Source organism: Rhinolophus hipposideros (assembly GCF_964194185.1).
Source record: "Rhinolophus hipposideros genome assembly, chromosome: 16".
NCBI lineage: Eukaryota > Metazoa > Chordata > Mammalia > Chiroptera > Rhinolophidae > Rhinolophus > Rhinolophus hipposideros.
The window spans coordinates 5,162,479-5,234,567 of record NC_138062.1 but is presented as its reverse complement, the minus strand read 5'-3'; the positions used below and the strand labels follow the sequence as shown (position 1 = coordinate 5,234,567).

Below are 72,089 nucleotides of genomic sequence, written 5' to 3'. Positions count from 1 at the left end.
TGATTCTGAATATGTAGGGAGTCCATTAGACTACAAGTGTTGAACCTCACTATCTCATACAAGCATTCGAGTCCAGTACTATTTTTTGAGTCCCTACTATGCGCCACAGTTCTAGGCACTTCGGTTGCATGGATGTACAGAAAGCCAGAGATAGCTGCCCCCATAGAGCTTCATTTTAGTGGGAAAATACAGAAAATAAACAATAAACACAGCATAAATGTAAATGATATAGAATATTAGAAAGTGATCATTACAATAGAAAATAGAAAATCTAGAGTAAGAGGCATGAGAAGCGAGGTGGTGGGTGGAAGCATGCTATGTGGGAAGGCGCTCAGGGTAGCCTCAGAGAGGTCAGATTTGCACAAAATCTTGCCATGAGGAAGTTGGTCAAATGTTCCACACCAAGGGAACAGCTGGTGCAAAGGCCCTGGAGAGGGAATGTGCCAACACACACAAGGAACAGCAAGGAGGCCGGTGTCTTTGGAGGAGAGTGAGAGAGATCTAATGGGGGCACATCGTGTGGGGCCTTTTTGGCCATTGACAAGACTTTCGCTCTTACCCTGAGGGAAAACCAAACGACTGGGGGGCGGGGAGGGGATTGGACATAATCTGACATATTTTAAAAGAATCCCTGTGGCTGCTGAGGTGGTGAATAACTGTAGGAGGTGAGGATGGGACCAGGGGTACCGTGTCAGAGGTTACTGCCATGCTCCAGGCAGATGGGAGCAGGGGAGGCGGAGGAGGGGTCAGGTCATACACAGGTCTTACCTTTCTCGTATCACGGCAACTCAATTCGTGCTCACTAACATGCTGCAACAAGTCTTCTGTGGTTGATGGACATGCCTGTACTCATTTGCTTTCTAGTTTTGTAGCTTTTCCATAGATTAAAAAAAAAACAAAACCCTATTGATTGTCAGATAGTAACCAGCTGATGAAACAACTTTCCGATACTCCAGGAACAAAGTTTTAATGTATTATCTTACATATTTAGAAAATGCACATACACTGTCAGGTCATTTTCCATCCATTCGGAAAAAAAAGAAAACTACCTTTCAACAGGCACAATGGTCGTGAGTTATGCCTCCAGCCTTCAGTTCTAGATCTGAGTTAGACCAAATGCAGAGCTGCTTGTCCTAGCACACCCCTCGAAGCTCCCTCTGCTTCCCACCACAGAAGCACGTGACCATGGTAGCCTGAGTAACGGATGAGCAGGAGGAGAAAACTAAGGAGGCCACCATATGCCTTAACACTGGATCCTGAAACTAAACGTACATTCCAAATTGGATTAACTCTTCCTTCTTAGTAATTTTCTCTACCTTCAAGAAAAGGAAGAAAAGAATGGTGAGAACATCCTTCCACTGCAGCCACTTCTCCCAAACTACAGAATCAAGTTTAGTCTCCTTAAGATCACAGAGCCACCCTGCTATGCAAATCTTCTCTATTCGTTAGAATTGTTGGGGCTGTCTATAACAGGCATATAGAAAGGAAAATAAAAATATCAAGCCGATCTACAAATGCATCGTGAAGGAGTTACATTCATATAGACCTGGATAAATACTCTGTCCTCTTTCTCTGAGGACGGTGGTGATGGATATATCCATCTCTAGATGACTCTCTTTTCATACAGCCAGGTGCTGTGCCAGGTCACAGTAAAGCAGGTGACTGTGACCTGGAGATGGAAGCCTTGACGAAAGTGAGCCCGGGGTGGGAATGAGAGTTTCCCTAGATTTCTGGGTTCTCTAGATGAATCCAATGCTTTGTCCATTCTTTTGAAGGCCATTATGGGAGTCGCTTCAATTGCTTTAGATATATGTCTTTAGCTGTCTTTTGGATAGCCTTCGTATACATTCATCCAGTTCACCTTCCAAGCCAGAGACCTGGAAACCCTCCATCATTTCCTTCCTTTACTCCCTGCATCGGTCAGGGTTCCCTCGGAGAAGTAGGACCGCTATGGACAGTATGGACTAAGGAATTCATTGTAGAAATTTGACCTTGCACAATCATGGGAGAAGCTAGGGAAGTAAAGGCCTGAAATGACCAGAGAAGAATCACGCACCAGCTGCTGGAGTGGAACTACGAAGGGTGCTTATCTTGAAATCTGCAGCAGGCTCTTCACGCATCCGCCTCTGTGAGTCCCCTGGGCCACCTGGTGGTCGGCCTGGGGCCACTCAGGAAGGCTGGCTGCCAGAAAGGAAAGCGGGACATCCTCGGGGAACAGTGAGGAAGACCTGGGGTCACAAGGATAAACTGAAACCTACAGGAAACACTGGAACTCATGTCTGTCTCACGGCATGTAACCGATGACCAGCACGTGAAGCTGGTACCCTACGTTTGGGAGCTATTCACGTGCCCAGCTCAGCCTTGGAGAGACTGAAGGAGGAGATGGGCTAAACCGATGCACCTCGGGCTGCTCATCTGCCACCTCTACCTGGAGGCTTGTGCGGGATCCTCTGGATTCGTGGGGGCCCTTGCAGACTCCCCCGAAAGTTGACCCAAATTCCGGGGAGGAGTGGGGAGAGCCACACGTCAGCCATGGTTGGTTTGGCTGCTCCGCACTCCCAGAGGCTTCTGCTGGGAAGACTCAGGCAAAGCTTAAAACCCAGACATCTGGACCGAAATGGACATGAAGGGAGCTGCAGTGAGTACGTGTGTGGGTGGATGAGAACATGAGTCAGTGCTGACACGTGCGGTGAGCCGTGTGAGGACTATGAGAAGTAAGAGAACAGGGGGGAAGTGACCGCCAGTGGTGGGAGGAAAGGGAGAGAGGGGCGAGCATGGAGAAGCCACGGGCTTCTCAGACCTGCTCCATGTGCCGAGGGTCCCAGCCCTACTATGTGCAGGGACCAGGAGGTGTTAGCCGTCATCGGGCCGCAGATGGGCAGTTGCCTGGCCAGCGAGGACGCATTCAGGAATTTCTTCCAGCTACTGCTGTCACCAGAACCCGTCTTTCCTAACAAGTCAGCAAGTGCTCCCTATCATCTCTGTGCTAACTGCTTAGAAATGTCACGGCTTGGCTCGGGCATCTCAGAATCCAACTGAGCAGATACAGGGCGGCCGAGATGAGGGCTATCCTTACAGTACAAGATTCCAAGACACTGCTGCCTCCCCGTCAGAGGATTCAGAGGATTCAGAGGATTCCTGTGGCGAAGGAACCAGGACCAGCGAGTTGATGTTGGCAAGCGTTTTAACGAAGCGCGGAAACTCGCAAAAGCAAGGGCACGGGTGACGGGCCCTCCGGCGGCACTGAAGGGACACGAGCATGGACAGAGCAGAAAAGCACGGGGGCAGCCATCACAGCCTCGGACAGGGCCTCCAGGGCTTCTCAGTGTCATGACCCCATTCTCAACCCATCTCGTTCCTTCAGGAGGCCAGAAGAGGCTGAATGCAGATTCTGAAACTTCTTTTTTCCACTTTATGAGAAAAAAATTATACAATTTGGCATGATGCTCACATGGTGCAGTTTTCACATCACAAAACACAGGTGCTGAGTGAGACTGGGGTGCTGCCCTCCTACGCAGAAAGCAGCAGTGAGAGGTGCACCGTTAGAGGGCAGGCCGGGGGGACGGAGGCTGGGATGCAGAGGGTCGCCGGCCAGCCCCAGGGGCTCCGCTTCCTGGAGGTTTCAAAGCTCTGCTGATGTTCTGGAAAAGCCACCATCATTTACCTGATTTGGTAATGTTCTTCCCCGATTTTAACAAACTCCCTTTTCCCAATTCCCATCTCTAGCTATCTCCAATAAAAAAGATTTTAAACAATCAATTAAGACGAAGTTTTCTCATCAGAAAAACAGGGGGCTTAGTCTTAATCTTCTTGAGTCACGAATCATTTCAAGGATATGATGAAAGCAATGGACGACTCAATGACAATGCACAAGTCTCCGAGGCGCAAACCTTTTCAAACTCTTCCCAGGGTGGTGGTTCTCAACTTGCCAGGCCGATGGGATCGCCTGGAGAGCTTTATAAATGCAGAGGCCTGGGCCCCACCCCAGAGCAATGAAATCCGTGTAGCTCACGGTAGAGCCTGGGTATGGTATCACGTTAAAGAACACCTGTAGTTGATTTTAATGTATGGTCAGGGCTGAGAATTGGAGCCCTGGGGCCCTAACTGAAGAGAGTAAGAATAAAGGTCAGGAGACCAGGCAATCAAGAGGGCACTGAAGTATCTACCCAGAAGGATGTATTCTAGCAGGTGCAAGAGATGAAGAGGAAAAAAGACAGAATAACTTGCTCCTCATTGCTAATTCCAGATCGTTCCTGCTTCCTCTATCCTAAAAACAAAACACTTGCTTTGCATTGCGTGCCATAAGGCCCATACCACCAGCTCGTCTCTTTGTTCCACCCTTACACTCCCCCATCACAAAGGTCCCTTTCCCTCATCCCTTGAAATCTACACTCTTCGTTAACTGCCACTTGACATTGCTCCTGATAGTTCTTGGTGATTTAAATGCTCACATAGATAATCCTGCTGATATGCTGGCCTGTCAGTTCCTTGACCTATATCTGTTTCAAAGATCTTACTGACGCCATTCCCTGTCACTCATGCCTGTGGTCATATCCTACCAGACCATGTCATTACCGATCACTTCAATCCCTTTACAACCTCAGTTCCAAGCGTCCTGCCCTCTGACCACCACCTCCCATCTTGCCAGCTTACTCTTCTTAGTGCCCCAACCCCAACAATCCTCCACTTCATCACTTACAACTTACTGATCCTATGAACTGTAGACTGTCCCTTCCTCCATTCCATGTCATCACCTCTCTTTCCTCATCATTATCATCAGCACCTCTCTCATGTCACTGTCTTCACCTGGCAAAGGACAATGGTGGTTAAATCCACCTATGTGTCTACCCTCTGCTCACATTCACACAGCTGAGCTTGGCTGGAGAAAACCAGGCATCCATGCCGACTGGTCTCACTGACAATGCAGGACCATCAACCTCAAAGGGGCCATGGGGCTGCCTGATAATCTCACCAAATTCCCGAGTCCATTCGCTCTCCCACCCCCACTGATTGTATCACATCTTACCCTCTCTTCCCATACGTCCTTCCCTATCTGTGTTCTCAGCTAATGACTCTTCCACTTTCTCCAAGAACATAAAAGTGACCAGGAGAGAACTGTTCATGTTCTCACCACATCTGCCCACCCAGCTGGGTCTGTGTCCGTATACTCAGCTTTCCCTGCTGTCACACTAGAGGAACAATCTGTTAGAAGCATCCCCTACCTGAGGGCAAGCCTTCCACTTGTGCACTACATCCCACCTTCCCTGAACCACTCAAGGACATCGCAGCAGCAGCTCTCCCCCTCCTCTGATACCACCATTTTCTCACTGCTAGTGGATCATTTCTATTAGCATAAAAATGGGCTATGATGTTTCCCATCTTAAAAACAGCTTTGACTGTCCACCCCTCTCTACCTACTACTTTTCTCTGCTTCCATTTTCAGCAAAACTCTGAAATAATAATCCCTTCCTACTCACTGTTTTTCTTTCCTCCCACTTTCTCTTAAACCTACTTTTCACTGAGTTTCTGTCCTAATTCATTGAAAAAGCCTTTGTCAAGTTCACCAGCGATGTCCACGTCGCTCGACCCCGGTCAGCTTGCAGCTCATTTCATTCAGCAGCACGTTAGTGGGCTGCTCACTCCCTCCTTCTTCACTTGGCTTCCACGCTCCAGGTTTTTCCCTTGTCAGTGTCCATTCCTTCTCAACTTCCTTTGCTAATTGCTGATTGCCCCTCACACCCCAAATTTTAAACTGTGAAGTGTTTAAACTTGAGGCTTCATTCTCATACCTCTTCTCCTCTCCATCTACACTAACTCCCTTGGTAATTTCAACCAGCTTCTCAGCTTTAAACACCATATGCATGCCGATCGCTCCAACTTCAGGTTTGCAGCCCCAGACTCGACTTGAACATCTAACTGCTTACTTGACATCCCACTGGCTATTTCCTCTGCCCGAGATGTTCTTCCACCAGATACCCACTGGCTTCCTTCCTCACCTCTTCATCCTCCTTTTGCACACTATGGAAAACAGCGCTACTCCCAACACCTGTGTTTCCTATCTTCCTCTGCCTTTTCTCTCCTAAGCAACAATCATCATCTGACATGCTTTATATTTTGTTATCTGTCTCTACCCACAAGAGATAATCTCCATGAGGGCTGGGATTCTCAGACTATTTGCCTGGCACAAAGTGTGCATTCAGCCAATATTTGTTGACTGACTGAATGATCCCAAACTCTACATTCTGAATATCAGTGGGAGAAAACTTGGAAAGTATCCCTACTTGCATGCAAAGGGCCTAACGATGAGAACTTTAGGGGTCTTCTATAGAATCTCTTCATTTGTCTCATATTGGTGGCTGAAGTTAGCCTGTTGGGACCCAGTGACTAAATGGGAAACCTGGGTGGGAGAGGCTTGCTCTGTTAGGTGCATTCCTTGGGAAGGGTGCTCCACACACCTGGGCTGGGAATGTACCTTTCCAGAGTTCCCAGAGGGGACCCTGTAGGGCTTGTCCCACTTATGCATGGACATAATGATGCATTAAACAGAAGGAAAAGTCCTATAGTAAAGGAGCCTGGTTGAACGCTTTTCCCATCGTATTTAACTGTAGAAGATTTCTGTTCATAATGCTTTACTATTCATTTAAAATACACTTTTAGAAACTCCAAATTAGAGTAGGAGAAAGTATACTGGAGGAGAGGCTGTAAGCAGGACCTGCAGGGGTAACTCGCCTCTCCCTGCACTGAGCCAATGCATGTCCATTACTTTTGTGAGAAAATACTAAGATTTGAGTAGTTAAGAAATGAAAGAAGGGAAGAAAACCCACAGAACACCTACCAGGCTGCACTGTCAGAAGAATGACTTATAAAAGCCAAAGTTTGTGTTTTTTTAACTGTTACAAGAGTTCTAATAGATTTTGGTTACTACCTGGGGTCATTGTGGTTGGTGCAGTGACACAGAGGGCAAATCGCATCCCTTGGTGCTGACTTTAGCTTAGAGGTGATCTCTTGTTACAGTGAGTGTTGAAGATGAAGTGGGAAGGACGCGAGTTCTAATTAGGCACATTACCCGGGAGAGCCTGAGGAGAAAGAAGGACTCTGTTACTCACTGTCATAGTGTGGATGATGAACTTATTATCTGTGTACACTTATATACGAAACCCTCAAGTTTCTTTTGTTCCCCGAGTTGTGCTGGAAGCCTCCTCTGGTTCTTCTACACCCCACCTCCTGAGTCATTTCCTAGCCACCTGTCGTTATTCTGTGTGTGGGGGGAGGTGGGGGATGGGGAAGGACAAGGTGTAGGGCCTGGGAACCATCCTCAGTGACCACACCCTGGGCAGCACTCTCACCACATTTAACAGCAGATGTGGCAAAGAGCTACAAAGTCTAGAGAGAAACAGGGAAAAAATGATGGTATTGTAGGAAACTAGGTCCTATAAGAAAATATTAGACCAGTTTGGTTAACATGTTTGAGGAGAGCAGACCACATGGTGTCTTCAAATATGTGGAGGCTTACTGATGGGTGGGGGCCATTGTGCTGCCATGGCAGGAATTGGAGACATAAACTAAATTAGAAGATACCAGTTGCCAATTTTGAGAGTATTTTTGTGGATCCTAATGCTAAGGTCTGAATGAGAATTCTAGTAGACAACTCACATCTCAGAGGACTTGCAGGTTTTGCAAACCAGATGGAACCAGCTCTTTCTGGGTTCCCTCTGTCCTCTCTGAGTTGGCTTCTCTGTAGCCAGGACAGCCAGTTGTCAGGAAAAGGGGGCTCAGTCTTCCACATTGTCTTAGTGTCACCCTCTAGCATGACTTAGCTGCATGCTCCAGTCTTCCCTCAGTAGGGACAAATTCACCCTATGTTTCACTTCATTATATACTTTATAAGGACTTTGCTAACTGATTTCTAAAATAAAAAATTATACAGAAGGTGCCCCCAAACTGTATACACATTTTATGAAAAGAAAACTATTAAAATTGTAATACTCAATATATACTGATAAAAAAAAAAGATGAGTACAAGTCATGTGTGACTTCTGCAATGACAAGAGGTGCGCAGAGTGGTAACTATCAGCGTCCAGATACTTCTGATTATGATGAACTCCTGCTTGAGCAACGTTGACGGATGTGTCCACTTGTAGACATTTTTTTGACACCCCCGGTATATATGACTGAATGTTACAACAAACTGACCACTAGATGAGCTTATAAGCTAGAAATCCTTAAAAATAACATTTACTGGGTGTGGGAAACTACAATAAAGACCCCGATTTTGCACGCCTCCCTCTAGCCCTCTCCTCTGGTGTTACCTTCCATGCAGACTTTGGGCTTGACCAAGTGACTTTGGCTAATGAGATAGTAGTAAACTTGACACAAGCAAAGACTTGAAAAAAAGACTTGCTGTTTCCACCTTCTCTCTTGGACCCCTGCCACCACCATCAGAATAGGCCTAGGCTGCGGGGATGGAAGACCTTGGTTGACCAAAGACTCATGGGTGAGCCCAGCCAAGGTCAGTTCAGCCTACCCCAGGTTACCAGAGCTATTAAGCCATCCTCAAACTCATGAGAAATAATAAATGGTGGTTATTTTGGCCACTATGCTTTGCGGTTGTTGCTTACATAGCACTGGCTAAATGACACATCATGCTTCTTCTTAGGTGCCTCAGGAGTTCTTCTGCATGTGGGATTATTTCTTAAGATTCTCCAGAGGCTGCTTTTGGGGGTACATGGAGGTGTCTGACTCAGGCAAAACCACGTGCCACTTGACTCTTCTCCCCTAGAAAGGCTGCAGATGTCCGCAGGGGTATTACACTAGTGTGAGGAATACAGGGTGGTAGCTTTGTTAAGGCTTACAAGATGAATGCCCTTATTAACTATAGGTTAGTGACCCAGAGGGTGTTATAATTGGCTGAGTGGTAAATGTGGGTAAACTAGTGCGCGTTAGTGAGCTGACTGATGCTAGAACTCTGTTAGGGAGAAGATGGGGATTTGCTGTCTTGGTTTTCTGGAGATGTGGCAACACACTTAGGACATCACCACCATCACCACCATCACCACCACCATGGCTCGTGAAACCTGAGCACTTACTCCAGGTGCTGCACTATGTGTCTTACGTGCCTTAACTCACTTCTCATAATTATTACTCTATGAACTAGGTACTATCAACTCCATTTTATAAATAAAGAAACTGAGGCTCAGAGACATTCTCCAAGTTCAAATTGCTCTGAAATCATACAGCCAAGATTCAAACTCAAGCAATCTGACTCCAAAGTCCACGCTTCTGACCTCTCTGCTATATAATCAAAATACATATTTTTAGTGAGGAAAAAGGAATCTAGTCCAATTCCTTCATTTGGCAGATGAACGACTAAGACCAGAGTCTTCGGTATAGAGATTCTTTGGCTAGCATAGACTGAAGGAATGTTCCCCACTCTTGGTCCAAATCACCAAAAGCTGAACAAAACCCAAGCTGTCTTCTTAGGCTTCATGCAAGAGTAGCTTCTACATGTAGGCATGTCTTCTGTGTTCCGCAAAGTGGTGTCCAGGTAGGGGTTGAACTCTAGAATTCACTCCCCTCATGAAGCCCGGGGCCCTGGACCTCTTAGAGAAATGCACACTTTTGAAAATAATTCATATTTGCACAGAGAGGGACTTGTTTTATTTCAATTTCCACAAAAGTACCCTATGTGCTAGAAAGTCCCTGCTAAAACATTTGCAAGTCGTGCCAAAAAAACACAGCTAAAGGCCATCCCGTTTTTTCACAGATGAAAAAAGCAGAGGAGAAAGTGTGACTAATTGATGCTCAATAAATACTTGTTGAGTGAATGAATTTTAAATGAACAGAGATTATGCACATACACATATGTATGGACCAAAGCACACAGGCATGCAAATTCATAACCGGAGACTGAATCCATGGTACCAAATCATTCATGAGAAATGACTGCTACAATCTGAGCTTGCACACTCTGAAAATAAAACTAGTATATACACTGCTTTCCTGAGACGTCACCTTATTTCTGCAAGTGAGGCTCGCATGAAATTCAAACTCGACGAAAGTTTAGTGCAGGGTTTATTCCCAAGCAACACTTCTCTTCTAGAACAAAAGGAACCACTCATCCTGGAGAAGCTGGCTGGGGGCTTGCATTACAAACTGCAATGCTTCATCAGAAACTGCGGGGAGCCAATGTCCTCCTGCATTCTCACACCTCTGCTGACAGCAGCCTTCTGAACTCGGCGCTCTGAAGACCACTCCTCTTTCTGCCTCCAGTGGCCCAGTCTGAGGACCGTGATGACTAATTTCCTTACCACCGCTGTTGTTAACAAATGCTAATAATGCTGCATGATACAGATCGCAGAGAAAGCACAGCTACTGAAAAAGAAACTACATAAATTATTTTTAAAGCTAGCATCAAAAGAATTGCTTTTCTGCAGGAAAATTTTTTTCTTAACTGCTCAAGGCATTTGCCTAGCTTTCTGCTCAAGTGACCCCTTCTTTGTTAATTAACAAATGCTTCTGTTTCACGAACGGAAACGGTTTGTCTTAGCTAGGGTACACCTGCAGCCCTTTCTGGGTGGATGAAACTGCAAGGAAGTCACTGTCCGTTTTCTAGAACTGGAGTTATCAGTTTTCATGATGCGTGGGGTAATAGATGGTGGGTGGTCTCCTCCCATTTTGGTGTCGACTAAATCTCATTCTATTTGCAAGAATCAGGGTTCAGCTGGTGACTGGTTTCCTGCTATCTCCAATTATATTTTTAGTACATGCCAAAATCAGCTAATGAATTCAATCAATCAACCAATCAATCATGTATTCAGGCAACAAATATTTATGAAGTGCCTTTCTGTGCTAGGCATTATGCCAGGCCCAGGAAAGACAGCAAGGGCAAGACAGTCACAGGAGCTCTTCAACCACACTGTGGCAGGAGGCAATTATCTGAGGCTTGCCTGCCTCCAAAGGGAAAAAAGGACCAAGATCAAGGAATTAACCCAGTATCATCAAGATGAATTCTAGTGCAAAGCCCGATAAAGGAATTCCACTGGCATGTTGAATGGCTGAACTCATCATTGCTCCATGATAGTTCCTCCAGTTAATTTTCTCAAGTAGATTAATTCAAATGTAACTATGTGGTATGCAGTCTGTATCCTACTTGTAACTTACACTACTGTGTGTTTTACTAGCCTCTCCCCCACATTCATGTAAGTCCTGACTATTTATACTGAAGCATCAGTTATAGCACGGTGCTAAGTGCACACTCAAGGTCTTAATGACCAACAAGATCTCAGAGACAAAGGCCATTTCATGAGCAAAGACTACACTTTTAACTCTTGCTAGTCACTGTAAAATCATGACACGGGTCATCAGCAGTAAGTGTGCCACAGAAATTATGGAAAGAGAACTGAGTGCGACTGAAAAACAAACCTCTGGCGCACATATGTCTCATCACGTTTAGTGTCATTTTCACACATAAAGGCCAGCATGCTTTCATTTTCTCAAGCACGTGTGCAATTTAGGTTTACCTTGTGTCTTCAGAGCTGTGACCTACCCGATAGCATCTAGCGAGATATCAAATACACACAGGCTCAATAAATGTTTGCTGATGATGTAACACTTCCTATTTATTGTTTTAAGTTGCAAGTCATTTTATGCTTCAGATGGGTTTATTTTTATGGTGAATGCTGAATAATACCTTCAAGAATCCTCAACTTAGAGATAAAGAAAAAATTCCTTGAAAGCAGTTTTGTCACCTTGCCTCCTAATTTTCAGAATGCTATTTAATCTGCCAGTGACTAAGCTGTAGGAAAAACCTTTTTTTGTTGTTATGTAATGGAAAAGGTGGGTGGAGGGAATGTGGTCTGGTGTGTATCCACCTCATGATGTGGAGTGTCAGAGAGGAAAGAGGAAATCTCTGCTCTCCCCAGGTAGGGATATGAGGTTGCTCCGAATTCCACTTTTGGGGAAGTCCACTGTCATGGTGATGTAAATTCTCAAGTAGCAGATTGACTCAGCATGTTCCTAAGCCACAGACCTCTTAGGTGACGTATGCTAAGTTCACGTCATTTGCCCCTTGGCTCTCACTGGGTGACAGGGAGACCGTGTATTTTCCCCACCCCGTGCACACACGAAACGGAAGTAGATCGAGCTCCCCTGTGGGTCTCGTTCTTATTCATGTTTCTGACACTCGTTTCTGCACCAGGTCCTAGCTGCTCATTTCAGTCCCGTTGGCCTTTACTCCATGGCACTCTTGTGAGCTCATAGTAAACGTTGTAGGTGACCCTCCTTGGCCTAAACACTTTTCCTGTCTTTGGAGGAGTCAGAAAAATGGTTTTACATTCTACCAATCTGTTGAGCAGTCGACCAGGATGGTCAAAGCTCTAGCCACAATATTCCTCCATGCGTACACCTCTATTTAGCAAATAAATTAAACCTCAGAGGTGGCAGCCACCACTGGGACACCTTAAAGTATGATCCACAAGAAAGTTTTCTGATCCCCAAAAATGTTGGGGGACTCATATTGAATGGGTCCTTGCTATGTGCATGGAACGGTTTGCATGGACTTATGTAAGTTATATCCTTTAGCGGTAAAAACTTTCTTGTCATCTTTTTCATTATAAGACTGATAATTTTTTCTGTGAAGAATAAAGTTAGAGAGGGCAGAGGCGATAGAAAATACACAGGAAAGCATGGCTAAAGCTTCTTTTTCCCAACAAGTTACACATAATTTCACATTATGTGTGGCAGTGATTTATTGCCACCCTCTACACGGTTCCCAGCACCAACAGGAATCATCCCAGGCCACCTTGTCACCTAGTCAATAGCAATCGCGGTGTTTCAGCAGTAGCCATGACATCACCATGCGTAAGTGTCACCTGGGCAACTTGCTTCAACTCTGTGCCTCAGTTTCCTCATCTCTAAAATGGATGACAATCATGGTTACCTGACGAACGAGGGCTGGGGGCTTATCGTACCACTTTGATTCTAAGTTACCACTGATTACATGAGGCAGCCTGATTTCCAAGGTGTTAATACAGTATATGAAAATACTGTTCATGAATTGATTAAATACAGTAATAATTAAAAGACAGAATAAGGACAAAACTCAGAAGGATGCCTGGCACGGAGAATGTGCCCAGTAAATGTTAACTTGGGCCAACCCAAGAGTGGGCTCGCCAGCCTGTGGGCCTGTGGTGGCGTCCTTAGCGGGGGCGGGACATGGAGTTCTGGAAACAGAGGGCTCCTTCAGTCACTTGAAACTTCTTTTTTCCCAGCCGGTAAACCTTTCTTCCAAACGAAATCTTATACAGGATCCGATGTGTAAAACAGATAAAAGAGGATTTTGTCTGATTAAAGCGGGGTGTGAGGTAGGGAGGTGGCACAAAGCTCTGCCTACCTTCCCGCCGCCACCCACCCACCTGCAGGACAGCCCATCCAAGGAGCCCTTTCAGGGTGGCAATGTCACTTTGTTGTGATAGTTAAGATAATGAATCCCCTAAAACTCTTACAGGTGTTTGTCCGTCCATTACTTCAAACCTTGTCAAATTTCACCTTATTGAATTGTCACCTCACTGGTGGCATTTCACCAAATGTCACCTCTTAGCATTATTTAGCACCTAATATGGGTGCGGCACAGAACACACTTCCAATGTACTTTTCTCACTTTCTTCCACCTTGACCCCTGAAGCCCTTTCAATCTGTCACATGTGACCGAGACCATCCTTTCATCTCAAGCAAGCCATGCCATGACCCTCCTCAGATGTAGTTTAATGCTCTCAGAGGACAGAACATGAAGGATGTCCAACGTTGTTCCACACAAAGCTTTCTGTCATCAAGGACTTCTTATTCTAATATCTTTTTCTTGAAAACCTCTGAGCTCTCTCTCAGGACACCTCCACTGAATAATACGGAAACATACACTTATCCAACAACCTTCTCTTCCGGATTATCCACAGAAAACTTAGCAGATAAAGAAAATGAATGAAAATAAAAATACTCTATTCAGTATCCCACACAAAATTGTTCAGTGAGTTTCCTCCATGGTGGTCCTCGCTGGGTGTGGTGTGTGTGTGTGTGTGTGTGTGTGTGTGCACACTTAGGCTTGGTACGTGTTACATGCAAAGTACGAACTACATGGAGGTGTCCACGGAAGTCCATGGCTGTGGCTTCTCAGAGGGCTTTGACCCTGAAAGTAAGTACCACACATAGAGAATTCTAAAACAGCTCCTACGAAATTTGGAAAGTGAACACAGGATATTGTCAGATAATCTCTTCACCAGATGCCAAGCAAACCTTGTCCTTTCTTTTTACAGTTCTCCCTGACTCACTGCTCCATAAATTAGGAAAAAGGCAAAGAATTGTTTATTTTTCTGTAAAAGGATCATTTACTTATAAGAGGGAAAACAATATCCCCTAAGTTCAAATACCAAAGGTCATTTAAGAGATACTCTCTGTTCCTTAGAATCATTGTTCAATTCAATTACTTTAAACTAATATTTAGACACTAGAAAACCTTCTTTAATAAAACAATTGCAATTGAAATATATTTCTGAACAAGAAACAAACAAACTGGAATGGAAGAACACAAAACTAGAGAGAGGGAAGAACTCTGGAGTAAATGAGCAACAAAAGGAAAAGGGGAAATAGAGACATCCGGAAAGAAGGTGAGGATGAGGCAAGGGGGCGGGGGGGTGGACCCTCTGAACTCTTCTGGTGTGTGGGGTCATTGTTCTCGACGGTTACTGTCGACTTTCAGCTGCTGTAATCCATACACTTCTAAGGTCTCCCTTCTAAATGTTGGCCTGAACACAAGCGCGTTCAAACAATTCTATGAACATGGAGGTGAAGGTCAGGGTGGTTGTGAGGCCTGGGTCAAAATCAACTCCAGGGCCTGAGGACCCGTCTGTAGTGCCATCCGAGTTTCCAGCTGATACATATACAGACGGCAGAAGAAGCGAGACCTGAAATGACTGAACGGTGGCTATCCAAAAGCCCTGAGCCATCCATTTCTTAATGTCATGAAGATTTAATTTTGGTTTGCTCTCTTTATAAGCATGTTTCTTTTGTCTTCCTCTGTACTGACTTCCTCTCCGTGTCTATTTTTAAGTTCTGGGAGCCGAAGATGAATGTTCTCATGTTCTCATTACCATAAGAAGGCTTGAAAAACATGGCAAACAAACAATACGATTAAACAAATGTAAATAAGTAATCACATTTTGGCCATTAAATTGTCAAGACAGCTGCTTTCCTGATTGACTTCGTCTATGCTATTCAAGATACATGATGTTTTTCTAAATGGATACCCAGAAGGATGAACAAGTGGGTCCTAGAGCAAATTAAGCCTGAAACATCCCTGGAGGCAAAATGACAAAACTGAAGCCGTCCTACTTTGGGCATCATGAGAAAGCGGGTTCTTTGGGAAAGACAATATTGCTGGGAAAATAGCAGGCAGCAGGAAAGAGGAAGACCAGCTAGGAGATGGATGGACTCCGTAAAAGAGCCCTAGGCTGAGTGTGCAGGGGCTGAGCAGGGCTGTTGGGGACAGGGCACTGTGGACGTCACTCACTCAGAGGGTCGGCCGGAGTCGGAGCCCACTCAATGGCATGTGACTCACATTCAAGACCCAAACGTTTGCAAGACTTTGCTCACTTCTTTCTCCCGTCTTTTATGCATATAAAAGGCCAGAAAATTATTAGCAACTCTTACACTGGACCAGGTTGTCACTGGGTAAAATAAATGAAAGATAATTAGATATTCCAACCTTGATTGGCAGCTGATTATTTAATTAACCCAGACAACATGTACATTTACATTCTGGATACCATCAGGAATAATTTTTCCAAAGGACTCCCAGTGTACCCCAAATTCACGTGTTGGAAACATCATCACTGTGATCTAGTCCCTTGATGGCGTCTCCAGAGCTGCACAGGCTATTCTGTGACGACCCAGTGGCACTGGCACTGGAGACAGTTTCCTTTTGTGGAGACAAATGGTCCAGCTCTGCAGGCAGTCGCCCAATTGCTTCTGTGTGTTACTTAACTATTCTGTGCCTTGGTTTCCTCATAGGTGAGGGGGAAAATCATAGTACTACTTTTCACGTTGCTGCTTTAAATGCAATAATGTCTGTAAAGCACTTAGCCATGTAAGTGTTCACTCTGCTGTTAACATTACTAACTTTTTGATTGGTCCAAGATCTTTTCCCAGAAAGAGGGACCCCATGCCCCTTTATTAGCAGCAGAAGTATCTCTCAGGTGTAGTTGGTTTTCAGCTTTAAGACTAATTTTAGGGCAGCCTTTGAGCATTGAGCAAATCTCACAGAGCCTGTATTTCCCTGTCCTCCACTTTGTCAGTCTGTCGCTTTCATTTATAGAGCTGCAATGCACACTGTACACAGAGAATCCATAGTTAAAGAATTCAAGTACAATTCAGCACTAAAGCTGTAGCGAACACAACTGACGGCTGATGGCTCACATGCTGTTTCAGCGTTCTGTAGTGACTTGTCCCCCAGCCCCCGAGTGTGGAATAAGATTGTATTTATTAGGTTGGCGCAAAAGTAATAACAGTTTTTGAAATTATTTTTAAGCTTTTAAACCACAATTGCTTTTGCACCAACCTAATATATGGATATAATAATCCTACGTCATATCCAACCTTGTTCAACACAAATGGTGTTCAAGGGGCCCGTGAATCCATCAATGCGAGATCCATTCTCTGTACACATGTTCAACCATATATGTACGTATGAGTATTTCTCAAGAAGTGTGTAGCTAGTCTTGTGATGAATTAACGCAAATTCATTTAAAAGCTCTCCTTAAGTTATAATTACCGCTTGGCATTAGAATTCCTCAAGAAGGAAGAACGACACTAAATTAGTTTCTACCTTTTGTTATGGGAGATGAGACATTTCTGATATTACACAGCAGTTCCTGCCAGAAAACATAAAATCCTCAGATACAATAACATAAATACTTAAAATCCCTGAGTGGTGAAAGACATATCGTTCATAGAAAAAGAGCCTTTATGAATAAGTAAGAAAACACAATAGATGGGCAAGGAATATGAATACGAACAGCTCTGTTCGCAGAAAAAGAAATACACTGATAATACGGATGTGAAAATATGCCAATCTTAACTATTGATCAAAGGAAGACAAACCAACGATAAAATACTCTTTTTTGCTTTAGCATACTGGCAAATATTTAAAATATTCTGAATATGAAGTATTTATGCGGGTGGAGTTGGAGAGGAAATTCTCTGTTGGTGGAAGCATAAACTGGTAGGACATGTTGGAGAGCAACTGGCAGTTTCTATCAAATTTTTAAATTTCCCTTAGGAAGTCAAAGGTGGGATATGCATCTAAAGGGAATATATTTCAAATATCCTTAAAGATATAGATGTTCACTGCAGCATGGTTTGTAGGGGATAAAAAAATGGCACAATCTAAGTGTCTATCCGTGGGCTCTGAATGGATGAGTTCCAGTACGGCCCTACAATGGAATATTACTCCAGCTAATAAGTGCAATAGCCCGCGTGTGAATACTATATGGATGGATCGCTGTCCCTCACACATTGGTGAAAAAGGAAAGCTGTAGAACACGTATGGTAAGGTTACATTTTTATGTAAATAAAAAAGCCCAAATTTTTCTATGTCTATATCTCTATGTCTTTTTCTATACATCTTTATCTCTGTATATAACTACATTTTCTTCAATATCTACATATCTATACCTATCCTTCTATATTGTTCTATGTACATAGGAAAATAATTGAGATTATACATAGTAAATTCTCAAGAATGCCCTCAGGGAGTGAAAATTAGGGGAGGAAAGGGAGTAATTCTATATTTGGTTTTTCACTTTATACACTGGTGGAGGCTGGTGGAATCTATGTTCTTGGAATTCTTTGTTTTATGACACCTACCTACGTATTACTTTTGTAAATACGAAGATAAAAAGTAGTGATTTTCCAAAAATGCCCCTCATTCTTAAAGCAGAATGAGGATGGTATTCAGCCTGCAGACGCCTCTGTCGGAGACCCGCTCCATCCTGGGGGGCACAGAGAGGAAAGAGGGTCCTACCAATGAGAAAGTGAGGGCAGTGTGGGGAGGGTGGCAGCAAAGGTTATGGCAGCATGTCTTTATTTTCAGGACCATGTGTTGGGGGCTGCAGGGCCACAACTGGGGCTGTTTATAGGCGTCACCCAGGGACGGAGATGGGTGCAGCCTTGAGTCCAGAGAGAACAGGATTTCTGTGATCAGGGATACTGGACAGGAGGCTAGAGGAGGCTGGTGGAATTGTCCCTTCTTGTGCTATGAGGTCAGTGTGGAACCTGGTTGGAGACAGTGCACCTTTCCATTGTTTTTCTCCATCCTGCTCAGGATGGAGGCCTTCTGCTCTCCAGCCTCATCGATGGGTGTGACGGTTGCCTAGAAACAAGCCACCTGTCTGCATACCTTTGGTATGTGGGAGTGGCACATGTTATAATAATTCACTACCACTCTAAACACTAGAGGCTGCTCGTCCCAGGATTTGCCATGCAGAATGTCTATTTCTACCCAAAGGGCCAGAGCGAGTGAAAGCAAAAATGGAGCATATGACACAGAGTGGGATTGGGAAGTGGAGGTCTTTGGGGTGCCATCGTTCAGCCCACCACATCAGTGGTGATACTCAATGTGTGACTTAAGGCAACGGATCTGACTCACAGAAAGGCTCAGGCATAAAGCTGGGGCAGAGCCTCGGAGACAGCCAGCGCGCTGGCCGATGGGCGGTGAGAGGGCTGGGGTCTCTCAGGCATGGGGAGGTGCCAGGGCCGGGAGAAGTGCTTCTCGCTAAGGAGTACGACAGCCTTTGGACCCTTCCGCAAGCAGCACAGCCACAGCGTGTGTTTCGGCTGAGCACCCGCCTGGCCATGCTCTTCCTCCCACGATGAGTTTGGCTCCTCTAGGTGTCTGTAAGTTCTCCCCTTCACCCTCGTCCATGCCCAGCACACACACCTCTTGGGAATTTACCGTGTGCTGCTGCCTTTTAGCCCCTTTACTTGGAACGTCTATTAAGCCTCACCACAACCGGAGGATTAGATTCTATACTTATCTTCCTTTTGCAAGATCATACCCAGGGTCATATGTGCTGTTACTTGTCAGGGCCTGGACTTGAACTAAAGAACTTTGATTTAGGAATTGAGCTCTTAAACCCCATGGTGTCTTCAAAGAGACTCACATCTTTTTAGGCAGATAAGGAAGACGTACGAAGCTGATGCAGGCAACGGGGAGGTGCCAGGTGGCAACCACTAGGACCTACGCATTTCAGAGGTTTACACAGAACCCTCCCCTATAGAACTTCATGGTTAAAGGGAGGATTTCTTGATCACAGAGTAAGAAGTCTTATCTATTCTGTTAGCTGAGTACTCTTGAACAGATATTCTGCAATAGAAAGATCACAGTCAACCTTCAAAGCAAATCAAACTCTAATTTATCTCGGCTACATAACATTCTTGAACAAAGGATGGCTGTAAACACGTAATGAAATAGAGAAATAAATAAAATCTAGAGTCAACAGTTTTATTTGTAAGTCCTAACCGGTTGCAGCACAAAACTACCTCTGGCTAGAACATTATATTCAACTTTCTCAAACAGGTAAAGTGTAGAAGGGACAGGAGAAGCAGCGAGGGCGGGATGAAAAAATCACTTCTGGACTTTCAGTGTTTTATGAACCTCTACCTGGTCATTTAGAACTGTTGTTTATACCCAGAAGAAATAATATCTAATAGAAATAACTAACACTATATAAAGAGAAAAAGATATCATTTATGGGTATTTTTAATTTTGCTGCTCGAAAAAAAAATTGGTTTAGATTTTTAATTCATTTCATTGAAGCATTATATAGAGAAGCTGGATATTAAAGAGTTTTTTTTTTTTTTTTATGAAGGTTGAGTGAAATCTTGATTGGGGGAGGGGGTGGGATTAATTTCTGTTGAGTCCCCGGGAATCATTTATTGTATGTATACATCAGATTGTTAAGTAAAATGTTAGAAACCAAGATTAATGCTACTTAAAGATGCTTTGGGCAAGAGTTGGAAGCAAATTCCACTTTAAACCGTCTAACCTGATTAAGAACCTAAAATATTCTTGCTAATTTGGAAAATACCCCTGATATTTAAAATTTCCTAAAAGGTAGCTCTCCTCCTACCTTCAGGGTGGAATACTGGATGATTTCAGTCAAAAGGCATAGCTATTACCATAGAAAAAGTCCTGCAAGAAAGCGCTGCGGCCACTTTACTCATTATTGAAGTGCCTTATGACTGTCAGAGGGAGCAGGTAAGGTGGTAGGGGACGCACAGAGAGCGAGATCAAAGTGTTTTTGTTTACTTCTTTGAAGTCTTGTAGTACCTACTGTTTACCATGCACACTTTTTGATTCATGCTGAAAATTGGAATTCACCCATCTCTCTTTTTCCTGTCTAAGTTGCCGATGGAGCACATTTCGTTGACTCCATCGATCCCTGCCCCCACGCATTAGCACATGCACACGTATACCTAGCCAGTGGAAAAGAAAACACAGTTACTCACATTCATCCACTTTACAAAGATTTCCAGGCTGCGATGGGAGGGCTTTACCTCTCCCTGAAGGATGAATAAATAGGTAGCTTTACTGACAACCTATTCACAGTGCAACTGAAGTGGGACCTGAGACCCGGGCCCCGCTCTCCTGCACGTAGGAGACCCCATCTTGGCAACATGGAGAGGATAGTCCTCTGGCTCGTGGTCATCTTCTCGGGGACAGTGGCCCATAAGTCAAGCCTCCAAAGGCCAGATCGCTTCTTGATCAGAATGCGTCAACTCATACATGTTGTCGATCAGCTGAGCAACCATGTGAACGACTTGGTAAGGCCACACTCGTCATAACAAAGTTTAAGTAATATTCTTCAACTAGTATAAAAATGAGCTTTTTGACTTGTAAAAAGAACTCAGAACTAATTTTCTTTTGCTCTAGGACCCTGAATTTCTGCCAGCTCCAGAAGATGTAAAGGTAAGACCAGCTGAATTTGTTTGTGAAGATATCTTTGATATGTTTTAAAATCCAATTAAGAAAGGTATTAACATGATTATTTAGGAATATATTTAATTTCAATGAATTTGGAGATTTAATAATTGATAAAATAGTTCTTTCTATTTTGGTCAAATATTCATTACTTTACCAACATGCCAACCAATAAAACACTACATACCTTATAAAATATACTTTTATCTTCAAATATCTCTACGAGTACTCCCAAGTAGTGCTGTTGAGACAGAAAAACAAAACTAGAAAATATATCTATGCTCTGGGCAGTTTCTGAACAATGAACAATGAGCAACTAATTACATTGCCAGAGTCCCTGGGTATGAAATTCTTGAGGCTTCCTTATAAACGTACCTAAGAAATATAGACACATACCATAAGAAGCAGAATTCATCTTTTAATAACAGAAAGAAAAAGAGAGAGAGAGAGAGAGAGAGAGAGAGAGAGAGAGAGAGAGAGAGAGAGAGAGAGAGAGGAAGGAAGGAAAGAAAAAAAGAAAGGAAGAAAGAACAGATTACAGGACCAGCCAGAGGAACGGGTGTGGATCTGTAGAAAGGCTGACCTGTAGAAAATTCCATATACCTTGGCCTCAGGGAGTCTCGTCTTTGGCCTTTGGTGAGGTCTTTTGAAAGGACCATTTTCAACAAGTCATCCCTTTCTCTTAAGCCATTTAAATCCATGAGGTTCTGGGAAGAACAGGCTGCTGATCTTTTCCTTACTAACTTTCATCTAGTCTTCAGGTTTGGTACCTCGGGGATATAAACACAACTGGGGAAATGTTTCCACAGTCACAACCTTAACTGCATAAATTAGAGTAATTATAAAAGTGCTACCAGTAATTAGGACGCTACAAAGGGTGAGACTTATGAAGATACATTGCAAAGAAAACAATTATTGTAAATGACTATGTGTAAAAGTGAAGAAAGTGAATGAGTCACACTATTGCTTTTCTCTAAAACACTCTCTAGCTCTGAACAGAACCACTCTCATTTACTGGGCCCGTTTCTACCAAGCAGCATCTAAAATGAAAGTCGCACATTCAGTTTATGGGAAAGACTTTTCCAATAAGTAAGAATATTTCTTAATTGATGTCCTAGTTACCAAAACATGCATTTTTCAGCATCTCATGCACATTGTTTAACTGCTATGGTTAGAGTTCTTTCTGGAGTTTTCGAGCCGCAGTGCCTGTCTTACAAAACAATAAGAAAGATGCCTTATTTTCTAGCTTGAGTTGATCTAGTGGGTACTTCCTTTATAAGCTTTGTTAAAGAGAGATATTTTTTATCTTACATCATAATGCAAGGATTTTTGTCTCAGGGACACTGTATTCATCTGGTAATCTGATCAGGCAGTATTGGCTGTGAGTAGTGGTGTAACTAAGGTCGTTAAAGCTATGCTGTCAGGCAAATTCAGGAAGGAAGAAAATAGTGCAAGACCACAGCAGTGTTCTAGCAAATGCTTCAGAGCCTGCCACCCAAGTGGGCCTATAAGAGACTTCAAAAGATTAAAAAGTTTAATGGAAATAAATTCATTGAAATTCTGCAGATAAACGTTGAGCCTTCTCTAGAAACCTATCTAAGAAATATAGACACATATCATAAGAAGCAGAATTCACCTTTTAATAACTAGAAAGGAAGGAAGAGAGAGAGAGAGAGAGAGAGAGAGAGAGAGAGAGAGAGAGAGAGAGAGAGAGAGAGAAAGAAAGAAAGAAAGAAAGAAAGAAAGAAAGAAAGAAAGAAAGAAAGAAAGAAAGAAAGAAAGAAAGAAAGAAAGAAAGAAAGATCTAAGATCTCTGATTGACCTTGTCAGGCATCTTTCTTTCTCTTTCTAATCACGTAACCAGTGGCCCCGGAGTTGTGATGATTTTGCTCCCCACCACCTGCCTCCTGAGAATATCTGTCAGTGTCTGGAGAAATTTTTGGTTTCTATAGTTGTATGTATGGGGATGATTTCTATTGGCATCTAGTAGGTAGAGGCCAGGGACATTATTAGACATTCTAGAATGCACAGAACAGCCCTGGCAACAAAGACTTATCAAGCCCCAAATGTCAGCAGCACTGCTGCTGAGAAAACCTGATTTAAGTCTAGTTTGTGAGTGGGACAAAGGTTATTTTGTCCAATTAGCAAGACTTCCCAGTGTGAATGGCCAGGGCTTTCTTTGGGGAAAAAAAAAGAAAAAAAAGTAAGTAGGTTAAAAATAAGCTGTGAGGAGGCAAATATTTTCAAATATTCAATTGCAACAACAAAGTCTTGTGTGCCTCTTTGCCAAAGCAGCGCTTGACTGTTCTCTGACTAAAAAGAGGAGTGGCTTGTTACTCTTGCTTTTAACTCCCTGACTGCTCCCTCTGTTCTGCAAAACTCATGTAGGACAGGTAAGTCCCCATGTTTTCATGTGTTAAAGGCTGAAGGGAACAGAGCCTCACCCTTAGCGTCTGCTGTCACCAAAGCACAGCGCAGGAAAGCCATGCTTATGTTTCCAGATCGTGCTCCACAAGAACTGGGGGTCATCTGGTAAACCCCCGGGTGCCGGCACCTGTGGCTGCCTGGACCAAGGTCAGTCTCTCCACTGTCCTTCTCAGCACATCCTTCCTGCAGTTAGTGGGCAGCTCCTCTGCCTCTCTGAGGCGTCCTCTGCTGTGCATGCAAAGTCGAATGCAGCGCTTCTGTGTCCTGCCCACACACTGCCAGGGACAGCGCTGCTTGCAGACAGCACAGGGCAGAACACTGTGGTCTATCGGGACAGGAAGGGCGAGTGGGCATGAGCATCGGTGCCCAGCTGCCAGTCAGTGGCTCCTGGAGAGGCTTTCTCGGGAGTAACAGCTGTCATCACTGGTCTTGACCACTCCTGGCAATATTGTCTCAAGGGAGTTTGTTCGGTAGGGCCCCTCTACTTCTTCGGAACCTAATTTTCTTTCAACACACCCATGTAAATGTTAACTCAGCAAAATGGGCCTCTGTGAGAAATGCTGGTTTCTCAGATCAGCACGGATGAAGCAGTTAGCGTTTTCAGTTTCAGCTGGAAAATTTACCTCTTTAAATATGAATATTATTTTTTCCAGTAAGTTAAGCCGGTTGTGGTCAAAAAGAAGAGAAAAGAAAAAACTTCAACAAACATGAACATGTGGTTTTCAAGGAAAAAAAAAAGTGCTATAATGAACATTCATAAATAGTTTCTATTAAATAAGCATTTTGGCAAACATATGGAAAGGATACTACCTTGCCCGAATGACAGGCAAGCTGCTGTGATAGAAGGAAACCAGATAAGCTAGTTCTCGGCTTGTGGCTGTGTATGCAAAGCGAGCCTGAGGGGGTTGTGTCTGACAGATGCGTGTTATTCATCAACATTCAAATTGGGCAAGCCGATGGGTTGGAAAATGCAAAGCAGGCCAGATGCTATTTTCAGCTGATTGTCCATGAGAAGACTTAGGTCATACTGCTCTGGATGGGATAGCCCTTGGAGGACCTGAGAGAGACTGAGGTTTTTGGTTACAGAGCAGTGGCTTCCACGCACATTAGTGAAATGAAGACATGGCAACTCTTTCGGGGGTGAGGGGAGCAGGGATAGCATCATATGCACACACTTGCCGAAAGTAAAGTGACTTGGATACACATTCTTAGATCAGCATTAAAAGGTTTGCAACAAGTCAGTATAAATTTTGTTCTTCTAAAAAGTTCCATTTCATTTTCAGTTCAATTTCTAAAATTTTGACTTATTCACTAGTCACTAGTTATTAGACTAAACCAAGAGACGCATTTTGGATCCTTGTTCTGTCCACTTCTCCATGCTCTGAGAATTCTCTCCATTCTTTACTGTCTAAGGAAAGGTCTTTTGTCCCATTGGCTGGGAGGAAGTTCTGTTCCTCTGCTTGATTCAGGCAGAAGCCTACCCTACCTGACCTAAGAGTGTGACTAGCATTTTAGAAAAGTCACGTGTGGTCCACGGCAAGGGTATTGAATCTTACATGAGGACGATGCCATCAGAGGTAGGCACTCACTTCCTTTCCCCAAGGGGAAGGCGTTAACTCATTTACTTCATTTGTGGGCTCCACACATACGGATGCAGCATTCAGTAGCAACAAGACACTATGCCAGGTGTACAGGATAAGCTGCTGCTGTTAGCTACCTCCATGGGCATCGTAGAGGGAAGCAAAAAACAAATGAAAAAGATTCTTAATCAGGCTACAACATACGGCACTCCACGCTGCCACCAGTCACAGTGCAACTTTTAGAGCCTCCTAATTCAGAAAATGTGTCCTAAAACCGAGCTAACTCTCCCTTACAACACACGCAGGTCCTGCCCACCTCCCAGACCCCAGAATGGCGTTAGGAATACACAACTGTGGGAAGTGAGGCTTCTTCCTCTTGTTCTCTCTCCTAGCACAGGGGGCGTCTCCTCTCCTGCCCAACGGTTAAGTAAGTAGAACACGAGGTCATTCCTCACTTGTCTGCTGACATGAATGTTACCAAAGACACTGTCATAGAAATAGAGGATTGGGAAGGTCATTTTTACTTTCTGAGTAACTCCTGTTAACGTGTACAAATTATTTCTCTTTCAGAGACACTGTGAACGGTCGGCTTTTTCATGTTTTCAGAAGGTCCAACTAAAGTCAGCAAATACAGGAGACAATGAGAAGAAAATCAACGTATTAACTAAGCAGCTGATGAGGAAACTACCTCCCACAAATGCGGGGAGAAGACAGAAACAGAGACTAGTAAGATTGTCATTTGTTGTCTACTTTATTTGTACTGATTAACTATATCTAACACACACACACACACACACACACACACACACACTCTGAGGCCAGAGCCTCAGTGTCTTTCTTCCACCTGGAATAAGTGAATGCAGCTTGCCAAGGTGAGGGAGTCAGTATGTAGAGAATCCACTGCGACTTAGGACTTCAAAACATTTTCCTCTCATTATATACCTGGTGTTCTTATTCGTGGAAGCTAGATCCTAGTTTTCCCACGAGAGATGACGCAGCCTACAAGAGACCAAGACAAACCTCAAACTTCACCTTCCTCCCATAGAGAGCATGACTGTCCTGGGCATTTGCAGAGTTAGTGCCATATTTAAATAGGTAGACCCCATTATTTGCTGGGGAATTTCAATAATCTCTAGTTTGGGGGGCCCTGAGAGCATCTTGTATATCTCTTCTTTTGGTAACTTGGGAGCAAGGCTGATACTCTCAGTGCTGATACAAGCATTAATCAAAAGCACTGGATAAACACAAGATGAATTACGCTAAAATTTTTTCTCAATTTCCTCTCCTCCAAGGAATTTACATGTGATTCAAATAAAATCTTAATTACATTGTCAAAATTATTTTAATTTCTTGGCCACATTGCAATGTGAAAAGTGTTCCTCTCAAACTTCCCTCAGAAAGAAAGGAGCTGAGCATGCCTTCAAAACCCAATACCAAAGACTCATGAAATGGTAGTGCGAGCACTGAGCTTAGAATATCCAGTTAGGCACCTTCACAGTAAGACCAAAGAGGGTAAGTGACCTATCTCAAGCCCCACAAATAGGAAAAACCAGAATGAGGACTAGGACTTATACCTCCTAGCTCTCAGTCAAATGCTCTCACCATGACATCAGACTGGCATTAGAGATGCTAAACACCAAGCAATGGCCTGGGTCTGCTCTCTCAACAAGAATAAGGGTAAAGAACCAAGAAATTGTTTTGAAAAAGAAATAGAAGCAGGTAGGCAACACACATATGAAAAATTGTTCACTCTCCCTATAATCTAATAAATGGAAATTAAAACAAGGAAATCCTATCTTTTTCCAAGTAAACATTTTAATACCCAATAATGGTAAGAATACTCTGTGAATAGAGACAAAGCTTTTTAAAAATGTACATCAAAAGCCTTACTATTTTTCATCCCTTTCATTTAGTGGTTTTACTTTTAGAAGTTTATCAAATCAAATAAACAAAAATGCATATCAAAAATTATTCAGAGATGTTCTTTGAAGCATTATATAAAATAGTGAGAAGTTAGAAGCAATCTATGCATCCAAAAATAGTAATATTTCAATCCTATGTTGGAATACAAAGCAACCATTGTGTATCATATTTTTGGAGAATATTTAACATGTAGGAAATGCTTGTGATATGTTAATTGTAAAAAAAAAGTCAAAATTACCAACTAGTGTAAATAACATAAATGCAAAGAAAAAATTTACCGGGAGGATATATATGAAAACATTGCAGTGGCTATGTCTGAGAATGGGATTACAAGTGATTTTTCCTATTGCTATTTTTCTGAACAATTTTATGCAGTTTTCAAATTTTTTGAGTGAACATGATTTATGTCTGTAATTGGGAAAACAAATTTTAAATGAACATTTATTCAATAGGAAAATATTTTAAAGAATGTTACTTTTTCATTGATTTCTAGACATGCCCTTCATGCGATTCTTACGAGAAAAAACCACCCAAAGAATTCCTAGAAAGACTGAAATCACTCATCCAAAAGGTATGTAACTTAAATTACCTTTGATTTTCTACCTCATCTTGATCCCGATCGCATCCTGTGTTAGATTACTCACGGTATGCTATTTCCGCAGATAATTCATCAGCACCTCTCCTAGAACTCACGGAATCCGAAGGTTCCCGAGGACCTCACGGGGAGCCGGACACTATTGCACACACTCTAATGCAGCCGTGAGGCCCACTCCTGGGTATTCCCAATGGAGGAATATGATACATTAGCGATGGGGGAAAACTCGGATAAGTGTTCAAAGTCAGGATGATATCCCCCCAATTTACCATGCGATGCTTCAGTCTAATCCACGTGCTGTGTTTGGTCAACTTTCTACTAAATCAAAGTCTGATTTTCTATCTTATGGATTTCTATGACTTCTAAAGTTTTTACTTTATTTCACTGCCCAACTATGACATTTTTTTGGTTGAGGGGAAGCTTACAATTTTTAGCCAAAAACACAGTTTGGGAATTTATTGATCTTATGTTAATCTTGATCTTGATTACCACAAGAATGAGGTCTCTTATAATCATAACTTTAAAAAGTTATATGCCTTCATTCAAGCTGGAAAATATAGAAGCATAGGGTCAAAATGGAAAGTTGAAGGTCTTTATTCTTTTAAGGAAAATGAAAACTGAGTGTTTAAAAATGTGTATCTAAAGAGTTTACTTTTTATCTCAGAATGTCTGACATATAAGTATATAATTTATTTATGTACTGGGGCACAACTTTACAAGATGGCTACAAAAATGTCTTATTCTTTATTGGGATTTATCAAATATAGTATAGACCCCTGATAAGCTAATATTTTATGCTTATGGAAATGGCAATTAAAATCTATACAGGGTCATCCAATAGGTGTCTTCTGGAACTAAACAGAGTTTATAACAAGTCTTGTAGCTCTCTTCTCAAATCATTATAACAATTGTATGGGAGTGAGCTAATAACTCCAAATGCCTGTTTCCTTCTTTTTTCCTTTCTTTTCTTTCTTTCTTTTTTTAAAATGACACACAAGCTGTGTTTGCATGCTTGGCATAAGACAAATGCAATCACCTAAAGAAAATCAAAATCAGGAGACAAACTGAAAGGCCAGGGCTCCTGTCCTAATAAAAAAGACTTTTGCGTCACCATGCTGACCTTCCACCCATGGGTAGGAAAAACAGACCCCCTGCTAGGCCATTTCACATCAACTCCAGTATTTCTTTAAACATGAAGTTAAAAACGCTAGAAAAATAATATTTTCACTAGGACATTATAAGCTATTGGAGAGTCCCTTATTGTTAAATGGCTGCGAGTGTGTAACAGGACGTTGTACGGGAAGTGCTTTAAGCTCTGAGAAGAAAAATTATCCACTTAGAAGTATTTTAACAATAAGTACAGACTAATTTATAATTCCAAAAGATGTATGAGGAATCAACTATGTCATCAAATTTCAATGAAATGTTTTCTTAACAGAAACAGGTATTCTGTTTGACATTTTTAAATGTTATTACAAAGGAATCACGTAAATATGTGCCTAACGATGACGCGGTGCATACAGAGCCTGAGTGTCCCGTGGGCCAGGCCAGGCTGGGGCCTTAAGGAGAAAAGCAGGCACCATGTGGGCTTTGGAAAGGTGGAGCCTTTATTTTTTGTTTCCAGCTTTCTGGTTGTTGACTTCTTTGACACTGTGATTTTTATATTTAAAGTAATATATTTATTTTGGTGTGTTTACTGTTAAAAATCTCTGTTCTAATCCTTTTGACCAGAGACTGTACCTTAAAAGTAAAAATAACTGAGTAGGGTGTTAGCTAGGAGCCTTCATAAAGCCAAGGTTGAAGACTGGGGTAACGATCCTAGCAGGCTCCAGAACCCCGAGAGAAGCAAGGCGGAAGAGTCGCGACCTGAACAGCTCCACCTCTCCGGCTGTGTCCAACACGTGGCCAGCACCCCCAAAGCAATACAAGGCTAAGCCAGAAGCTCTACTGTTCACCCATGGACGGTGACACAGGAGACCTGAAATCGTGCCAGCCGTGTCACTTGCTTCATTTTGGGGGTTTTCATTTCCTTTTCTGTAGAACGAGGGTGTTGAAAGTCTGCCTTTTTTTAAGAGCTTTATGTGTCTATGACTTCCTCAAGTCCTGGAGACTCTTACAGGAAGGTCTGCCCATACTTCTGAGTAAAACTCCCTACTGAATCTGATGTTTAGTTGTTCAACATTATTTCAAAAGCATTTGTAGCAACACTCACTGTAGGAATGAGGGAAATGTTAAAAAAAAAAAAAAAAAGAGGAAGAAAGAAGGAAAAGAGAAAGAGAGAAAGGAAGAAAGAAAAACACAGCCATAGGTCATGGGAGTTCAGGGAAATGAGACATGATTTGTACTATTTTAGCTAGAAGTGTCTTCTTCAGGCACTTGTATAAAATTGTAGCATTATTATTCTATATTATTGCTCTGTTGTATTTACATTTGCATCTGAGAATTTAGTTTTAATATAAAATATGTACTTTATAACTTAATGATTATTTATTATATATTTGGTTTTAAATGTTCATGTTCATGGCTTCTTATTTAAGACCTGATCACATTAAATATTACCCAGTCAGTACAACTGTCTTTTGTGATTCCCTGGAAACCTAAATTCAACATTCTTAGCAGAAAATAAAAGATCACCCTTAGTTTTTGGGAGCATATACTTTTTACACGCACATGGTAAAGACGATCTTCCTTCCTCACATACTTTCACTGAAATGGCACTTTCTACTTCTTGTCCCTGCGTCTAGGATCCCATGACCTTTGCAGCCCTCCCAATTGTACGGCGGGCCCAGAAGGAATTGAAAATGTCCTTCCCAATGCCGGCTACATTTGCACTGCTGTGCACACCTCTCCCTGCTTTGAAGTTTATCCTGTCTCCTTGTCTGTCCCCTTACTTCTTATTGACGAGCGACATCTCCTGAACACTCCTCCACGTGCACTGAGGATGCAGGTACATCCTTGCCTTGGATCCACCTTCCGCCTCTGTGAAGTCAGCGCCCACGAGAAGGTTGCACCCGCATGATAACTTCCCAGAACCCTGACTGCCCCAGTTCCAAACACCTGCGTCTTTTCCTCCATTCTTTGCCCACTCCCACGGCCAGGAGCCAGACTTTGTCACCTGGAACCGTTCTCTGTCTGAAACCCTCACATATAGAAACCCATCATCAGCTAATGTCTTAGTTCCCAAACTGCCCTATGCCTATTCCATCAGTCCTGAGACCTCATCGCAATAGCCAGCAGAACTTGGGCCCTCCCCATTCTCAGTTTACTGGTTCTTGTCCCTCCCCATGGAGCCCGGGCCCCTGATCAACCCCTTGAACCGCAGACCCAGCAGCACACACAATCGCATGCCTCTCAAAAACCTGCCTCCGAGCTCCCCTCCTCACTGTTCCGTTTTGGTCCCCAGACCTGGCTTCAGACACTGGCACTGGCCCTTCCCCTTTGAGGACCGTTTCAGACTCCCCTGTCTGGCTTACTACAGTTACTCTCTGCTCTAAACACTCATGTGCTTTCAACTTCTGCCTCCATCTACTTCAGTTCACAGGTTAGTCCGGCATGACCGCACCTCACGTGGAGGAGAGCTTCACGTCCACCGTGAAGCTCGTTCAAAGAGTCGTCTATACCTGCGTCTACACTCCCTTACTTCCTCTCCACTTACCAAGCTGCCGTAATCTGATTTCTACCCAACCCACACCCTACTATGCTATCATTAAAAGTGCCCTCTCTCTGCTCAGTAAAAACCTCAAAATGACCCACTCACAACGTGTCCAAATCCGTATCTTGGTCTTGTCATGGCTTTTGCCACCTTTGATCACTCCCTCTCTCTTCGCTCTGACTGGGAGGCTACGCTTCCTCCTGATTCTCGTTTTACCTCTCTGGCCACACATGCTCAGTGTCAGCTGTCGGTTTGCTTTCCTGTGTCCTCCTCTTGGAAGTGAATGTTCCTGAGGATTCTCTTCTTGGCCATCTTTTCACTTTAAACCTTTCCACCCAGCAGGCGAATGAGTTCCTGTTGTTTTAAATACCCTTCTACATGTTTGTGAGTCCAAAATCGGTAAAGGCTGGACCTCTCTGCTAATTCCCAGGCCCAATACCCAACTTTTTCTTGAAGATTTCCATCGTTATCCCCCAGGTTTCTCACTGCAACACGTAACATGGACCGTCCCCCCCCCCATCACACACACGTACTTCCACGACCGTCTCTGTTTTCCAATGTTCCTATCCTTCATCAATGGCAAGACATCCCCCAGCCTCCCAGACTCTACCTTCTCGCTCATACACTATTACAATTGGTTACCGGGCCTTGCAATTTTTATCTCTTAAACCCATCCTTTCTCTTCTCCTCCCTCTGCCATCACCTTAATGTAGGCTCTCAGCAATGCTCACAATAACTTTTGACTGGATTTCTAGCCTCCTGCATTCTCCTCTTTCCAGTCTATCTCCAAGTGGCCACCGGAGTGATATTTTATAAAACCTAACTCTGATCACAACTTGCCCTTATTAAAGCCCTTCACTCTCCCTTGGAATAAAGCCTAGGCTCAAAGCAGGACACGCATCATCTGTCCCGCTCAGCTCTCAGCCTGTATTCACCTTGCACTTCACATTTGAGCTAATTCCATCCACTTCTAGTTTCCTCGACACAGCACGTTGTTTCACTCCTCTGTGCCTCGGTACTTGCAGTGACCTCTTCCTGCAATATCACTCCTCTACCCACTCCTTAATGTCCAGGGAAACCCTCACGCATCTGCCAATTTAACTTAGTCAGCTGGCTCTGATCATGTTACCATCTTCCTATTAGGCTGGGAGTGGTCGATTTGGAGAAGAAAACTTTCTGCTGCTACGGTATTTGTTCCCTACGATCTTAACCAATTTCCCACATCTAACTTAGAAAAGAAAAAAGAATGAATGAGAGAGAGAGAGAGAAGAGAGAGAGAGAGAGAGAGAGAGAGAGAGAGAGAGAGAGAGAGAGAGAACAAGTAGGTATTTATCTGTCATTGGTCGGGTTTTCCCCAAAGTAGAATTTGAAGCAGAAGCGACACGAGACAGCTTTGGCTGTGAAGTTATTTCTGCTGGACCAAAACCCCTGAACTGCCTCGAGTGGTGACCACAAGCAATACATTCACGGTGGGCCCCAGGGAATAGTCACCACTTGTCTTTAGTATCATTCTGAGCACCTCATCATGTCCCAGAAGAAGCTTTTCACTGACTGTGTCCTTTTCAGAAGATACCTTTTAAAGGAGAGGACATGCTGCCACCTATTGAAACAACACAAATACATACAGACGCCCAAATTCTGACATCAGGACCATGTCACCCTACACCTGGCAAAAAGCAAACGGTAGAAACTCTAAAAGATTTTCTTAGCTCTTTCAGCCTTGGACTTTACAAAGATTTCCATGACTGAGATCGTTTCTAAATGGCTTCGGCACCAGGAAACCCATTTCTACTCGGACCTGCAGAACCTGGTGTGAACGAGGACAGGGGTGTTTGCAGTCCGCTCCAGGATGTGAGCCCACGTCCGGCTCCCATGTGAGCAGCTGCGAGACCGTGCAGGATTCTTAACAGGCAGAATGCCTGGCCCCTGGCTTCTGGGCAAGTGCCCTCAGTCTAGCTGGGGTCCTTTCTAGGGGTCCTCGAAGCAGGACCCTGTTATCCTTCACTTAAGACACAGCCAGAGACGCACGCAGACCTCCGCACTTGGGAAACAGCTGTGATGGTCCCAGCATCGCTAACCTCACAGAATGCTCCCGAAGACAGAAGCATGCAAGGCGCTGGAGAGTGCCTCGGAGAGCGTTCACACGTGTGTCAACGCAGGAGCTTGTTTTCAGGTGTATTGGCCACTAGTGACAATGAAATCGCATTCACTTCATCCCGCTTAGGGAATTTCTCTCATGACTATGAGCTCACGTGGGAACCCCTTTTCTGCAGTCTTGATCTCACTTCACTGTATTTTAATATTCAGTTTCCTAATAAGTAAAAAAAAAAGAAATGTTCCGAGTGGTTGCCACAGAAGAAAGGTTTGAGGTTGAAGCACTTTCAACACATCAATTAAATCGTCTTTTTAAGCTGCCTCTGATCATGACGCCTCCTTCCAAAAGTTTACCATTATTTTCTGCATAATACAGTAATTTATGAAAGAAAATATGCCAAGTTTACACAAACTGTTTCAGAAGACAGAGGATGATGGAATACTTCCAGACTCATGTTATGAGGTCAGCATCATCCTGACACCAAAACCCAAGGGAAAGCTTTGCAGCAAAAAAAAAACATAGACCAATATCCTTCCTAAACATACTCGTAGATGTAAAAAGCACTTTAACATTAGCAAATTTTATCCTGCAGTATAGAAAAGTTTAGTACATTATGACCAACTATAATTCATGCAAAGTATGGGAGGATTGTTTAACATTAAAAATCCATCAACGTAATCCAGTGTATTAATAGAATAAAGGAGAAAAAAACAACTTATTATTTCAACTGATGCAGAACAAGCATTTGATAAAATTTAACACCTAGTCATGATTTAACAACAAGACATCTCTGCAAACTAAAACAGAGGGAAACTTCTTTATTCTGATAAAGTTCTAAAACACCTACTGCTAACATCAAGCTTAATGGTGAACTACTAAACTCTTTTCATTTCAGATCCAAGGGTATCTAATCTCACATCCAAAACTGTTTTAAAGGTCAAACAAGTGTAATAAGGAAACAAAGGACATCGAAAGCATAAATATTGGAAACGAAGAAGTAAAACTATTTACAGATGACATGATTGATTACATAGAAAACTCTATGGAAATCTAAATACTCTACTAGAGCTAAGTAAATTTATCAAGGTAGCAATATATAAAACCAATTCTATATATACCAGCAACAAAAACTGGGAAATGGAAAAGATTAAAATCTCATTCAGAATAGTGTCAAAGTTATAAAATGCTTAGTAATATATTTAATAAAAGACATACAGAAACCTCTAAACTATAAAATATAGCTGAGAGAAATTTAAGAAGATCTCAATGAATGGAGAAGCATGTTATGTTCATGGAATGGAAGACTACTGCTGAGAGTCGATTCTCCCCCAAATTCATCTATAAAATCAATGCAATCATAATCAATTTCACAATCCAAACAGATTTTTTTGGTGGAAGTTGGTAAGTTGATTCTAAAATATACAGAAATGCAAAATACCCAGATTAGCCAAAATATCTTTAAGAACTAAGTTGAAGGTCTCATATAATCTGAATTTAAGACTTATCTATTCAAGACAAAGCTATGATAACTAAGACAGGTATAAAGATAGACAGATGGATGAAAAGGAACAGACTATAGAGGCCAAAAATAGACCCACACATCCACTGACAAAAGAGTACATGCTATATGATTCCATGTATATGAAGTTTAAGAACAGGCAAAACTAATCTGGGGTGGTAGAAATTAGGATAGTTGCCTGGGTGGGCGTGTGTCGATATGGAGCGGGAAGAACCAGGGGAATTTTCTCTATCTCAACTGGGACAGAGGTTACATGAATGTGTATACACTTACTACGACTCCCTGGAATTATACATTTAAGATGCGCATTGATTGCACTGTAGGCAAATTTTTCTGAATAAATAAAAGCTACGACTGCAGCCTAAGGAGTAAAGAAGGCTTCCTGGAGAAGGTGGGTATTTGAAGAACCAGTAGGAGTGGCTAATTGAGGGGTGGAGGGAGGGATGTGAAGTCTAGTGTGCCATGTGGAAAGGCACAGATATGTGAACTGGCACAATGCCCCAGGAGGAGGGGCTGAGGGAGGCAGAAAGCTAGAGAAGGCGGGAGAGGCCAACACGGAAAGGGCCTCGAGGGCTTAGAAGTTTGAAATTCATCCTGAAAGCTAGCAGAAGCCACTGGGGATTTTCTGTCGATCAAACTGAGAGCGGAGTAGCGGGTGAGTGTGAAGGGACAGCATCTAGGGTGAGGAACGTCAGGCTCAACAGTGGTAACAGACAAGTGGTGAGGGTCACAGCCAAGGCGGAGAGAGAGGCCAGCAGGGAAAGAGAAATCTTTACGAGACAATAAGGAAGTAGGATCTATACGTTTGGTGCAGGAGTGGATGCTCGGATGGGTGAGAGGGAGATGATGGCTTGACAAGGAACTCGGACTCCCCAAGGACTCCCCGTTTCCGATTAGCCTGTCCTTAGCTTTTGTGAGTTGGTGGCACACAGGCTAGCAGGGTAGGAGTTGTGAGTAAAAACTGCACCACAACTGGTTTCTCAAGTTATCTATAATGTCCACTAAGAGGAAAGACTTAGAAAGCAAAACATGTTTTGCCTTGCAAAGATGTAAGATTTTATTAAGGTGAAAGAAAAACTATGGTGACATCAACAATGTCTGTTTTACACCCCCCCCCCCCAAAAGAGCAATGATCAAATAAAGCTAAAATTTAGTGAATGCTTACTACCATGTTTCCCCTAAAATAAGACCTAGCCAGACCATCAGCTCTAATGCATCTTTTGGAGCAAAAATTAATATAAGACCTGGTCTTATATTAAAATAAGACTGGGTCGGAGAATAGAATAGAATAGAATAGAATAGAATAGAATAGAATAGAATAGAATAGAATAGAATAGAATGCCAGGTCTTATATTAATTTTTGCTCCAAAAGAAGCATTAGAGTTGATGGTCTGACTAGGTCTTATTTTTGGGGAAACATGGTATGTGCCAAGCATTGTGTTAAGTACATTTTATGCATCATCTTAATGACTCCAGGCACCAAGCCTAAGAGGCTGATACACTCATTGTCTTATTTCCCGGAGCAGGAACTGAGACCGCCCAAGGTCACTCAGTGACGCTGCCTTTGGTCGCCTGTGTAAGGCTGTTAGCTCCAAGGTTACACCAAGGGATTTTCATGTCTGATCTCACAGCCCTCAGTGATTTCCAGGTAGGAGCTGGGACAATTTCGAAGAATTGGGAAGGAATCAGAATTGTTGTTCCTCAACTGAAACATATTCCTACAGAGTTGAACCTCAGAATGTTAGAGATAATAAAAATCCATCTCTTATGAGCTGAATTGTGTCCCCCCCCAAATTCATATGTTGAAGACCTAACCCTATTACCTCAGGATATTACTACATTTGGAGATGGGGGCCTTTAAATAGGTGATCAAGTTAAAAGAGGTGATAAGTTAAAAATTAGAGTAGGCCCTAATCCAGCTGATGGGTGTCCTTGTAAGAGGAGAATATTTGGACGTGCACACGCAGACGAAAGAGCGTGTGAGGTCACCACAAGCAGACAGTAACCTGCAAGCATGCACATTTATGAGATATAAGGTGTATGTGACATGGAGCCTTCGCTGGGAAATGCAGACCTGAGAAATGCGTGGGCATTTCTACACTAGGTTTGACGAAGGGTGGACAGGCATGGAGAATGTGAGAGCACAGGTAAGGACAGTGCGTAGGGGCCACTGAGTGAGGCCCGTTGGCTAGTGTTCCTCATAGCGTGCCTCCATCTTCAGAGACACACACACTCCTTTCCTCCAGGTAAAGGAAGGGCACATCCCACACGAGGGTCTTATGACCTGTTTCCGGGGAGACCGGGGAGGGCAGAGAGTCCCTCCTGCACCTGCCATCTCTCAAGTCTCTCAGCTTGAAATATTCAGTACTCCATGGTGCGGGACGTGGAATAGTGTGCCCTGAACCCCGTTACCACTTTGGCATAAGGATTGTTTTGAGCTGAGGACATGCGCAATCGAAGAGATGCAGAAATAAGCCTTCTCACAGTTTCCCTTATCTGACTAAAAGCAGAAACTGCTAGGAAACGAGGACTGCCATGTACCTCCCGTTCCATGGGCGTGGAGAAGACGGAAAGTTGGCGCTGAGCTGGAGTGTCATGGGTGTGGAGAAGACGGAAAGTTGGCGCTGAGCTGGCCCTGCACAAACAAACCTTGAGTTTCATCCTTATATCCTTATATTTATCTTCCCAGTTTGCTGCCCATTGGAGGTTCCACACCTGTTTCCTTTATCTTGTCAGGTTTCCACAATTTATCTTTTTTGTTGTTGTTAAAAATGGTTTATAAGCTCTCAGGGCTATTTACTTCTTTAGGTCCTCACTTCTCTTCTAGGAAGGCTCCTGTGTCCCGTAAAAATTAACAGCAAACAAAATTTGTATAGCTTTACTTCGGTTAACCTGTATTTTGTCAGGTTAGAGGAAATTTGCCTCCCCTACGGTTTGTTTGTTTACATGTTATCGCAATTATTTTTCTTCACTATTCATCTATATTCACTATTAACATTTTTCTTTGTTTGCTCTATCTATCCATCCACCTATCTAGTTATTTATTTTGCTGAGTCATTTGAGAGTTACTTGTAGATATCACGACACTTCAACAATAAATACTTCAGCAAGAATCGCAAAAAAGGCAATTTTCCTATACAAACATGTTTCTCACATAGCTTGCTCCTAACAGTATGGCCGCAGGCCAGCAGCATCTCACCTCACCTCTAGCAGCTCTCGGATGGTGTGTGTGGGGACAGGGCAGTCTGTGTTTTAACAAACCCTCCAAGGGATTCTGATACATGGCAGCATTTGAAAGCCGCAGTTCTACGTACAAGAGACTATAAAGAGATTTGACAACTGAAAGCAATGTGTGGTGCGTCGCTAGCTTGGAAGTTGGGTTGGGAGGGTGGGAGATAGCCGAAATGGCTGCTACTAGGACAATGGGGGAAATCTGAAGATGAACCATCAGACCAGAGCTTCTCAGAATTGAATGTGCACAAAATCACCAGGGGCCTTGTTTACATGCAGATTCTGACTGAGTCTGGGGTGGGGACTGAGCCTCTGCGTTTCTAATGAGCAGATGACGCCCACAGTGCTGCCCTGGGCCACATTCTGAGAGCTGATCGAGGACAAATCCCCGGCCCTCTGTTCTGTTTTCATTATGATGACGTTTCTGCAGATCCCAAGCCAGCTGTGTTGCAAAATACGTCAGTTTGGATATGCCTGATTGTTTCCTCACTGTTAGATTGAGATTAAACATTTGGGGCAGGAATACAGTGTGGGGGGGTTGTGCCCTTCTCAGTCTCGCAGCAGGACACACGTTGTTTTATTACTTCCTGATGCACCTGCAGCTTCCACCCCCTCCCTTCCTTCTTCCAGCCCTCAGGCCCCCTCCCAAGCAGGGGTGGTGCCAAGGAGACCCTCGTGGGCACTCACGTCCCTCCATCCCTCCGGGGCTGTTGACAGTGAACTGAGTGGAAAGCTGTACGCTCCAAAGATAACTTCCCTTCATCTGCCTCCCTGCCTCAAACCCCAGCGACACAACACAGTACAGTGTGTTTGTTCAAGCCCTCCCGCACTGAGGATGAAGCACTGGTTTGCCTCAGAAATAAAAGGAGATTGAATCAGACAAGCTCTGTTGTCAAAACTACCCCAACAGCAGAGGCTACACCAGAAAACAGGAAGTGAGCAGAGGCCAACAGGGGAACACTGAGGCTGTCGTGATAGACCCTCCACAAGTCCTTTTGAAGATGAATATAGGCAATAGGGCTAGGACCTCCCCTGGAAAATGGTCAGCGAGTTCCGACTTGCCTTTCCCGACTGGAATCTCAAAATAGTATGAGAGACACATATTTCACAAAGAAAAGGGAAATACCGATTAGACACAGAAATGAAGAATACATGACTTTTGTGATGAACAAGACATTACTAGTCAAAACTGAGTGACTGGAAAACGCTGTAACCCTTGATACTTTGAAGGCAAACAAAGAAGCAGAGGGAGCGTAGCCCTTGAGAATAGTCAGGACGACCGTAAACTCCTGGTGACTGTGAGCTACGGCGTTCCAGCTCTGTCCCTGGGACACAGTCAGTTCTGAGAAGGACAATGTGAGAATTGGACCATAAACCTGCCTGCCTGGCCTGCTAGCCTGCCACACAGGCAGCTATGATCCCCCACCACCACCCGGGGTGGACCCAACATGAGTCCCTGCTCCGTGCTGGGCGGTGGCCGGTCCAGAAACGCCGGCCAAACCCAGGCGGCTGGGCCCGTCAGTCCTCCCAAAGGTGGGGTCACACTGGATCCCACTTCCACAGTCTGATACTCTACATAGGGGGTCGTTTCCAGACACAGGTGGAGCTGCAACAGTCATTCCGCCCCGGAGACTGAAAGCATAATAAAAAGAGTGTTTTTATCCGCGACCTCCAACCTTACTGTGAAGTCTGATGCGCTGTTATAAATTAAGGGCAATAACAGGGAGAAAGGCTTACAAGCAAGTAAAGGGAAGGGGTGTGGGGAGCTCCCCTAAGCCTATGGGACTTTAGTAAAAGAGCTGAAGAACAAGAGGCAGCTGACCTCCCCTCTCTGGGCCCATCTCTCGCGCTGGCACTCTGCACCCCAGTCATTTGAACCACTGGGGTACCCGGAGCTTGCCACACACTCTCCCTCCAGGCCGCTGGTTCACTTCAGATTAGACTAGCCCTTTCCTGGGAAGCCTCCCAACCCCCACCCTTGCCAGGGCTGCCCCCACAGCACTCTGTGCTCATGGTCATGGGTGCGTCTGGCTCTTCCTCTAGACTCTAAGCTCCTTAGAGGCAGAAACACTGTTTGTCCTCTTGAAATTTCAGCATCTACACGAGGGCCTGGCATGACGGAGATGTACTCATTACAGGCCAGGCACAACTCAGCTCTTTCCATTAATTAATTCATTCTGTGTTTCCAACAACATTATGAGTAAGCACTATTATCTCCATTTTATAGGAAATGGAGGCACAAATTATTTAAGTAACCTGCCCATGGTCTCATAGCTGCTAAACAATAGAGCCACTATGTGAACACGGTCATCTTGGTTCTATGGACCATGCTCTTAAACTCTAAAACCGATGTTGCTCTTAACAGAAATACTAGATGGGAAGACAGATGAATGAAAGTGATATCTGTAAGCATGGATGTAAGGAGGGATGGATATGGATGGATGGATTGACGGATGATGGGTGGATGGATGGATAAGGATGGATGGATGGTTGGATGGATGATGGATGGGTGGTGGATAGATGGATAAATGGATGGACGGACAGACAGATGATGGATGGATAAGGGTGAATGGATGGATGGATGATTGATAGATGGATATGTATGTATGGATGATTGGATGGATGATGGATGGGTGGTGGATAGATGGATAAATGGATAGATGGATGGATGGATGGATGGATGGATGGATGGAAAGATGCATGGGTATGCAGGTCTCTAGCCCGGTAAAGATGGCAAGAGCATGAGAAGAATTTGCCCATTGTAGGTCTCTTCTAAGGAAGACCCATTTAAGTACAAGTTTTTAGGCATAAACTACTTCACACTAAAGCAGGAATCTATATCTTGGTGAATACACAAACACACAAAGGCAGACAGTGAGGAACCCATGGGAATAGCACAGTTTTTGAAGTCAGAGGACTAGATTTGAATTGTGGCCCTGCCAGTTTGGGGCCAGTGGAGGGTATGTGATTGTCCAGCAGAGTGCCTAGAAGTTAGGAACCTTCCGATAAGCTGTGCTTCCTTCCTTGCTTGAGAGAAATGCCGTCACCTAGATCTGACTTATCCTAAGCAGGAAAATGCTGAGCAAAGGGCTTGAATGGCTGGCTTACTGGAGGACGTGAAAGCAGGACCTGTCTGGCTTCTTGCCCTCTTCCTGGGACCAGGCTTTGCGCTTTGAAAAGAGAGGTGGAGCTCTGCCAGTTCCTTAAATTCTAGAACTGGGGGGCAACTCACACATCAGCTTGGAAAAACATGCTCATGCATGGAAATGTGATATGCTTGAGATCAGAGTGCTTGACATTTATGCCTGAATACATTTTCTAAGATAATAAGGTAATTAAAGCTCACTGCAAAAAGTTAATGAAATACAGAGAAGTGAGAGATCAGTACATGTTTATCATCTTGGAGGATCTTCCTTAATTTCTTTCAATGTATATAAGCATATAGGCATTTAAACAAGAAGTAGAATTAAACTGTATGCAGCATTTCGTTATTTTTCCCTTCGTGGCACATCGTGAGTTGCTATCTTAACACAGTTATACAGTACCAACTGCACAGAAATCCATCGAAAGGAAATACCACCAACTTTTTATCAATACTGTAAATAACATTTATATGAAACCATTACTATAAAGAATACTTCAGTATAAATCTTTGTATACACATCTTGGAGCCCCTTTTCTACTATTTACTTTTTAAAATATTCCCCAAATGGAAATTGCCAGGTTAAAGGTAGGCATTTTCTTTTGATGCATATTGTCAAACTTCTCTATAAAGGCGCGATTTCATTAATAGTATAGGAAAGTTACCCACACCCTCACTAACACTAGGTATAGCTATTGTTTTTAACTTTTGTCAAACAGAGCAAAAGAAAAATGACTTCTCATTGAAACATATTTCCTTAATTGCTAGTGAATTACACATTTAAATATTTATTGACAATTTGAATTTTTTGTGTGAATTTTTAGTTCGTGTCTTTACCACATTTTCCTCCCAGTTTGTAAGACCACATATTCATCTTTGCAAATCTGAGGCCTAGTGTAGAACCTAGCACATAATAGTCATTCAATAAATATTTGTTGAATCCCCACTGATTGGATGCAAAGATAGGTTTATCCCCACAGGACCAAGGCCAGGGGTTCTACCATGAATCCTGACTGCCAAGAATTTACTGTCTAACTTTGGGAAAATCTAATTCCTGGAACCTGGAAATGCTAACCATAGTCAGACCCCCTGCAGGCCTTGTTCTTTAGAGAGAACAGCTCCTATATAAAAATGTGCTGACGATATGCTTCCTTCAGTAGCACATATACTAAAATTGGGGAAAAAAATGTGCTAAGGACTAGACCAGGAAAGAGAACAGACCCACCCACCTGGCAACACTGACAGGTACCACGTGGATGGCCTGTCACCAAAGGTCTACCAGATACACCCACCACAGTGGTTGCATTCTAAGAGAAATCAAAAAGACTTGACTCAAAGAAATACATTTCCAGTGGTACAACTGGGGAGCCACGATAGACAGTGGGAGAGACACTTCTGGCCAGACCCTCAAATGTCTATGTGTCTATGTGTACCCTTGGAGTGCTAGCCGAAAACAATCTGGGACCTTGGTATTTTCCTCAGCTAATGGCCGGTCTGTCCTTGGGGTGCTGTTGGGGGGCCTGTTTAACGGCACTGCTGTGGCAGCCGTGGCCAAAAGTCCGCTGGGGAACTTGGCTTGTCTCACAAGGCTTTGCGCCGCCCACCTTAGCTCTGGATGTGTGGCACCACTGGCCTGTCAGTCCAACGGCTAGCTCCGCAGGCTTGCCTTGGGGAGCTCTGCCTTCCCCGCCTGGGGCTCACATTGCAGCTGGAGCATCGGTCAGCACACAAGCTCTTGTCTGGCACCCAGAACAGCGTGGAGTTGTCATGTAAGGAGGGAGAACTCAACAAAAACGTGATTTTCACTGTTGTAAATTCTGCTCCGATTTACTGCCCAACTTCCTCCCCTCTCACCCCAACGTTTCAAGAGAATAGAGACTTTCTGTCTGATAAAGTTCTTTCTTTGCCCACATGAAAGGGGTGTAAAGCAATTGCAAGCTTGCTGAAGAGCAGCTGTCTGTGGAGACAACCACAGCTTCGGTTTTCAGGCGACCGGCCCCTGGGGCGGCCTCTCTTCCTACCATCCGTTTGGGCAGGAGCAGTAGTTTGTGCCAACTCCAGAACTTCAAGTGTGTCATTTCTGAAACCACAACAAGTCTCTTAAGCTTCCTGAACAAAGTGCTCAGGGTGGAAAGCCCTGAAGTTCTTTTGGGTCCTGCAACCACAAAGCTGATCACCGAACAAAAGCCCAGAGCCTCTGAGCTCACGGGGCCCTGGGGCCCATGTCAGAACATGAAAAACAGTTATGGAGAGTAGTGACAGGGAGGGGCGGGCGCTGGGGGCCGCCTTCTCTGCTCAGAGCAGTCACAGCTGCCAGACAGCCTGCACCGGCGATGGTCCACCACCTTATCAAGCACAAGGACCTACGTGCAACATCACATTTTTCATAAATGCATTGTTGGTAGAATGTAATTAAGAGAATTTATCATAACCAAAAGCTAATGTGAAGTCACTAGTCATGGTACATATACTTACATTTCACCAGTTCTAGTCATTCCCGTATTTAAAATAATACTGGTACATTTACACAAAATCTAGGTTTTTCACTGCTGAAACCATGCATGTAGAATCTAGTCACAGACACATTGCAGTGACTCCATGGCCCACTAGAGGTCCCAGCAGAAGCCGGGAACGGCTCAGGACTGGAACAGCTAGTACTTCACAGGGACAGGGACAGGTGTGCAAGCTCCCAGGGGATGCATTTAGATGCCTTGTTCAGTTCAGTGTTTCCTTATGGGTCGAGAAATACTAGCATAAACTTGCTAGCATAGTAACTTGCTCTCTCTTTTAAATCATTAAAATTTCCCCCAGCTTTAGTGAGGTATAATTGCCACACAACACTGTGTTTGTTTCCGGCGCACAGCATATTGACTTGATACCTTCATGTACAGCAAAATGATTACACCACAGTGTTAGCTGACACCTCCACCCTGTCACAGAAGCTACAGATCTCTGAAGGACAGTCTTATTTCCTCCTTCCAGGAAATGCAAACTATGTAACTCCCTGTGCTTCCAGGATTTCCTCAGCTATGAGGAAATTTAGAACTAAATGTACTGCTCCGTTGTGGCGAGCACCATGGGCCACAGCCCTGCCCTTTCTGCTCCTTTCTCAGCACTGTTTCTAGTCTTCCTTCCTTATTTTTGAAGTATCTCTCTGAATGTGATGCTATTCATTGCAGGCATGCTGTCTCACTGGAATTAGATGGATGCCAATGAAAACAAGCACAAGACCCTCCTTTGGCCATGAGCCTCCGAGGTAGTTAGGAAGGGTCACGTGCCCTGCACAGGGGCTTCCTCTGGGACACTGAGGTGTTCTGCCATCTCCTTAGCCAAGCGCGTGCTTGGGGACTAGTGTCATCCAATTTCCTACGTTACGTTTTTCCGAGATAATGGGAGGGCAGGGGACAATGGTGGCTGAGCAGGGGACTCAGTATGACAACATCCACCCTACACAGGGCTTCAAAGCCAAGCGAAACAAAACAGGCAGACCTTGTCTGTCTTAAGGAATCCAAGAGAGCTGACCAACACAGATGGGCAGCAAAAGCAGCGACCGCATTATCCCCAGGGCGCTCTCTAACATTCCCACTGGCAGCCTCCCCTGACCCCTCGGCCAGGAAACCTCTCTCTTCCATTTCCTACCTGACCTGTGGCCTCTGCCTTGTTCCAGCCTCTCATCTGCCTCCTTCACTCCCCACCTGCCTCTTTCTGCCGCCCATAAAGCCATCTGACCACTAGGGGGTAGTATAGCTGCAGAAACCGTGGGTCACTGGGCTTGCGGCTCCAGGCTGCAAAGTTTTAGCAGTGAAATCATTCCGTATGTTGTGCTTCCACACATATCGTGTCTTTCTCCACGGTTATTTTTGCTCTCCACTTTGAAACTCAGTTCTGGTGAAATTCACACTTGCAAATCTATATTCCTATCAAGAGGTTGTCTTGGATTCTGTCTATAAGATATCACTGAACAACACATGGTGCTGTGACATGTAAATCAAAACAGGGACCCAAAGGCCGTTACATTTGACTTGGGGCCTCCTTTGGGTACAAACCACAGAGATAAGATGGTGAGGTATTTCTTAGAACTAAACCCCTTCCGACAGTGTGTGAGAGGACTACAGAGCATGGGGTCTCTGAATTACTACCTACACAAATCCAGTCTGTTAGTAATTTCCCTCTTTATCATGATAAAGGCCCTTCAGGGTCTGATCTGTGTACTGTGCATCAGACCCCCCAAGCCACCTCGGACAGGCACCCCCTGAGTGGACATGGAGATTCTCAGGCCCGGCCTCAGGGCAACTGCTTGGCTCCATTATCCCGAAGTGTCTGCTCTTATAATGTGGAGACAGGATTTGCTTTGTTTTTAAGAGTTTGTCACTATAAGTAAAGGTACTGGCAAAGGAGGATAAGTATTATGACATACGTGGCCATGGCTCAGTCATTAATTCAAACTGTGACTATTTAATTCTTATTGAACACCGGGGGTCAGCAGGCATTCCCCAGAAAACATAGACAATGAATAGGCCTGAAGACAGGGCCAGTCACCACTAAGGGGCTGGCCATGGCTCCTTAGAAAGGAACCTACACTGACCAAGAAACTTAACATCTCACTAAGGGAGGTAGGTGCTTCCCAGAACAGTGTTGGGAAATATTTGAAAAAGAAAGTAAGGATAATTGGAAATTCAAGTATGGTGCAATTTTTCCAGATGCCTCATGCTGGTGTACAAAGACTCATGAAGACTAAAAAGAACTAGATTTACTGTGGTGATCATTTTGCAGTATATACAAATATCGAATCATTACGGTTGTATACCTGAAACTACTCTAATGTTGTATGTCAGTTGTATCTCAATTTAAAAAGCTGAACTTCCTGAAAAGACTGAAAAGAAGGAATCAAACTGCTAGGTAAGGCAGAACAGAGCAAAGAAACAGGCTAAGTTCAGGGGAGACCGCACCCCTTCTCCCAGTTTCTGTGGGAGGGTAGGAGCCTAGCTTAGATGGGTGTCTTATTTCCCCGCCAGATAAAAGTCACTTAGCTCACATGAATGGCCACCCTAATTACCAGGTAAAGTTAGGATGAAGTATGTGTCACAGTGTGCTATCAGACTGTCTTACTTGAGGACTGATTGTCTTGAAAACATGTATTAATGGGTTGTATCTGCTTGGCTGTGGAAAGGGGTGGGATTCCTTTCCATCCCTGCAATCTTTTAGCAGATTGCCTGTTAGGGTTTAATAAAACTGTGTTCTTTTTCTAACAGAAAAGAAAACAGGTTAGAAAAGAATACAAAATGAAGGGAATTTTATAGAGGAGAGTGTTCTGCATATGGGCACTTAACATGGATTCACACAACCACCCTATGGGGTACGTGTAACAATTATCATCACCATCATCATCATCACCATCACCATCACTATCATCATCATCATCACCATCACCATCACCATCACCATCACCATCATCATCACCATCATCACCACCACCATCGTCATCATCACTATCACCATCATCATCACCATCATCACCATCATCATCATCATCATCACCATCACCATCATCACCATCATCATCATCACCATCACCATCATTATCATCACCATCACCATCACCATCATCATCACCATCATCACCATCACCATCACCATCACCACCATCACCATCACCATCACCATCATCATCACCATCATCACCATCACCATCACCACCATCACCATCATCATCACCATCATCATCACCATCATCACCATCATCACCATCACCATCATCATCACCATCATCATCATCATTATCACCATCATCATCATATCACCATCATCATCACCATCATCATCATCACCACCATCATCATCACTATCACCATCGCCATCATCAACATCACCATCATCACCATCATCACCATCATCATCATCATCATCACCATCATCATCACAATCATCACCATCATCATCATCACCACTCCGTACAAAGGAGGAATTGACTGAGGGAAGGCAATTTCCCCAGTTTCCCAGTGAGTGAGCGGGGACTGTAATCCTGCCCTGTTAACTCCTACCCAGCTTCCTGACTCCAGGACCAGCTTCCTCACCTTCTCGCCCTTAGGTCTGTGAATCTATAACAAGTTACGGAAAGTCGGAACAAGACTCAAGGGAGCCAGTCGTGGCTCTACCTTCCCCGCATCCCTGCCACACTGACAGATGAGTATCATCCATTTTTGTTTCTCTGGTAATAAATCTCTGTTTATTTATTCAAGTACTGTGTGCCTGAGGGTCCTTCGGTCCAGACATGGCGTTACTTCTCAAGTGATCAGACTTCAGCACAGAGAAATCACTCAGTAGATATATTGAGTTTTGCCACCGAAACTTGGGAATAAGGAAATCTATAAACAGTTTGATGGCAAGCTCACCTCTGGGAACTAAGATAAACAATACCCACCTTCCTCAGTTCAGTCAGAATTATGTAAATAAAATCACATACATTATGGGAGAAGACAAGCATACCAATCAGTGAGATGGAAATCTTTGCTGAAAATACTCATGTTAGAGGCAGTTGCAGTGATTCACAATTGGCATCAGAAATAACTGCAGCTATGCATGCAGGAAATCTTAACAATCTCGACAATGTATAGAGGTTAAGGAAACCACAAAAAACAGAGTAGGGTATCTCTAGCTTATACTAACTAGTGTGATAACGGCCATACAGCATTCTCTAAGAGTAAAATTTCAATTTAACTAGAATAGCGTGAACCTCCTGCTAACATTAAATGACCCAGAATGATTGTCATGAATACTGACCACTGGGCAGGTGGAACTGTCTGTCCTGATGCTTTGCCATCCTCTCAAATTTTTGTGTCTGATTAGTAAGTCCTTTTCTTTCTTTTATCATTGACAGACTGCAGCAGACAAAGCTGCATGTGGTAGACACTGTGTGAAGGCTGCCTCGCTCCCTGTCACCCCTTAAAGCCTCTCTGATACACAGCAGCAAGTTCCTAGAAGCCCCATTTGTTTGTAACGTCCCCGATGCATGCATTGATTGCACGAAGGGTGGGCACCTGGCTCGGCTAATTGGGGACCTTCCCAGGTGATGTGGAATCTGGAGCCAGAGTGAGTGTTAAGTTCTCCGTGTGTCTGGAACTGCAGTTCATGAACTTGGGAGGTATGAGAAGTGGCCTGCTAAGCCCATCATACAGACTATCCTCTAAGCCCTTCATAAAGTAGATGCTTAATGAGGAGAAATGAGACACAGTGAAGAGCACGTGAAGGATGAACAATGGGCTTCTCATTACCAATTCCATTCTTTCCTTGGCCTGGAACATTCCTGGCCTTAGGCCCGTAAGGCACCTCCCTTTTCTGACAACAAATTCGGCTTTTCCCCCTCACATTGGTGGAGTGGACATTTGTTGACACTTCCCCAGGATCCATTTTTTACTTCCTCCTTCCTAATGGCTCCCCAAATTTCCAATCACGTTTTGGGTAGAATGACCCTAAATCTTGGCTCCAGAGTGGGCCCAGACTGAAGCCAGTGAGCGTGCCCCATTTCCCTGGATACGGGAAGTGAGCACATGACCAAGTTTGTGCTGACTGAGCAATTAGGAGAATTTTCTGGGAGCTTTGGAGAAAGGGGTTTCCTTTGTCATCCTTAGGAGTTAGCAAAAAAGATGTCCAGTGGGCCTAAATGAAGAGATATTGAAGTGTCAAGTGCTTCTGCCAATACCTTATAACTATAAGGGAAATGAGATCTAACAAAATCAAAACCATGCAGGGGAAACAAAAATAACCTGGGCCCTTGACAAGAACCTGGATCAAGCCTTGCCTGAAAGCCTATAGATATGTCACTTACACACTTGCTTTATTTTTCAAGTCAATTTGAGTTAGATTTTTGGTTGCTTGCAACTAATAGCATCCTAATTGAGAAACCATTTTAAGGTGATTTCTGTCATTTGCAACAAAACACCAACTTTGTAGGATTCAAGGACTTAAATCTGCTATGGAAAAAAGCAGTATATGAAAAAGAGTAATTGAACACTGAGGAGAAATCTAATTATGCTTTTGTGAAACATTTTTACCAATTTGGAAAATCTTTTAAATTTCATTTCTTTGTCCATATCAGATTTTATTCCAATTTTGGATTTTAAGTGATTGTAAAGTCTCCCTCAATAAAATTCTGTCCTAATCAATATGCTCATTTTAAGAGACAAACATCGTCAATAAGATGGATATAAATTTCCTGCCTCAGAACAAAAGCAAAAATCTAGCACTATCGTATCATCCAGAATCTATTAGAAACCTATTAACTTCCTTAGAAATTTATAAATTCCGTTTTGTACGCACAGACGTTTTCTTGTGGCCTCTTTGCTACTATCTATTCATAATTCGGTCATTACTGTCAAGCTTAAATATGAAATACAAGTTATGAAGCTTTATGGCTCAGATTAGTCTTAGTTGAAAGAGAATTAAGAGATGTATTATAACATCTTTTAGAATAATAGAAAACTGCTTTGCAACACCAAGAAAAATGATGCATAATCCATTATGACGAGTAAATAGATTTGCTTTCCTTGCCACAAGTTGAATGTGCTTAGAAAGAACTGTAACCATCCTTTCTGGGTGTTTAATATGTTGATTCCCTCCCCTTTGCCTCCCCACTGGTTCCCTTTCACACCCTGTCCTATGCCTCCTCTTATCTCTCTGATTGTGCCTTTGTCTTTTCCTTCTGTACCTCTTCCCTTTTTCACCCTGAGCTTCTATTAGTTACAGTATGTTCAGGTGACAATAACAAGGTCCCCGCTACAGTGGTTTACACACACAAGGGCCTATTCTCTCCGATGAAAGAAAACCCAGGTACAGAATGTCCAGAGCTGGGATGTGACAGCCTCACAAAGGCAACAGACAGTCAGGTCCTTCTGTTTGGTCCACTAGACGTGGCTTCCGCGAAACCCCTTCACAGCCACTGTGACTGCTAGTCAGCCACCACCTGTGCTGCCCAAGCAGCAGGAAGGAGGAGTGGAGAAAGAGGGCTTGCTCAGTCCTACAAGTCCCGTGACACTTCTGACCATGAGAACTGGCCAGAACTTAGGCCTCTGGCCAAGAGCTGTACAATAAGCTGAGAAACGTGGCCGTTTATTTCAGGGGTGCATGTGCTCAGCTATCAAACCTCCTGGATCTCACTCTGTAAGCTCCACTGATAATCTTAGCTGGTCCTAAAGTTTCATGGATGGCCTCTCAAATCTCCTGCTGCCTCAGTTTCTCTTAAGCTTTCTCTTCCCCATTTTCACATTCCTGCTTGACTTTGCATCCAGAACTTTCTCAAGATCAGAATCTCAAATTCAGTGTCTAGAACCAAATTTATAACCATTTTACTAAGTCCCCAAACACAGTTCTCCGAAGCTTAAGGCTGATACTCTCACAAGCAGCTCACACCACACAAAACGGTTTTCCCATCGGCTCAGCAGTCACTGCCTTAGGGCGAAGTGGCATGTGAGTCCTGTACCGCGCCTCCCCTCACAATTCACTTCTGATTTCATGTGATTCCCGTTACCATTGTGTAAAACAAACAACTTTTTTTCAGGGTGTTTTTTTGTTTGTTTGTTTGTTTTTTGCATTTAGGAAAGCGTCCACAGGATGAGAGACTAGTCTCTACATGACCCGTCATTGCAATGTACAATAAGCATCAGTGGCTGGAAGGATGCAAAACAAGTCACTGCAAATACAGTTTTACAACCAGGTCTGTTTTGTACCAATTTGTCTTTTCAATCGCCTTGCTTCTAACCAGATCGCCTGGCGTGAGCCCGGTAGCCTTATAGATGGAGTGAGGGCCGAATGGGGGTGCTATTTGCAAAGGGCACTCATACAAACTGGAAGCTGTCCACCAGCTCAGAGAGCTTCTGTTCAGGTAAGAGCAAAGAATGCTGTTTCCCAGAACTTGCTGTGCAAAGAAGCCAAGAAACAGCACAACTTCTGCCTGGTGAACAGAAATGTGGGGAAGGAGGGAACAATACCTCCCATAGGAGGAAGATAGTTTCAACACGTTTGGGGAAGGAGAAGGGAGAAGCAAAGAGGGAAAGTGAAGAAGTCTGCTTCTGGTTGTTGGAAAAGCTGGTATTAATAAATAGAGGCCCTAGAAGGTAACGTGCACGCCCCACTCTCATGACTGCTGGAGGCCCAGCGTGAGGTGAGTAAAATAATGCTCCAGATGTCCTCTGCGCACCCCTCTACTGAAGTTGCCATCGCGGAGGTCACTGACGCTAAGGCCCTTACCCGAGTCATCCTACCTGCTCTCCCATCGTGCAGCGTCAGGCCCTGTGAAGGCACCTGCTCCTCGAGCGTCCTGCCGTGGGGTGTAAGAACCCAGAAATGCTCCCTCTGATTCTTGGCCTGTCTCCTGGTCAAACCTTCTCCGTGGCATCATTGGTTCCTGTTTCTTAACCCTTTCTTGGTCCTGCCCTTTCCTGGGGTTAGTCCTCCCCGTGCTTGCCTGCCGATCTAATTCATCCCCATCGTTAACTCTGTGTATCAGGGACTCCCAAATCTGCATGCCAACCCTGATTTCTTTCCTTGTCTCTACAGCCATATTTCTGTCTACTAGATATCTCGATGTGAATGACTTACAGGTATTTAAAACTCAGGGCGTCATTTTTCTCTTCAAATTTGCTACTGCCCTTTCATTTTCTGTCTTGGTCAGTGATGCCCCACCCACCCAGGCGCCCAGGCTAGGAAGCCTGGAGTGATCGGAGAGGCCTATGTCTTGTTTGTTGCCCTCCCCACCCCTACCCATTTCATCAGTCACCAAGGTCTGTGGACTCGTCCAGCACACACCGCACAGGTAATTGTTGACCTGACCTTGTCCATACCTCACCTGAGTGACTGGGGAGCAGGAATTGTGTCTGCTCATTGTGGATCCTCAGCGCACACCATTGGACCAGGAACTGGGCACACTGACGGCTTTGTAAATGTTCCATATTATCGCTGATTCTTTTGGACTCATGCACATTTATAATAATCACTCAATACCCAGGTCCAATATGGGACTCTGAGAGAAGAACACTCTCTGACATATTTGTTTCTCCCAACGGAAAGACATATGATGTTTTCACTTGTATAATGGATTAAAGTTCACTTATCGTTTCTGTAGAGAAATCAAGCTCACCTCCCTTTAAAAGGTAGTAGGTAAAGAGAAAGATCCTGTGGGAATGCCCAAGGTAAGAACAGTCTGGGAGATCCCCTTAGTTTGGGTTCCCCACAAAGCAGCGCCTGAGACCAGCGACACAAGTGCAGATCTCATCGTGTATTCGTGTGGCAACCCGACCCGCAGGAGTAAGGGAGAAGGGAGAGTTAGGCGGAGGAAGAAAAACCAGGGGTTTACTGTGCTGGTTTCCACTGTCGGCAACTAACGGGACCCTCTAAAGAAGCATCAGAATGCCCCTCAAATGCAGAAGATTGGGGCACTTGTCGGCTGACTCTCGTCTAGTCCTGGAGGAGGGTTATCTCCAGGAAAACAAAGCTCCAGCACTACTGGCTGCTCCTCCATGCAGGCCAGCGGTACCTTTGGGTTTGCTGAAGGCCCTGGGGCAGTAAGGCAGAGAGGGTGATGGTGGGTCTGAGGTGGAAGGTTATTGACATGCACACAACTGTCCACTATGGCTGCAGCTGAAATCAGAGGTGGGTTGAGAGGAAACGTATCTGCTCAAAGACAGAGAAACAGATTTCCTGGTGTCTGAGCAGATTGGGGGTGGGGAGGAAGGCGAGATGAGGCCTTGGATGAGTTTGATGAGTATTTTCACTAGAAACATCCTTGACTATTCTCTTCTTTTTAAAACAACTGTAATGAGAGGTGGGGTGGGAAGGAAGCAAGTGGTGAGCAGTGTTTCCGAGCTGGTGACAGACATCATATACTGGTTCCCCTACACCCAAATCCAGCTCTCTGTGGAATTTGTCTGTTTGAGAGGATGCAAAAGTTGAATCGTTTACTTCCTAGTCTTCCTTGGAGAATGCCGAGGCATTGCCTGATACCATTCTGGCAACAAGACATTGGAAAAAATATGTTGACACTACCCCCTTTCTCCATGCTCCTCTCTACTGTCTTGAATGAACATGGATGTGATGTCCAGAGCTGCAGTGTCCATCCTGGAACCACGACGTGACAAATGAGGAAGAAAGCAGGCCTAATACAGAGGCGATGGAAATCTCCACAGGGCTGTGTCCCTTTAAGCCTCGGCCAGGCCAGGCAGGGTGGGAGCCCCATCCACTGCTTACCTAACATTTCCTTTATGAGAAGGTGACCAGCTTAAGGAACATGCTCAAGCCGAGCTCCAACCCAGCTGCTATAGCACAGTCCTACCGGCGACAACTTGTTTTTACCATCGCCTTGAATTTGAACCACCCGTCGCACTATCTCACCCACCCATGCTGTCGCCATCGTCATCTCACTGTTCCCAGAATCCACCTTGTATCAGGTCTCTAACCTCCCAGGGCTGACCTCACTCAGTCACAACCAGTTTCCGTCATTCTGCCAACCTGTTGGCCACACCGTTCTCTGTTGCTGCCACCTGCCTTATCTGGTCCTGCTCAGACAGGGCAGAGGTAAAACCACGGGTGGAGAGCACAAGAGGACCCGATTCTGTTTCTGTCCTCACTTCATTCCAACCAGAATGAAGTCTTTCATTGGCTTCCTCAGGCCAGCATATGTTTATGAACAGTTACAACCTCAGAGGAATAGGAAGGACCCTGGCCAAAGGTCTTTCTCAGCTACGTACAGCGTTCTGTGTAACAAGCAAACATCTGCAGAGCCTAGTATAAGAAATTTACTAGGCTTTCTTCCGAAAGCACCCCAACCTTCTTAGTTTACATCCATACAAATAAAATTAAGAATTAAGTAATTCTAAGACAAAATTAAAAAAATAATCAACATAGAGTTACTATTTTTCCTCCCAGAGAAGCCCCGGAAGTCAGCAGTCAAGAGCCAATCACTGCACACCGACTGGCCCCTGAGCCACTTCGGCATCAGGCCTCCCTTCTCTACTATGACTTATCTCCTGGACATGGTAGCGAGTTCTTTAGGGCAGGGTTGGGGGCTTCTACCTCTCGTTACCCACAGAGAATGAGCACGTTGTAGACTCAAGCAAGCCTTAATGCATAGATGGTAGATGACTGTCTGCTCCAATCCAAACACCTTCCAAAGCAACTGCAGCCATTTGGTAAACAGCAGCCCTCTTAGGTGGGGATGGAAAATTCCTGCTCTTTGGTGGTTCATGGGCCAACATGAAATTAGATGGTAGGTGGTTTCTGTTTAGTTCCTGTAGGTCGGCTACTCTTCTTTCTGAAGACATTGCCTTTTACAGTAATTCGTACTCCTGCTGTTTTTGGCTGGGAGGCTGAATGAGTCATGGAGCCCTCAGGTCACAACTGAGGCAGGTTTTAAAACCACATGGGAAAAACATTCTACCTAAGGAAATCGAAGTATGTACTGTCTACAGTGACATCACCACCATCTATTCCTGTGTTCATTCAGCACACCACTGAGCACCTACTGGGTGCCAAGTCACGTACACTAGACATTGGGTAGCATGATGAATGATGACATAGGCAAGCTGGCTTTCTAGCTTAGAGTCTAGATGTGGATACCGACAAGTAAACAGGAAATTTCAGCACAATACAATCACAATGCAATTAACAGACACTTTTGCATAGAACGGTCGAAGCAAATCTTGAGAATCCCAGTATTTAAGAAACGAGGATGAAAACCTACAAGTAGACCATCACGCAGTAATCAGAAGAGCTTGGGTAAGAAGTTCCTGGTTTTTCGTGATACTCCAACTCATGACAACAATAATAATGGCAGCCATTCTTCAAACTTACAAAGAACAGGACAAGTTCTAAACTGCTATATTATTTCATTTGATCCATATGACAACCTTTTTGAAACATATTTTATTCTAACCCTTTACAGAAGAGGAAACTGTGGCTTAGGGAAGCTAAGTTACTCTGATAGTACTTTCACATTTCAGTGACAACAGCACGTGGCACTGTCTCTTATGGGCAGACTCTGTACTGAATGCTATTTGCTCACTGTTATCCATTTTCTAAATCAAACCCTTGTAAATAAGATTCCTTCCTATATAAGCAGGGGCGCCGTGTACCAAAGATAAAAGCACCTTATGAGAAATGACTTGGGGACTGTGACTAAAGGACCCAGAACTACTTAGAAATTTCAAGTCTCACTTTCTTTTATCTTGGAATTCTTTTTAAGTTTCTCAATTTTAAAATGTTCCGCTCTCTCCTACATGGGAAAAAAGTAAAGGCTGTTTTTCTATTTTAAGTCTGTAAAAACACGATGAATGATCCTTCTCGTTGCAGCCAATGTTCTCAGTCCCCACAATTCAAACAGGTTCGTCAAGGAGCATTTCACAGCCCCACGGAGATGACACAACCAGCGGTCTGAGACCCTACTGATCTTCGAACACGACACTTTAGAATCACAGCTACAGCAATCCAGCCATCCTTCAAACTCACTTTCCCTTCACAGCATTGGAGGAAAGCATGGGAAAATCAGGAAATCCTGCTTGTGGTTCCACAACACCAAATGCCTGCCATTTACACGTACTGGTTAGAGTTTGAATGCTTTCTTATCACTTGTCAAGACTGAAAACATTTTAAAAATGAATCTAAAGTTGTTTTTCAAAACCAATAATTACAGTAATATGTTGACAACTGTATACACATTTTAACGATTTTAAATGTTTTCAATCACCATTGCAAAACCAATGAACACTTCACAGTAAAACTTTATCTTTAAAAAATACACGGTTATATTACAAAACCCACTGTCACTATGCCTGAGAAGTCACGCTGTTCTGAAATAACAGGAGGAGAGCCTAGGTTATTTCCAGGATTCTCACAACCTTTCCTGGGAACGTTTATTAGTGTGTGACTTTGCTCTCTGAGACCTGGAGTGAGCAGATATCCTGTTTCTGAGGGATCGGAATGCTATTAGGACATCTGCCTAGTTTCCTGAAGGGACAGCGCGTTCTGATTTTCCCCTGCAATTGTCGTATTGTTGCCACAAAAGGCATAGCACGTTGGCAGGGGTGTACTGACCTCGAGGAAGAAGGAGATTAATCGTCGGGATCGCTCAGGCTAACGAATCCATCCACGGCACTTCGAGGGAGCCTGGCAGCAAGCTCCTGTTTCTCTCCCTTCCCCATTTCCCTCTGTCACATTTTCCCCTTGGACATGCCTTAGTGGCATTAAAATGGCAGGAACTGTTGTGGGGATTCGGCCAAGGAGCGCTTTCTCAATGGGAGTGAAACTGTTCTCAGAGGGGCAAAACTTCCTACTCTTCTTGTGTGTAAAGCACAGGTCCAGACATTATCTTAACATACATACAGTGTATCTTTAGAACTAACATTTTGTCAGGAGCGGGAGCAATTAGGAAAAAAGGTCTAAAGACAATACATTAATAAAAGGTTGAGAAACACAGGCTAAGGGGAAATTAAGGTGGAAATACATTTAGTTTGATAGATATACATACTTAAGTGGTTTGCAGTCCCTTTGTTTATATAGTTAAGCTATTGTAGGAATGGCCTCTAGGAATACTCCCAATGTCTCTGTGTCATGACATGAAGAGACAGGGCTAGGGTCTGTATCACAGTATGAATGTGCCCCACCAGCCCCAGAAGATACGGGTAGCAGAAGAGAAAATGTGTTTGAAATGTACAGTTAGAAGCTGCTCTGAAAAACTGTCATCACCAGACATATACAAGTGTAAGTGAAGGATTTAGTTTATACAGACATTAAATCAAGAATAAAAGTTTTCCTTACCACACATGCAATGTACCACACATTGTTATGGGGACCACACAAACAGCATTCACTAGAATTCCTGCTTTGTGGAACTCGTCCTATAGCAGCACAAAAAGCTAAGTACGCCTCTGTGAGTACAGGGACTTCCGTGTTTTACACATTTGACTATCAGTCCTAGAAAAATAAAGTTCAGTCAATGATGCTATAGAAAGTCTGAATTATCTTTTTATTTTCTAGATGGAGCAAAATTTCCAGTGACAACCCGGTGTGGCTGTCACTGGAAACTGCTCTTATTTCTATTCCTTTTCTGTTTAATCGAGTCTGCCTGAGCTGGTGGAGACCTGATGGAGTTCCCACAACGGGGAACAGGCATTGTGCCCTTAACTCTGGGGTCTGCACCTCCTGTGCCTGCTGCCAGCAGCGGTGAGGTGGCCCGCCCCTGCCCTCCCCATAGAAGGGCAGCTGTCCTTCCCTTTCAAAGCTGATGTTGGAACTCATCTATGCTTAGTGCCGTGGACCCTGGCTCTGCCTCTTAGCAGCCACACAACCTTATTTTCTCGCTTGTAAAGAGGAGATAACAGCCATTTGTACCTATACCAAAGACTGCACTGAGAATGCAGATACTGAGTGTGTGTCTTTGTCCTCACACATCTTCCCTACGGACACCAGTCAGATTGGATGAGCAGCCCAGCCAACTCCAGTATGACCTCCAGTATGGCCTCGTCTTAACTGGCTACATCTGCTACGACCCTGTTTCCAAATAAGGTCACAGTCGGCAGCAATGGGATTTTGGATTTCAATATATCCTCTTTTGGGGTGGGATGCAATTCACCCCTCAACACTTGGCATGCCACATCCCCTGCTGACCTATACCGAGTCCCATCAGCCTGGCCACTCCCTTGTGCCAAGTTATTTTGTCCTATTTCAATTGCCTTGAAAACCTTCCTAGGATATGAAAATCATATTGAATGCATTTGGATTTAGGTTGTAAACATGGACATACTTAAGATATATTGTTTGCTCTGCATATTGAGGTGACTCCTGCTCTGAGACCGAAAGAGGAGCGAGGGCCAGACTCAAAGTGCTTCATTCCGCTTTCCCTCCAAAGCTGGTCCTGGCAGGAAAAGCAGATGAGCTGCTGACCGAGTTACGACTTCCAAGCACCAGGCTCCCAGCCTGGGTCCACAGAGTAAGTGAGGAAAACCACGCCCAAGCCTGGGGCTGTCGGCTACCTCCCAGGAAAAAGCTACTGTTTTACTTCTGATCTTCATCCTTTTTATTGACTATTTTAAATAGATTTTTAAATTGGGTTCTTTGGTTTTTTATTGTTGAATTGTACGAGTTCTTTATATATTTTGGATACTTGCCCCTTATCAGAAGCACTGTTTAAATATCTTCTCCCATTCGGTTGGTGCCTCTTTATTTGTTGATGGTTCCTTTTGCTGCGCAGAAGCTTTTTAATTTGATAAAGCCCCATTCATTTATTTTTATTTTTATTTCCCTTGCCTTTGAGATCAAATTCATAAAATACTCTCTAAGACCAAGGTCCATAAGTTTAGTACCTATGTTTTCTTCTATGCAATTTATTGTTTCAGGTCTTACATTAGGTCTTTGATCCATTTTGAGTTAATTTTGGTGCATGGTGAATGGTAGTAGTTCTAGTTTTCTATCTTTTGCATGTGGATTTCTGATTTTCCCAGCATGATTTACAGAAGAGGCATTCTTTTCTCCATTGTATGTTCTAAAAAAAGGCTTTTCCTTTAAATGTCACCCACACAATCAACCAGTCTGAGCACGGAGGATGTAACAAGAGCCCTGCACGAGGCCTGGCAAACCAGTCGATGGGAGGACTGCAGGGCCATGGGAGACACTCCAGAAATTCTGTCCCCAGAGCCTCTGATTCCCAAATGTCCCCCAGATGTGGGAAGTGATCCATCCACCAGGAAAGGTCTAGCTGGGACTTAAGTTCTGCCTTACCAGCCTGGCGAATTCTCTCCTTAAAAGTCGTGTTCTGATACGTCTAACTTTACAACCAAAGTTCCATGTTAGAATTCATCCACGATGAGGAGCTGCCACTGCACTAAAGGACGTAACGTGAGAGGATGTTGACTGGGAGATGGGGGCAAAAGAACGTTCTTTCCAAGAAGACAAAAGTAACGAAAAAGTCTTGACTGGGGAGAAGACAGGGTGTTTTCTTAGTGACTTCACCTGTTGTTCTCTTTCAGAAGCGGCAATGGAGAAGAGTTTCTTTCTCATTTGAGAACATAAAGGAAGTACCAATCAAGAATACTCAAAATAAAACAAAACAACACAAAGTTAAATCCTATAGCCAAAAAAAAAAAAAAAAAGAAAAAAAAGGCCAAAGATATATTGACTTCTAGTACAGGGTTTTCAATTCTGGAATGGTTTTCAAGTCTAAGTACAGAGATTCAAGGCTGGGAGAAAACAAAACAAAACCTATGCAAGCCCAGGGAAAACAGGGTAAGATAAAACAATGACTGATGACAGCTAAGAATTTGTAAAGTGCTGATTGTTCCTAAGTGTTTTTGTTTATTTATATCTTTTCTATATTTGTTTTAACAATCTGACTTATGTAGCTGTATGTTTCTGTTTTGCAGTGTTTATTCACATTTTAAAAGCTTTCAGTAGGAAAGGATATATATATATATTTTTATTTCCATGAATTTTACCCACAGGGCGCCAGCCACCGCATTATCACTATTCTGCCCTTTGGAGCCCTGTCACCACATTCACCCACTCCCTCTCTTATCACAGGAGTTTAGATTTAAAGAGATTCATGCACAGGGCAGAGCAGAGGAGCCCACGAGGGGGAAATCATCACGTGTCAGGAAGAGGTACCTGCATCGGACCTTCTCAGACCCGGTTTTAGCTCCACTCCCCACCCCACCCACCCCCTGGGTCATGTTCCTCCTGGCATCCTAGATCCTTCCTTTCTCTCCTTCCTCTGTGTTTCCTCTGCCAAACCCCATTATGTTAAAGTCCCATCCACTCCTTCTGCGCTGGCTTTCAACCTTAGCATAAGGTCACAGACCCGGGCTGGAGGGACTGCAACAGAAGCAGGCAACGTGACCCCAGCTGGCCCTCGCTGGGAGTGACAGGGCTGGATGCTCACTCTTAACCTTCCTCTCAAGCCCCAAAGTCAGGGCTGCCATACTCACTCTCAGTAAACAGCTTCCCATCCTACTGAGTGTGGACCAAGGCCACTCAGTGGAAACCTCCTACACTTTCTCTCTCACATACATTTTCTCAGTATTTCTCACACACACACCCAAACTCTTCCTTCCTCCCTTTACATCTCTTTCCCAACCTTGGTGCCAAACCGATCCCCCCACATTTCACTTCAGGAGCACCATTGTCTCAAGAGAGCTCTTTCTCTTGGCTCTCTATCGTCCCCTCATCACTGACATCTTTTTCTTCCATCAATAATCTGCTCTAGCACCTTCCAGTCTTCAAAAAAAAACCTTTCTAGTGTTAATTGTGCTAAAGTTATCTGTGCATATGTCTAATGTCCTTTACTACAATGAAGACTCCTTGAGACCAGGATATAAAATTTAAACACCTTTTCTTCCCCTCCAAAGTCTAAGATGAGCCTTACGTACAGTACGTGAATGTGCGTAAGAAGAATGAATGAATGTTTTCCAGCTCATTAAGTCATTTTTGGGCTCATCCTGGTCTCTAAAATAAAACCATGGCAGAGCCTGAACTTGCTCCAGTAAGACTCACTGTGGGTAGGAATGCCCGCAGACTGCCCTGGCGTGGGTGTGGACAGCTGCGCGCGTAGCTCCCTTCTCAGGTAATATGAGGCCACCACCCCTTTGCCCATGCTTCTTCTTCATCTTATGTAGTGATGATATCCTCACAGCTGGAAATTCATTCCCTCGACACATACCTCCAGTCCCTCTTTAAAACTGCAGCTGTCTCTGGGACAGGAATTACATTTAGATTGAAGTAAATTGATTTTTCTGATATTTTCCTTTGGATTGAATGGAATAGGGAAGAGAATAGAAATATCACCCTTAGCCCAAATCGATGCTTTGGGGTTCCAAATATACACTTACTGGGCAGCCTGTGGTGCAGCCCCAAATCATAGCAGGGCCCCAGGGAACCCACAGTGGTTCTCCAGGGGCCCCTGTGCTGTCCGGTTACGAGGTCTGAAATCCCCGAGGGCAGGGCCTCTCCAAGGCCCAGATGCTAAAAACAAAGACAGTGTCTCCGGAAGGCCACCATTACATGTGAAGAGACTGACGCAGGCTGGAACCACCCCAGTCCTGCTCTGCCGCTAATAAACTCAGGGCTAATTCTGGGCTCATCTGCTCTCACACTGAAGGCAGATGTCTGAAGGCATTACCGGGCTGGTTGGGACAACTGCGGAGTCACACGGCCACTGTGACTAGGTCCCACAGCCAGATCCCCTAAAACATGTTCAGAGATTTTAAAAGTACAAAACCAGCAAACAGAAATCCCTGAGTCTGCCTGACTGCTCCCATCTGGCTTTTAAGTCTGATGAGCATGATTTTTCCACCATCCCCGTATACACCTCATCTAAGAGGCTCTTAAAGGATGAGGGGAAGAGAAAAGGGTCATGGGGCAAGAAGCAGGTGAGGGAAATGCAGTGGAACAATGGATGCAGTGTAAGTGTGAAAAAGAAAGAGAAAGTGAGGAAAGACTGTAAGACAAATTATCTTAATTTCCTCGTAGAGAGGAAACTGCTAGAAGTGCTGATTCAAGCGCTGGGATTACTTTAAAACTCAGCGCGTTGTTCCAAAGATGGAGCTCTGAGGAAGCCACCTTTCTCTTCTTTGCTTATGGTCACAGGAAAAGCAAACAGCTTTTGTTTGTTTCCCCTACATCATCCTACAGCTAGACTTAAGTTCTTCCACTAAGTGGGCCTCTTTACATACAGCCCTGAGTCTAGGAGCTGAAACTGAAAATACGATTCATTTGTAATCAAGAATCCTTTTCAGTTAGTGGTTAGCTCCTGGGGAGAAATTTCCCTTCGTGGGGTCCTCACCTGCTTTGCAGGCAAACAGGGACACTAGTGCAAAATGGGGCTCTGTACCTGGCTGTGCGCCAAGAAGACATTTGCTGGGCATTAGTTTATGAAAGAAAGCTGCTAAGCTGTAGTAAACACCCACAGATCTCTGAGACCGAGAATGAATCAGAAAGTTATAAATAGTTATAAAACCTGATCGTTTCCTTTTCTGTGTCATCTACACAAGGGGTGAATAGGTTAATACATTTCGGAGAGTGAAAACCAGGACAGGATATGGAGCCCTTGAGAACTCCTTCCTGTAGAGAAGCCAGCGTCAGCCTCCAGACCTCAATGTTCTCAGCCCTGATTCAATACAGGTCATGGAGATGTGGACTGGTAAAAGAGACAGGTGCATTCTCTAGCTTTGAGATGGTGCACAGTTGTAACGCTAGGGAACACTTGAGGGTGACAGCCAGAATGGGACACTTAAGAGTCAGATGCCTCTCCACCTTGTCACGGATGAGCCTTTCTGACTAGAGTCCTAGAGACAGCCCTGCATGGGTAGTTGCCCTTTCCAAAGTGTGTTCACACCCCTGCAGCTGGAAACGGCTGGATTAGGTAAATTAATGAGGATTCTTTTTAAAACCACACAGCTCTTGAAAGCACGGTGTGGTTCTACTGTTTTACTAGGCCTTGAGGTCTTCGGGGTACCCGCTTTCTCCAAGGTTAGAGTGCAGTATAACCTCTCTAAGGTTAGCACGCCGCAGGTACAAAGAAGCTGATGCCATTTAGCCAGCGCAGCAGGCAGACATCTTGGTTCTGTCTATGGTACTTCTGGATGGAAAGGCAACCCTCTCGGTTCCCAGTGTGAGGACACTTCACTGAGAAACTGATCTGCTTTCTGGAACCTGAAAGCCATGCTAGGCGCCAGTTTCTTCTGGAAGCCAGACAATGCACTGGAAGTATAAGAGTTTGTTCTTAGTCCCAAGAAGAGTGATTCGTGCAGGAGGTCACGATCAGCCGCTTCAGTCCGTGACACACTGCAAAACTGGTATGAGATGGCTTCCTTTGAGTTTATCAAATACCTGTGTGAACTCTAATTTAGCAGCATTTCCCTGGACCAGATGGGCCTCAGACAGCAATCATTCCCCATCACTGTACTTAATGTATCACTCTGGTCCTGCGAAGCCTTATTCTTATTCTTGATTGATTCAGCCTCAAGACGGCAGTTGTTCAGTTAGGAGGTAAAACAAGCTGTCTCTGTTACGACCTTGACCTTAATTCTCCATCACTCTTACTGCGGCTTGCTTGAGTATTCCCTGGGTATTTTTCTTTTTTTGTCAGGTGTTTTTATGGCACAGAATATACCCATCATGATAAAATCTAGTCTGCTCTGTTTACTTCATTTGTCAGAATATTAGGGATCTAATATTAGGATTAAAGTTTAAGGGTTTAATCAGGCAATTTTTCATTTTTTCTATGTTACACCACATCCCCACTAATTTATGGGATAATGCCCATTATGTGATACTTCCCTCCCCCATAATCTAAAGACAGGAAACCACAAATTACCTCACTCTGCATAATAATTCTGAGCTCTGACTCACTTAGAAGGTATGATTAGAATCACAGAACCTGAATCTGGAGGGAACAGAGAGGTCATCTCACTGACTTATCATGGGAATCACCCAGGTTGGGTATTTTTTGTTGTTTGGTTTTTTAAATACAAGATTCCTCCCCTCTTCTCCTGACCCTCAGAGATGCTGATTTGCTAGGTCTGACTTGGAGTTCACGAATCTGTACTTTTAGAAGGTTTCCTAGATGATTCAGAGGATTAACTGTCCGTGACCCACTGGCACATCCTTTCTTCCCTTCAAATTTGGGAATATCTACTTTCACATTCTCCATTGTGGACAGCCAGCTTTGGCTGGAGCAGTGGAAGAAGTGAGACCTTCCCTGCAGCCATGCTGTCAGCTCCCGGCCTGCACAGGCATTCATTGGTCACTCTTTCTGCCAGCATATGTTGATGCCCAAGCTCAGGGCTAGGACTAGGAATAGGAACAATTTGGGAAGGGCCCCTAAAGAGCAGGCACTGTACAAAATATTTTATAAGCAACATATTTAATCTCCACAACAGTCCTGCAAGGTAGGTTTGTATAATTGTCCCCATTTCAAGCAGAAAATTAGAAATTGACTAGAAGCTCTATAGCTCATATGTTTTCCAGTGTTTAATGTGTACCATCCAGTTCTAAAATAATTACATGGATAAGTAGACCCACTTTGTTTTTTGTAATTAAGAGAAGCTGATTTTCTTAGTCTCAGAAAGATGCTTCTTTTTTTAATGGCCATCTTAATATGCAAAAAATAATCATAGCCAATAATTATTGACCACTTATTATACTCCTGGCACTTTCTGTATTTGCTTAATTACAGTACTGGCAAACCCTGTGGGGAATATACTGTTTACTTATGTCTATAAGAGTCTTTATGACTTAAAATTTGTGTTTTTTTAAGGCCTTTTAAAAAATAGGGTAGATTCTCATGTGTTGGGGATGATTAAAACTTTGTACTTCCAGAAGACGGAGAGAAGATAAATTGATATCCCGAAGTCCTCGCCAGCCCTTCAATTCTAGAAGTAGATTATAATTAGCCCAGAGAGATTCTCTGCTGAAGAACTTTCTATTTCCTGTCAAATTTAAAAATGTTTCCAGTGCATTCATGGATTAAACAGGCTCTATCTGATCATAATGGTTCACTTTTCCCATGAGTTCAGGAAGTTATATTTTTAGCATTTTTCTGAAGCCAGAAAAAAAGTCACCTAAAAATCCCAACAAACCCCCAAAGTGTCATTTTCAAAAGGGAGTTTTCTGGCCACAAGCAGTGGACCACTTTCCAAGAGACTGGAGTAAAACTTAGCTCCACCTTCAATAAAACTTAAGTTAAATTTAAGATATTCTCTGTTTCTTTCTTCCATTCAGTCTAAGAACATTTAAAAATGTCTGGATAAACTAGAATACTTCTTAACTCTGAGAATAATTGCTTTTTTAACTTGAATCTTTGAACATAATTCTAATTTTAAAAAGTCATGTGTAAAAAAAGTAAAATCTAAGTTAATGAAAATTCACTGTATACGCCAAAGTTCTTACTTCTCAGGTATAAAATGATTCATTAGCTCAGTAAACGCTTTTTTTAGGGTCTGTGATGTACCAAAACCCTGTCACCACGGGGTATGTTGGGCTGAACCAGACCAGTGCTCTGCTCTTGAGAAGTTAAGTTTGCAACATACTTCTGCTATAGTACTGCATCAAACTGCATCACAGTCTGCCAATCTACCATTTTTCAACCTACAAAAATGGAAGTTGTAAATGGTTGAACCTGCAGTGGCTCTACCGTACTGCACCGATTTAACCCCAGGGTAAGAAGGCATTCCAATGTGGATGAGTGGAGTGGGCGACCCTGAGAGATATCGTGTGCACACGCTACTGAGATCACACTGGTCCTGCTGCCTCGGAGAAGCACTGGACATCGCTACAGGGCTCTGGCAAAGGGATGGGGGCGGAAAACACTATTTATCTGTGCTATTTGAAAGTACTGTAATGTTGGTGGTAGTTTAGTGGACACATTTAAGGAAAGAGAAGATGGATATCATGAGATTAGTTGTAAGGTTGTTCCATTAGTTTAGGTGAGATACAACGAGGAGCTGAATTAAATCTACTCTGCAAGTGTTAGCAGACAATATTTATGAAAATAACACGATGGCTGTGATGGTTAATCGTATGTGTCAACTTGACTGGGCCCTGGGGTGCCCGGATACTTGGTCCAACATTATTCTGGGTGTGTCTGGGAGGGTTTTTCTGGGTGAGATTTGAATTGGTAGCCTGAGTAAAGCAGATTCTAGTCCCTAGCATGGCTGGGCCTCATCCAGTCAATCAAAGGCCTGAATAGAACAAAAGGCTAACAGGGAGCTTCCAATGCCTGACTGAGCTGGGACATTGGTCTTTTCTGGCTTTTAGCCTGGAACTTACACATTAGCTCTCCTGGGTCTCCAGCTTGCCAACTGCAGATCTTGGCATTTCTCAGCTTCTATATTTGTGTGAGGCAATCCTTGTTATCTTCTCTCTCTCTCTCTCTCTCTCTCTCTCTCTCTCTCTCTCTCTCTCTCCTATTGGTTCTGCTTCTCTGGAGAACCCTGACTAATACAGATTTTGGTATAGAGAGTGGTCCGACAGGAATAAAATGTTAAGGATGCATTTTCTAAATTGTTTCTGGGTTTTTCTGGAATTGGTTCTATATTCTGATCAAAGACACTACTGGCTCTATTTCTAATAAAGCGAGCACTAATACTTCAGGATGTGACCTGACAATATCGACAGGAGAAACATCACAACGGGATACTCCTACCCAACCACTTAGAAGAAGCAAGGATCTGGCAAAGTGATGAATATACTGACGAATATAATGAGGTTGGCTGGGTTCTCCTGCTGCTGCTGGACGAGGTGGGGAAAGACAAGAACGAGCTCAGCAATACAAAGTCCCGGCTCAAGCCCATGGAAGAGACCTGAAAGCTTCCACATGTGCTCTGACAGAGATCCTTGCCTCCTGTGGCCACAGGGCAGAGACTGCTGGGAATCAAGTGCAGAATCTCCTCCTGTGGCTGGCTGAATTACAACCCAAGTTGAATGCCCAGCCTCCCTGGTGTCTACTTTAAAGTGAGGGCCTTGATGGAGAAGGAGGATCCTGAAAATTGGAAAAGAGATGTGTGGTGAGACCCTGGTGAAGCCAGGGACATTGAGCCCCTAAATTCTGATGAATCTGTGTCAGGGGAAGAGGTAAACCTGCTTTCCATGGAAGCAGCCTCTCTGCCCCCTCTGAGGGGATTAACCCTATTACCTGAGAAAACCATAATGGCCTCCCTTGAGGGCAGTTGCATACAAGACAATGCTGATTCTCAGAACCACCCCCACCACCCATCATTGCTTCTCGATCTATAACTACACCCGTGTCCCAGCAAGCCACTAAAAGTAAGGCCCCTGAGGAGATATGCTCCACTGTAGAAGAACTATTTGAGTTTTATAATTTATACAAACAGAAATCCAGGAAACATGTGTAGGAATGGATATTATGAGTGTGCAATAAGGGTGGAAGAAACAGAACACTGAATCAGGGGACTTATTGATATGGGCTCCCCAAGCAGAGATTCTGCATTTAATGTTGCAGCTCTTAGGCAGAAGGGGCTCTGACAATTTGGGTGATTGGTTGGTTGGCTAAAGCGTGGACCAAAATGTAGCCCATAGTGAGCAAGTTGGAAATACTTGACCTGCCTTGGTTTAATGTACAGGAAGGGATTCAATGGCTTAGAGAGACTGGAATGTGAGAACGGATTTGTCATTTACGACCTCCTCACCCACACCGGGACAGTCTAGAACACAGGTCCTTCACCAACGCTGTGAGAAACAAATTTGTGAGAGCCCCCAGAGCCCTGAAGAGTGCTGTGATTGCTCTTCTCTGTAGGCCAGACCTTACAGTGGGCAAACTAAACGCAATGGGGTAATTAGAGCCCAGGGAGGCAGGGGCCAAGGACAGCACTGAAGACAAAGGGGGTGTGGTTTCTGGAATAGACAGCAGAGTCAAAGCATCAGTAACAAGAGTCTGACTCATTCAGATCCATGGCACTGGCTGGTTGACCCTGTTATTTCTGAAAGTGAAGTGGACAGGGGCCTACAAAATTCTTACCTGATCTGTATAAACAAAAAGTTCCAGGTCAAGGGCATAAATTCTAACCTGAGTTTAAAATATGGAGAATCACAGATCCTCAATCAATTCATAGACTTGAGCCAATTTACTTGCCCAGAATTTATTGAATGAAGGGGAGGCTTGGTGCCCTCAGGAAGGACCCTGGTGCACTGCCAAGAACTTACCCTGTCCATCTTTTTCCAGCCTTCCCCAAAGCGATGTAAACCTTCTCCCAGTGTACCTGCACACTGGGCAAAAGAACCTAACGACCTGTTAGGGAGTACTGTGCACTGGCTCTGAGCTGTCACAAGGTCCAGGAGACCCAAGACAGCCCTGTCGGCTACCAGGAGGAGCAGGAGCTTACAGAGGTCAGGTGATCAGTGGAGTTTTAGCTCAAGTCAGTCTGACAGTGGTTATTTCTCCAGTTCTAGAATGCATAGTTGGCACAGATACACCCATATCAGTTCCTTGACCTGTGGCGTGAGGGCTAGTATTGTGGGAAAGGCCAAGTGGAAGCCACCGGAGCTGTCTCTACCTAGGAAAGTAGCAAACCAGAAGTAGCACTGCGCTGCTGGGCGGCTGCAGAGATTACTGCCGTCAAGGACTGAGAGATGCAGGGGTGGGGACTCCTCCCACGTCCCCATCCCACAAGCCTATCTGGCCTCCAGAGACACACGGGTCTCAGAGAAGAACCATGGATATTGTAGGTTAACCAGGAGGAGACTCCCACTAAAGGTTCTGTACCAGATGTGGTTTCACTGCTTGGGCAAATTAACACATCCTCTGGTTTCCGGTATGCAGCTGTTGATCTGAGAAATGCCTTTTCCTCCCACCCCATCAATAGGACCACCAGCAATGTACCTTCACTGCCCAACCTCAGACGTACCCTCTTCAGCCCTATGTCAGTTTAGTTCCCGGGGATCTTGATTATCTTTCCCTTCCACAAGACAGCATGCTGTTCCTTTACACAGAGGACATTATGCTGATCAAACCTAGACAGCGAGAAGTAGCAACTACTCTAGACTGACTAGTAAGACATTTGTGTGTCAGAGGGTGGGAAATAAATCTGACAGAACTTCAGAGGCCTTCTACCTGAGTGAAATTATTAGGGGTCCAGGCACGTGGGCCATGGCGAGATACACCTTCTCAGGTGAAGGTTAACTTGCTGCATCTGGCTCCTCCTACCACTGAAAAAGGGGCACAACACTTAGTGGGCTTCTTTGGATTTTGGAGGTACCATGTCCCTCAGCTGGGTGTGTTACTCTGGCCCATTCACTGGGTGACCCAAAAAGCTGCTAGTTTCGAGTGGGGCGCAGAACAAGGTCCAGGCTGCTGTGCGAGCTGCTCTGCCCTTTGGGCCATGTGCCCCAGCAGCAACTATGGGGCCTGAAGAGTCGGGGCAGATTCACCCCTTAGGAGATGCTGATTCCGCCCTTGGGACTGTGGAGCAAAGCCCTGTCAGCCTCTGCAGGTAACTACACCACTTCTGAGAAGCACCTCCTTTCCTGCTACTGGGCGGGAGTAGAGACTGAATGCTTAACCATGGGCCACCAAGTTACCACGTGACCTGAGCTGTCTCACAAACCGGGCTCTACCTGACCCATTAACACATACAGTTGGGCGTGTACGGCAGCACTCCATCATCACACGGAAGTGGGACACGTGACGGGGGATGAGCAGCCCCGAAGGCACAAGTCAGTCACATGAAAATGTGCCCGAATGCCATGGTTTCTGCTCCTGCCACACTGCTGTCCCTCTCCCAGCTGGCACCTACGGCATCCTGCTGAGTTGCCTACAGTCACCTTATTGAGCACTTGATGGACATGAACTCACAGGTACCCAGAGGTGAGCATTATCGTGTCCGTTTACAGTTGAGAAGCTGAAGCACAGAGAGGGTAAGACCTCGCCTGAGACCTTCAGCTAGAGCGGGGCTTCGAAGCCAAACAGTCTGACACCAAATTTCCCTTTGACAAACACTCCTCTCCACGTTTTCTGACCTTCCACAGGACAAGTGTGGGAGATCTCTCTTTTAGCCCTGCAGTGATTTTTAGTAAATTCTGCTTTCTCCTATTGGAAAGGGATGATTTTGAGGAGAAGAGTACAAAGAGGACACAAGCTGTATATCCAAAAGATACTCGAGTAAGTGGATTTAGTCGTTAAATTATTCTAAAAATTAGCAATAACAGAGAAAATGGCCTAGGATATTTCCTCTAATAGACACAGAACTTTTAGGGGTAATACTGTTTATTTTTCACCCCAAACCCAAACATTTATAAATTTTTTTTTTAAGTTTATTTAGAGAGCTAATTTTCATCAGTAGCTTATTGCCCAAGCATACTTTTCTCCCACACTAATGTTTCTCATTTGCTATAACTTTTAAAACATTTAGTCTAAGGTGACTATAGTTAACAATATTGTATTTATACTTGAAAGTTGCTAAGAGAGTAGATCTTACATGTTCTCACCACACACACACACACACACACACAAGGTAAGTATATGACATGAGGGACATGCAACCATCTGATTGTGATCATTTCACTATATGTCTATAAATCATCACACTGTACACTGTAAACTTACACAACGTTATATGTTAATTATATTCCAATAAAGCTAGGAAAAACTAAAAACAGCTTTCATACAGCCCTTAAAGTGATCAGAACATTAGTTTCTTAAATAATCAGAAAGTAATTTCTCAGTTTATTGTACCATCTGTTATCATAAAAGACCAAGTTGTATTAGATACAGACTGTCCTGAATCTACTAGTCTCTCTTTTGAAACCAATTTCCTCACTCTCTAGTAAATACAAGGAAGGGAGTACTAACTACATGAGCAGAAATCAACCACATACAGCATGCACAAAGTATAGATAAAACCAATGAAACCAAGAGTTGATTCTTTTAAAAAAAATCAGTAAAATTCATAAACCTGTAGCTATAATGATCAAGACAAAAAAGAGAAAATTCAAATTACCAATCCAGGAATGAAAAAAGAGACACCAACACAGGTTAAAAGGGTGATTAAGAAATGTTATAAACAACCTTATGTCAAAAAATTTGACAACCAGATTAAATAGGCAAATTCCTTGAAAGACGCAAATTACTAAAATCCTTGCAAGAAGAAATAGAAAACTAAATAGTCCTATAATTACTAAAGAAGTTGAATTCATAATTATAAACCTTCCGGTAAAGAAAATTTCAGGCCCAATTTCTTCAAATAGAGAATTCTATTAAACACTTAATAGACTCTGTTTCAGAAAATCGAGGAGCAGGGAACACTACCAAACTCATTTTACAAGACCAACGTTACTCTGATACCAAAATCAGACAGACAGCATAAGAAAAGAAAAATTATAAACATCTCTCATGAACAAAAATGCAAAAACCCTGAACAAAATATTAACAAGTCAAGTTCCACAATATACAAAAATGACAGCACATCATAACCAGGTAAGGTTTATCCTATGAATGCAAGGTTGGCTGAACATTCAAAAACTTAATTAATGTAAGTGACCATATTAATAAAGGAATAAATCGTATGATCATCTCAATAGATACAGAAGAAACATGTGACGAAATTCAACACCCATTCATGATAAAAACTTTCAGATAACTAGGAACAGATGAGGACACCCTCATGTTGATAAAAGACATTTATGAGAAACCTACCTCCACTATCACGCTTAATGGTAAAAGACTGACGACCTTCTCCCTAAGATCCGAGACAAGGCAAGGACGTCTGCTCCTACCGCTTCTATTTGACCTCCTAACACACTTCTACAGGCTTGTTTCCCAAACTCCGTTTGTTAGCCGGCTATCTTACATATTTTTGTCATATCTTCATAAGTCCTGTACAGCCTCGCTTTGGGAATGGCTTATACAGAAGAAAGAAACAAATAATAGAATGTCAGGAGTCAGAAGTTTCTTAGAAGAGGCATTATCTGAGGGCACATGTGTGCAGAAGATCAATAGCCATTTAGATAGTCAATTAGTTTGACTTGGCCTAAGTCCCCCAGAAAACAGAGCCTGAGGCCAAGTTGAAGTGTAAAGGCTCTCTCAGGAAGTACAATCATGGAGCAGCAAGAGTGAGGGGACCAGAGCACGAGGTAGGAAGGAGGGAAAGCAAATGCCAGTGGCTGCATTAGCAAGCCAGCCAATTACAAGAAAACAGAGACGACTGCCCAGTCGTAATGGATGTATTTCAAAAGGGCTCTTTGGAACCACAGTGCTTTGAAACAGTCCATCAAGGAGAGGAACTATCAGCCAACCCCTTTCCATCTCCCATGCCTCAATGGTCCACACTTGCCTGCCATGTGGCCCATGAACAGTCCTGCCCTTCCTGGGGGCATACGCCTGCTTGTCCAGGCAGCTGCTGGAGGAGCCGG

General features: G+C 43.9%; 1 protein-coding gene across 1 annotated transcript; it reads left to right on the top strand.

Moving 5' to 3' along the window:
- Positions 1 to 20,724: 20,724 nt before the first annotated feature.
- Positions 20,725 to 66,530, top strand: IL21 (interleukin 21; the record flags this gene model as incomplete). The annotated part of the gene is made up of 6 exons (XM_081076481.1): positions 20,725 to 20,871; positions 20,981 to 21,016; positions 25,606 to 25,761; positions 27,452 to 27,529; positions 58,084 to 58,164; positions 66,342 to 66,530. The coding sequence occupies 6 exons, from the start codon at positions 20,725 to 20,727 to the stop codon at positions 66,528 to 66,530; spliced, it is 687 nt and encodes a 228-aa protein (XP_080932607.1).
- Positions 66,531 to 72,089: the final 5,559 nt, after the last annotated feature.